This window comes from Tupaia chinensis, unplaced genomic scaffold (assembly GCF_000334495.1).
Source record: "Tupaia chinensis unplaced genomic scaffold, TupChi_1.0 Scaffold000075_1, whole genome shotgun sequence".
Taxonomy (NCBI): Eukaryota; Metazoa; Chordata; class Mammalia; order Scandentia; family Tupaiidae; genus Tupaia; species Tupaia belangeri.
This window is the reverse complement of record NW_006159535.1, coordinates 3,213,664-3,285,752: the sequence shown is the minus strand read 5'-3', so window position 1 is coordinate 3,285,752 and position 72,089 is coordinate 3,213,664. Positions and strand designations below refer to the sequence as shown.

General features: G+C 42.5%; 1 long non-coding RNA gene across 1 annotated transcript; it reads left to right on the top strand.

Annotated features, from left to right (window-relative positions):
• The first annotated feature begins 40,655 nt into the window (after positions 1–40,655).
• On the top strand, positions 40,656–51,003 carry LOC102484818 (uncharacterized). Its single transcript, XR_333655.1, has 3 exons — positions 40,656–40,724; positions 41,895–42,006; positions 50,934–51,003. It is a non-coding gene; the product is annotated as an uncharacterized LOC102484818 (long non-coding RNA).
• Positions 51,004–72,089: the final 21,086 nt, after the last annotated feature.

The following is a 72,089-nucleotide window of genomic DNA, read 5'->3' as shown; positions in this document are numbered from 1 at the left end:
CCAGCAGATGGCATAATGGCTACATCACTGGACTCCTACATACTTGATCACAGTTCAAGTCTTGGACCCAGCAGCTTAAAACTCATGCTGGGCGTATGTGCATATGTGCCCAAGACCTCGAGAGGAGAATGAAGGAGAAGGGATTATGGTGTGGCCACCCCCTTGAGGGTGATTTCTCGCTTTCTGTCTCTCTTTCTCCAGCAAGCACACGTGCCCTATAGCAAAAATCTCTCTCTCTCTCTCTAAAAAAAAAGGGGGGGGACATTAATGGAATATAGTATCTAATTTTAACTGAACTGTCAAAAAACGGACCCATGACTTCAAAAGTTTCCTGCAAAGAAATAGTGGTTGGAAGATTTGTAGAGACAGACAATCTGGAAATAACTGACTGAACTGACTCTGATCCCACTGCTATTTAAAATGCATATTTATGTCCACGATCACTAACTATCTATCATTAATTAAGGACACACTGTTTCTTAAGTAATAGCTAACAGGAGTGTGAAGGCATCATGACTAGTAGGACGTAGAAACTGCAAACATTCAGAACACAGACACAAACTTCTACAACGGCCTCAGCAATAGTCTAGGTCATGTGATGCCCAATCCAGTATTTCTTTAAAGCCACTAAACAATTTTAAAAATCTTTAAAAATTTCTTACTTAAAAGAAAGAAAAGGTAACACATCTTCCATCTATGTTCTTCCTTCTGGGCTAAAAATGGCTGAAATCAGATGTGGAAAAGAGTATGCCAGCTAAATGCGTTACTTTGTCATCAAATGATATTAAAAGATGCACAAAAGAGGCCAGCAGGTGGCGCAGAGGTTGAGGTGGCTGGATCCCACATGGCCAACTGTGTGATTTGAATCCTGGATCCCACAGCTTGAAAAACACACCAGGCATGTTTGAATGTGTGCCCAAAAAATCCAAGGAAAGAATTGAACAGAAGGGCTTATGATATGGACGTCCACTCTGGGGAGGCAGGGGTGATTTCTCATTTTCCCTATCTTTCCTTCTCTGTGTCTCTCTGGCAAGCACATGCTCTCCATAGCAAAACTAACACACACACATATATCTATCTATATATATATACACACACATATATATATATATATATATATATATATGTGTGTGTGTGTATATATGTGTATATATATACATATGCACATACACATATATAGTTTTTAAAAAGATGCAGAGAAAATATTAAGGTTAGAAGAAATTCAAAATAAGTGACAAAAAGTGAGATTTATTTGACTTTGGGGAAAAAGGTACAGTTATCCAAGTTAATGGTATTACTAGGTTCCGTTTCAATGATGAATTCAATAAAGTACTTATTTTGTGAATCACTAATCACAAAAAGAAAAAAATAAGAAAGAAAGAGGCATTAAAGAAGATATATGCTCCACAGAAAATAACTTCTTCAAAACAGTGGAGCAGGAAGTTTGATTGGATCCCACATGGCTGACTTTGTGATCCGAGTCCCAGAACTGGTGGTTTGGAAAAACACACTAAGTGCATGTGTGAGTGTGCCCAAAATCCCAAGAGGAGGATTGAGAAGAAGGGATTGCAGCATGGCCTTCCCCCTTGAGAAATGAGTTCTCACTTTTCCTCTCTCTCTCTCTTTCTCCAGCAAGCACACACACCCTGTAGCAAATGACTAAAAAGGAAGAAAATTTTAAAAAAGGTTTTTAAGGTCAGGCTGTAGAATTGCCCCGTTTGTGAAATTATTTTACTTCATTTTTTCCTTAGCAAGCTATTGCAACAAAGACTTGGAAACCAGAGCTTCACAGGGCAATACTCTCAAACCTGAATGTGTGCATGCGTCATCTGGGGGATCTGTTAAAATGCAGATTCTGATTCAGTAGGTCTAGCCTGTCTTGTGCATCTACAGTTGCAACATTACCTGGGACACTGCTGGTCAACAACCCTCTCAAGTAGTGAGAGCATAAAGAAATAGAGAGTGTATTTCTTTTTAAATCTTTTTAAAACTCTGCTTATAATTTCTTAGGGCAGATCAGGCCACAAAACCTGCTTATGCCCTGGCAAGTTTGTCTAGAGAGGACCAGAGGCAAGCTTATCTGTGAAATGCAAGGAACAGTTCCCATGGGGCCTGTGTGGAATGCCCCGGAGGGAGAAGCAACCCTCAAGGCCTGGATGTGGCTTTATGAATGTGATCTAGGAGATTGCAAGATGCAGGCCCAGTCTATGTGTCCCATAGGGTCTGTTGGGCCTGCCTGTCCTTTCTAGGTACACGTCTCTCCCCAAGACCAAGGTATGGCCCTGTTAAGGGTGGTCCTGAAGGGGCCAGTAGGCATGCCTTTCTGATCAGAGCTTATGTACCCACCTGAAATTTCTGGAATTGAGTCAGTCATTCAGGCGAAACGTGGACCTGGCAAGGCAACCCTGTAGGGGCCAGAGCCAGTTGTGCCTTTCAGATCAAGTAGGGCTTGTGTACCTGCCTGAATCTCCTAGGATGAGGCAGCTTGCTGAACCTGAGTGAGGCCCTGGCAAGTTTGTCTGGAGGGGGCCAGAGTCAAGCCTACCTGTGAGAACCAAGGTGAAGCAGAGTGCAGGCATGTCTCACCCACCAGTCAGGGAAGTGTCCAATCTCCTGGGTCTCCCTTGAGGAGGGGTGCTCTTTTACTCTGCACTCTAGTGGGAGAAGTAGGATGCACAGATATTGTTGTGTGTGTGGGGGGGGTAGTCTTCAGCTGTTCCAGGTGTTCGCCCCAATTTTCCCCAATCACAGGGGCTTTGTCTCCTCTGTGATGTGTTCTCTGCCTCTTCCACTTTGCAGAGATATCAGATTCCCTGGTCCAGATCGCAATTCAAGCTCCACTCACTGATGAGCTCCCAAGATGGCACCAAACTCTCTGGCCTGAGAGTGGGGTTGAAATGGACATTCTGAAGTTTTCTCTGGGATTTGGAATATTGGCTTACTTCCCTATGATAATGTCAGCCCATACCCATTTCTTGTTCTGAGGTGTAGTTTCATAGTTCAAGGTTGGAGTATGAAATTTGGCATTCCGGAGGAAAGGTCCTCTTGCCTCTCCCCACTCCATGGCACGAGTGGGCTCTGAGCATAGCTTCTCTGCTTACTTTTCCAATGAGAGGTTCTGTGCTCGAAGCTCCTGCAGTCTTTTTCTTGTGCATCATCAGTTTCACCTCACTTCTCACTGGAAGTAAAGGCATTTATTGAACTTGTTAAGCCATTCTTCATAGAAAGAAGCCACAGTGGGTGTTTCTAATCAGCCATCTTGCCTCCTCTTCCCTCCTTTTTTTTTTCCTTTTAAGATTCCACCCCAACACATGATAAAAGGTGTCTGTATGCACAAAAGAGAGAGAGAATAAGACGAAGGCAAAGAGGAGCACCATCCACAGGGTCTGGTCATATTGCAGTCCTGCTTTCTTCAGTACTCCAGGTCACTGGATCTTGGGCACTTTTGCACATGTGAAGGTGTTTTCAGGCTGAGCTATGTGAGACCCAACTTCTCTTGAGCGAGAATTTACTACTGTGGCACAGAGTTGGCTCCATTTACCTTTTTTTTTTTTTTTTTAGTTTTTTTGCCTTAGGGCACAGGCGCTCACTGGAGGAGAGGAACAATGACAGGGAAAGTGAGAAATTACCCCCACTGAGGACGATGGCCACACTACAATCCCTTCTTCTCCATTCTCTTGGGATTTTGAACATGCACACATATGCACCTGGCATGATTTCTAAACCACCAGATCCAGGACTCAAACCATAGTAAGCCACGTGGGAGTCTAGCACCTTTACCACTATGCCACTTGGTGGTCCTTCTGCTTACATTTGTTTGTTCATTATAGGGTATGCACACTCTCTAGAGAGGGACAGAGAGAGAGAGAGAGAGAGAGTGAGAAATCACCCCCAGGGGTGTGGCCATCCCTTTTCCTTTTTTGGGATTTGGTGCATGCATTAATATATGCTTGATGTGATTTTCAAGCTGGTAGGTCCAGGATTCAAACTATGCAGTGGGTCATGTGGGATCCAGTGCCTTAATCTCTATGCCTCCTGTTGGTCCCTGTTTACCTTTTAAAATTAATGATTTGTTCAATTTAAAAAAAAAAAAAAAACAGGAGAAAGCAATGTAAATTAACACATTTATAGTCTATAAACTCGGAATGTTCATTTTCTTTCATTCATTTATTCATTTAATGACCATTATACATAAATATTGACTTAATAACTAATAATTGCTTCCATATTCTAAAAGATATTTCAACTAAGGGGATTCGATTTTTATGCACAATATCTGAATGGGCCATCCCCATAGAAAAGGGGAAAAGTTACTAAGTCAGATCAAGCACTATGCTGAGAAATACTCTGGGTCCGGCTCATCCCTATACAGTACTCAGTAAGCATTTATTGCAGCCCTCGATGTCTGATGAAGGGATGTGAACCAAGGAGAAGAGATCCTTATATCTTAGGGACTCACAGCTGGATCCCTGCTGCTGACTCATGAGGTCCACCCTTTGGAACCGGCATTCTTCACAGGAGCGGTGCAGAAAAGCTTAAATGCCCAATCAGATGCTTTGTATACATGTTGCTTCAATTTTCTGTTTAAGAGTTCTCTTTCTTTCTTTGGAAAAAGAATTTCTGAGGAACTCTTATCATAAAAGCAGTTTTGTATAAACTGCCTGTTGTCGAACCATTGCTGTGGCTTTGCTAAGATAAGTCCTATTGTACATAATCAGTAGTTTAAAGAACGGCCAATGAGAAAACTGAATGAAGGGAGATTCTTGACTCTCATTTAAGGAGAAGTAGAAATCACTTTCTTTGTATTAGCAAGAATTTGGGACAGAATCATGCTTGAAGGATAAAAGAATAGGTGTATTTTTCTCTCTTTTCCTAATTCTGATACAGGAAAGAGAAGGAAAAAGTAGAGACATGAGAAACTAAGTATCAGTGGACTCTAAATGCGGATGGGGTTAAGAGCTGAGAGAAGCCACAAAGTTTTACAGAACAAATCTAGCCTGAAGGTCCAGATCCACACAGCAGCCTCAAGGCATAATGGCTCTCAAGGGTAATTCATATCAAATCAGAGAGAACATTTTAATCAGAATATGGCTGTAGGAGATTTTGATTTCACAATGTGTAATAACAAAAATACATAAAGAGAACAAGGGATTTTTTTCTCTAAGAAAATTGCTTATTCCCCATAAATAAACCACTTTATTATTATTTCAAATAAGCAGTTGAAAAGGTATAGTGGATAATTAATAATTAATTATAAATTTGTTAGCATAGAATTGGGGAAACAACATTATTTGAATCTCAGGAAAAACACTTGCCTAATAGATTGCATAAAATGATTAAGGCACTTACTACCACTTGGTGGTAATGTATGCTAATTGCCGGGGGGAAAAAGCCTCCAGATTTATTTATTTACTTGTAATCCTTTTTTGGAAGGAGATTCATTTTTCCACTACTTTTTTTCCTGTCTTCTAAGACAATATTGATTTAATAATCAGTAAAGATGAAGACTAAGGTCAACCGAGTCAATCAGTCTGATTTGATTGTCAGGCACTGTTCTTGGCACTGGGAATGCAGAAATGAACTATAAAATCAGTGACTGCGATCCCTAGGTGTTAAAATTCTAATGAGAAGACAGATAATGAGTGAATAAATAATATAATTTCTGGTATTGCTAAGTGCCTTATATAAAAATAAAATGGGGTAGGGACCAGCAGTTAGTGTAATGGCTATGTCGCTGGACTCCCATTTAGTCGACTGCAGTTCGAGTCCCAGACCGGTGGCTTAAACTCACGCCGGGTGCGTGTGCGTGCGTGCCCAAGATCCTGAGAGGAGAATGGAGGAGAAGGGATTGCGGCGTGGGCGTGGCCCTTCCCCCTGGGGGGTGATTTCTTGCTTTCTGTCTCTCTGTCTCTCCATCTTTCTGGCGAGCGCAAACGCCCTATAGGGAAAAAAAAAAAAAAAAAAACACCTCTCCAGAAAAAGAAAAAATAATAATAATAAATAAAAAATAAAATGGAGTAAATTAATAATGAGGGTCTGGAGAAGTGGTCAGAGAAGGTCTTTCTGAAGAGCTAAATTAAAAGATGAATTAGAATTAAACCTTACAGAGATCTGAAAGAAGAGTATTGCAGGTAGAGGAAACAGCAAATATGAAAGCCCTAAAGTGAGAGCAACTGTTTGTTTTCAGTGACCCAGTTTAATTCAGAGAGAGGAGCAGTGCTAAATTATGCAGTACCATTTTGAACTTTATTTTTAACTTTTGGACGTATGAATTTTGAACTTAATAAGTCAAACGTTATTCTAAGTGCAATAGGAAGCCATGAGATTGAACAGAGAAGAGCACAATTTTTCACAGCTCCTCCCTTCGAGAACTGGAGTTTCCTTTCCTCCCTCTGCAATGTGAACTGGCCTCGTGACTCGCTTTAGCCTCGGAAGTGATGTATTATTCCAACATCAGAGTTCCTGTAGCTTTAGCTTTTACCTAATTGGAATACTTCTGCCACCATGTAAGAAATCCCTCGGTTGGTTGGTTGATTTGTTTTTTCTACAAGGCATGTGCACTTGACGGGGGTGATGGGGAGAGAGAGAGAGAAAGTATCCACTGGGGAGAAGGCCATACCACAAGTCCTTCTCCATTCACTTCTCAGAATTTTGGGCATGCATGCACAGGCACCTGGTATACTTTTCAAGCTACTGGGTCCAGGCCTCAAACTGCATGGACAGCTATATTGGATTCAGCCACTTTAACCATCACAACACTGGCTGTTCTGGTTTCTAAGGGTTTTATGCTATATTTAGGGCTTGAGATTCAGAGTTGCTAGCCCTTCGGCAGCCTAACCTACCCTAATATAAAGAGCTTGCTCTATTTGTTTACTAAGGCCTAGGTTCTATGCTAAGCAGCTCACTCAATCTTTATAACAACCTCCCTTCTCAGAGATGAAGATACTGAGGTTTAGTGAGGTGAATTAACTTCCTAATGTCTCCCGACTAGAACATGACTGATGATTATCTGAACCCCTTCTGCTTGCCCCACAACCCATGTCCCCTGGGGGGGGACTGGCCCCAAGAGACAGAAAAAGCCACAACATAGCAGTAGGGGAAGAGAAAACCAGCAAAGAAGCAGGTGTCAGGAAAGCAAAACCCCACTGGGAAGAGAGAAAAGGCTGCAGGAGCCGACACAGAAAGCTGACAATGGAGACACTGTGAGGAGCACCACAACCGCTGGCAGTGGTTGGTTCCGTGAGGTGCTGCAATAGCAAGATCAGAGAGAGGATTTTTCCGGCAGTTGCTGGAGAATGAAAAGCAGGAAGTGGGGTGGAAGAGAGGCTTAGAATTATTCAAAGGGGAAAATTACCTGCAGAAAATCCTTTTATGCTCTGGAGAAAAGTCTGTAAGGAAGCTTACGGCAGCCGTGGAAATAGGGCAGGGTTATACCACTGAACAGAGCTATGTCCCGGTAAGAACAATTTCCTACAAGAGAACTAGGCTTGAGGAAAGCCCTCAAATACCTCAGGGTCTCCTTTGTTTGAGCCTGAAGACACAGTTGACGGCTTCCCTAGGGCATTGAATTGGGCTGAAACCTGACTGTACCTTGGAGACTTCTGAGAAGCTATTGAAAGGATGTTGAATTGGGGTTCTAAGTTTCGGAACAGCCTGAATTTTTGCATGTATTACATAGGTTACACTCTGGAAAACCTCATTCAGAACTGAGTGAGGTGATTCTAGACTTCCTGCATAAACTTTGGAGTGTGTGTGTGTGTGGGGTGGGGAGGGTGCAATGTCACTGCCTCTCGGTAATTTGAAGTACCTTATCTCTTGAGTTACCTTGTCTCTTTTTTTTTAAATTATTTATTTTATTTATTCATTCATTTTATTTTAATTTGACCAGAGAGAGACACAGAAAGAAAGAAAGTGAGAAAGCGAGCCACCAGGTCCCGGACGTGAACCACGGTCGGCCATGTGGGAGTGTCCAGCACCTTAACCACCATGCCACCTGCTGGTCCTGCAAGCTGCAAGCTGTTTTTGATAGAACATTGGGTCTTAATGAACTAGCTCAATAGGGCTGGATACTAGAGAAGAACTCACAAACAAAATGTCCGGTAAAGCCCAGACTCTTCCATACTCACATGAAGATAGCCATGAGGTGCCAAGTCCTCATCAGGAGGCATCCCTGGCAAACATAAATAAGAACAGAATGAGGGTCCCAGTGGCAGCTGACTCATCTCTTCTGATAAGATCCGCCCTTCCCTGTCTCACAACATGTGAAATATATCCGGGGGCAGCTAAGTTGCTTGTGAACTGTGAATGCCTTGTTTACAGAATGTCATTTCTGGAACTTGGTAGGAAACCCATATTCTAGGTCCCATATGGCAGCTACCTTTCCCTTCATAAATCCCTTCCAAGATCTCACAAGATTATGAGAGTTGGGTCTCATTTTCAGTTGTCTACTCAGCAACTCAAAGAACTGCTGAAAAGCAGGATCCTGGCATTGTTAAGTTACAGACAGCTCCCCAGGCATTTGATCTAGCCCAGCCTGGAAGTATCCCCTCCTGTCCCTTGGACAACATCACCATCTGCACTTGCACATATCTGGCATTTGTTCACTGTGTGTGCCCTCTGCCCTTCCTCCAAACATCCCCCCTACCCGTCTCTCTCAGTAATACTGCAATGGCCTTTTCTCCACCTATGTAGACAATCTGAAGAATAACCTGTGTGCCTAGGCCTGGTCTTGGGGCCTCTAGGTTTGACACAATTTCTCTTTCCCCCTTTCTATAGGCTTGTCTATTGTCTTCAAAGCTGATTCTACCTGAGTGGATTCCAGCCTCCTCCTCAGCAGCAAGGTTTATATTTAGGTCTGCTGCAAATGAACAGACTGTTCATGCAGAATCTCCTCCCCCTTGGGGGTGGGCTTCATTTTGTCTTCCTGACATTCCTCTAGGAAGGAGGCAGGTAGTGAGCTCTCCCAGAGGAGAGTGTTGTCTTAAAGACTAGGAAGCAAGATAATCATGGTGAGAGGTGAGGGAAGTGATAGTAGCTAAAGAAAAGGGTGGAGATATTAGGTAAAGGGAAAATAAGAAGAGAAGCCATCAGGAGTGCCTAAGTACAAATTGCCCATCTCCAAAAATAAATAAATAAATAAAAAAGAAAAAAAAATTCTTTGTGTCTTAGAACCTGGGTTGTGATATAGATCAAATCAATCATTCAAACTTAATTGAATACCTGTTACATATCTAGCATAGCCCCTACCCTTAAGACCTTATGTCTATAGAGGAAGCATATTTAAGTAAAAATTAAGATGCAAGAAAAGTAAAAGAGGTTCGTGTGAACTGCTGGTAGTCCAGAACTCATCTGAACAGGTAAAATGGGACATGCTCCAGGAGCTGACATTAGAACTGGGTGTGCAAGGGTTTTACCAAGTTGAGAAGTATTGCGAAGCTCTCTTGGCAAAAGAGCGGGCCTGAGCAAAATATGGCAGCTACAAGCAGCAAAAGCAGGTAGTCTGTTGAGGCTGAAGCACATCAGAGTAAGAGAAGAGTGAGAGAGTGATCAGGCACAAGCAGAAAGCCAGTGTATGAAAAGCAGCATGGACCCCATTAAGGAGTTTAGACTTCATCTTGTAGGAAATGGGATAGAGTTAGAGTCTGTAAGCAAAGGAGAAGCAATGAATAGAGGTGTTTTACAAAGACAAACCTGGGACGGTATGGCTTGGCGGACAAGAGACATTTAGGCAGGGAAATATTTAAGATATACTAGTATTTGACAGGAAATTCCCTATTCTAAAGTGAGACAGAGACATGGAGTTTGGAATGAAGGGAATTGATTCTTGAGACTCTGTTCAGGAGCTAGAACCAACAGGGTTTGTTTTCCATTTATTGGGTTGTCAAAAAAGTCATGACACATTTTTGCATAGGAAAAATACATCATGACTTTGACAATTCAATAGATGTGAGTTTTGGGGGAGCGAATAAGAAGGATGATTTCAAGGTTCTAGCTTTTAGCATTTGAGTGGACTTCTGTACCATGAATTAAAATCTGAAATTCAGGAATGGGTATTATGAATTGCCCATGAGAAAATGGTCCAGGAATTCCAGAGTTAAAAGGATTCCATTTTTGATGGACAAACACGCCATACCCTGCCCCCATTTTTGTCCCATTTTTCTATCAGCCCCCATCCAAGAGCAAGCTGGAGAACTGGCAAATGCGAATATTCTTTTTAGCTGCATAATTCACTTGCCTGACAGCTTAGAAGACATATGTACTCGAAGTCCCACAAGCTTATCATTACACCCTTTGCTACATAACACGATCCTTTCTTTTTTTCCTTTTCTTTACTATGCCACCTCCCACCCCACCACCACCTCCAAAGTGAGAAGGGATTCCAAGAGTAAAGGGAAGGGAAAATGAACTGCTAAGACCTCAAGTGAGATCAGTCAGGAAATGCAGCTACAAATAGGGAGCAGGGTCCTTGTGAGTCTTTCTCTTGGAGCAGTCAGCAAGGATAGATTCTCTAAATTCAAGAAAGGCTTCTCAGGAAGGAGACCTATTTCCTTTCCAGGGCTTTAGGGATTATGCTGCAAAAGGAGAATCTCCCCTCCTGTTCCCTGATGTTGGGGGGAATCACTTTCCCTCTTGGAGTCATCACGTTATCACCCCTCAATCCCATGTAGTCTTTGATCTGAGAAGCCTCCTTTAGGGCCTAGACCAAGGCTCAGAAAATGAGTATCCAGATGACAAATTATACTTTGCTAGTCTTCTTTTTTTTTTTTTTTTTTAAGAACAAGCCCTCAGTTCAGTTCATGCCATATTAATGAGCAGTCAGCAAGGATAGATTCTCTAAATTCAAGAAAGGCTTCTCAGGAAGGAGACCTATTTCCTTTCCAGGGCTTTAGGGATTATGCTGCAAAAGGAGAATCTCCCCTCCTGTTCCCTGATGTTGGGGGGAATCACTTTCCCTCTTGGAGTCATCACGTTATCACCCCTCAATCCCATGTAGTCTTTGATCTGAGAAGCCTCCTTTAGGGCCTAGACCAAGGCTCAGAAAATGAGTATCCAGATGACAAATTATACTTTGCTAGTCTTCTTTTTTTTTTTTTTTTAAGAACAAGGCCTCAGTTCAGTTCATGCCATATCAATGCATAATGGGAGGATAGCCTCACTCAGTAAATTTATCTCCTTAACCAGACTAATACTAAGCAAGTGACATATAATAGTCCTTGGGATCAAGGGAAGAGCACATTTTTTTTTCGACTTTGTAAATATAATACCTTTGAAATATCAATGGATAATTTTTTCTCCATCTCCTATTACTCAATGAACTCTATACCACCCTACAACTCAGGCAGCCAGTCCACTCAACATTCATTTTCTGGGAAAGAAATAATAGCAGGATGGGGCGGGGGGAGTAAGGACTCTTTTAGACGTTAGGGTTTTAAAAGCCTAGACCTCAGTAAATAAGCTAGGATTTATGTCATAGATGAAAAACATATATTAATAAGTTGAAATATTCTCTGGGCTTGGGGAAGCACAGGAAAAGATAATGAGTAAATTATGAATACATCATTATTGGTGAATTCATAAGAGAAAGAGAAAGGTGGGGGGGGAACCCCTGTTTATTTTTTATTTTATTTTATTTAGAGAGGTTTTCGCTATAGGGTGCATGTGCTCGCCAGACAGACAGAGAGAGACAGAGAGACAGAAAGCGAGAAATCACCCCCCAGGAGGGATGGTCACACCGTAATCCCTTCTCCTCCATTCTCCTCTCGGGATCTTGGGCACGCACGCACACATGCCTGGCATGAGTTCTAAGCCACCGGGTCCGGGACACAAACCGCGGTAGACTACGTGGGAGTCCAGCAACATAGCCATTACGCTAACTGCTGGTTCCCAGTTTATTTTTAATTTTTTTTAGAATTATTTTTATTTAATTTGTATTTATTTCTTCAATTTATTTTTTAATTTGACCAGAGAGAGAGAGAGAGAGAAAGCAAGCCGCCAGATCTGGGACTCTAACTGTGGTCAGCCATGTGGGAGTGTCCAGCGCCTTAACCTCCACACCATCTGCTGGTCCCCAAAGGGATCCCCAGTGTAAATGATCGTTTAAAGAGGGCTTAGCCCAGGACACTGAAAATTAAAGGAAACAAAAGTATAAGGTAGTGATGTTTAAAGATTATATCTGCTTTAAGTCCCGCACCTCCTCAACAAATGTGACCCCTCCTTCTTAACCTCTCCAGACTGCAATCAGTTTATTTCTGCCTGACTTAACCCTTGCCATGCCCACCGACCAGACAGAAGAGATGGTTAAAATGGGAGGGCCAATGTAAGGAGGAGGCAGAACTCACTATGCCTCAGACCCATGTCCTTTCCCTTCCATTCTTTCCGCATCACCAGCCTCTTCCGTTGACTAGAGCGTATGTCCAGTGCTGCTTTCTCTTGACACTATTTATGACTGGTATTGTCACAGGTGCCCTAGCCAGAAGTGGCCCTGAAAGCTTCCTCTAGGTAGCCCAGACAATGAGCTAGCTATGCTGGGATGAGTGCTGACCCTAAGCCCAGCTGTGCAGGGACTAAGAGCATCCTTGCCCCAGAGGGTACTCTATAATATGCCAAGAGTCCCCAGATGTTTAGGTGTTGGGCAATTAGATTTCTACACAACTCTTGTAAACAGCTGCATCACAAACTGAGCCTGTCTGTTTGTTCCACAATTAACAAGGTCACTTCTTACCCCTGATGTATGCAAAGGCAGAAATAGCAGAAGAGCAGGATGCCCTGGCACCAAAACATCTCTCAAGGATTGACAGTTGATAGATGGGAGCTTGTCCTTTCTTTGCTTTTGTTTACCTGAAGCACTTCCATCTCCTGCAAAATGCTCTTCTTTAACCTATGTCAAGTGATGCTGAGCACTTCATCTCAAACCTGGTCCAAAACAAGTAATGACCCAGATAGGACTTGGCTGGTAGGATAGTGCACTTAAGAAATTAGTAAGCCATAAAATAGAGATGAAATATGGCTTTGGACCTGTATTCTTTTTAAAGCTCTCTTCTTTACTAGCTGTCTAATATTGGGTACATTTACTTAACTGCCCCTATTCTCATATCCATAAAATGAGCAAAATTAATATCAAGTTCAATAGGATTGAATTGAGGACCACATGAGCTAATGATCCCCATGTGCTTGGTACTATAACTAATGTCCTCATAATTGTTAAAATGCTGATGCTGAGAAAGCATGCTTCCATCTATACACAATCCCCTCCTCTCCTAGGGAATCATTTGGTTTCTCTGTGCTGATCAATTTCTACCAGCCACAGAACCATGAAACTATCCTCAGGGTTATTCCGTTTTTCTCTCTGTGAAGATTTATAGACTTTGAGAACTGTTCAGAATAATGTACAGTCGCTTGTAGTTCAATCCCTTACCTGGCAATCTTGTCCAACCAGAACTAATCTAGGCTCTGGAAGAAGGTGCAAGGGCCTATGAGCAGCCACAGGAGGTGCTAAAAGGTCCAATCATCAGAGCTCACATAGGTTGGAAACAAAAGTTCTCTAGTTTGGAAAAAAAAAAAAATAGTCCATGACTTGAAACTAGAGATGAACTCAAATCTTAGTTCCTCAAATCTTACTTCATATACTTAGAAGCTAGATGATCTTGGAAAAGTTGCTCACTTTCTTTGAGGCTCAGCATCTTAAATTTAAATAAGGGTAACAGGTGTGGTAAGGATTAGAGAGAATATTCTTGGCCAATAGAAGCTCCTTAGTAACTGGGGCTATTATTATTTCTGTTAGGCCAGTCATCTGCCTTTGTTGGGAGCCTGTTTGATGCTAACGGTCAATAACACAGTTGTACAATTGTGAATAAGCTTGCAATTCTAATCACTGAACCAGTAAATTCAAGCAACCAGGAGAAAGTCACCAGACAGCAGTGATTCTCAACCCTGGTTGCACATTAGAACCACCTGGGGAGCTCTTAAACCTCCAATGCTCTCACCACATCCCAGACCAATTACATCAAAGCTCTTGGGGGTGGGAGAGGTTGGGTCCAGGCACCAGTATGTGTAATACTCCCCAGGTGATATCAATGTGCCGTCAAGGCTGAGAACCACTGGACTGCTTCTCCAGAATTAATGTGCATATTTAACACCTGGGAAACTTATTAAAATGCAGAACCTGATTAAAAAGGCCTGGGATGGGGCCTGGATTCTGAATTTCTAATAAGCTCCCAGATTATGTGTATGCTACTGAGTAATGAGGGCTAAAGGGAGACTTGCTCTCATTATCAAGCTGTAACAGCTGAGAGCCTGGTGTTGGAGATGAGGCAGAAATACTAAAATACAGTCGTATGCTCCAAAAGTAGAGTGGCAGGGGGATTGTTCAAAAAAGAAGCAGGTAGTCCTCCACTTATAAGTAGTCTCTAGGATTATCACTATGTTACCACAAAGACCAAGCTGATGGTCATAATTATGGGCCCAAGTCTTTGAAAAAAAGTTACACTATGGGATCAGCAGGTGGCATGGTGGTTAAGGCACTGGACTTTCATATGGTCGACTGTGGTTTCAGTCCCAGACCTAGTAGTTTGAAACTCACACCAAGTGCATGTGCATGCATGCCCAAAATCTGAGAGGAGAATAGAAGAGATTGTGGCATGGCTATCTATTCTGGGGGTTGATTTCTTGTTTTCTGTCTCTCTATCTCTCCAGTGAGCTCATGTACCCTATAGCAAAAATCTCTCTTTAAAAAACAAACAAATAAACAAAAACAAAGAAGTTATACTATGTATAGTAGCATTTGTTTAAGGAGATGAGGAAATGTATTTCTCTTAGTCAATTTGAGTTGCCATAGCCAAAGTACCACGGACTGAGTGGCTTATAAACACCAGAAAGGTATTTCTCGTAGTTCTGGACTCTGGAAGTCCAACATCGAGATGCCAGTATAATTGGTTTCTGAGGAGGCCACTTTTCAGGTTGCAGACTGGTAACTTCTCATTATATCCTCACATGGCAGAAAGAGGATGAGAGAGTTCTCTGGGTTTGCTTTTACAGAGGAACTAGTTTCATTCATTAGGGTTCCACTCTCATGACCCACCAAAGACCCTACCTTCTAAAACCATCACCTTGGAGGTTAGGATTCCAATATATGAATTTGGGGGAGGGGGAACATTCAATCTATTACATTATTATTAGTATTACATATTCTTAGAAGGAAACAATTGTAAGAAGTAAGCTATAGATAAATCTTTCTATAATAAATAATCAGTGTCTTGTTGATGCCAATTACAAGGCTTTCCAGTCAGTTTTCACACAAAGATACTTGACTCTTCAAACCTAGTCATGAACTGAGGTAGATAGTATCATTGTTCCTAATTATTCATTTTTCTTCTCCCTCTTAAAAAATTATAGTATCCACGCCCATTGATCCTAGGATTGGCCTTGTGACTTTTTCGGCCAATGGCATATGCACAGATGCAACATGCTGTGTGCCACTCCCAAACAGAAGTTTCAGAAACCATCAGATGGTTACTTTATTGCTCTTTGCCCTCCACCACAAAATTCAAATAGGGGATTCTCTTTGGGACCAGCAGTTAACCTAATGGCTATGTCGTTGAACTCCCATATAGTTGACTGAGGTTCGAGTCCCAGACCCGGTGACTTAAACCCACACTGGGCACGTGTGCGTCCAAGATCCTGAGAGGAGAATGGAGGTGAAGGGATTGCAATGTGGCCATCCCCCCTGGGGGGTGATTTCTCACATTCTGTCTCTCTGTCTCTCTGTCTTTCTGGCAAGCGCATGTGCCCTATAGCAAAAACCTCTAAAAAAAAAAAAAAAAGGGGATTCTCCTTCATCCTGGCTTCCAGAAAGAAGACTGTAGCAGGACTTAGAACTGACGTGTACAGGAGTGAAAAATAAGCATTGGTTGTTATAAACTATTGAGATGTGGAAGATATTTGTCACCATGCCATAGCCTAGTGAAAACTGAGTCTTATGTAAGCAGTGTGGAGAGGGTCGCAAAGCACATAGAAGGTGGTGCCACCTCTTGCCACATGGGGGATTATTCATGAAATAGACATGAATGTTACCAGCCCTAGCTCAACATAAATAGATCCTAAAGGACTCACCATGTAAATGTGAGGGACAAATAGAGAAGAGACACCTGATAGATTTGGAGAGGTTTCTCATAGAAAACACTCCCTTTGTAATGAAGGGAAAACATAGAAAAACAATAAAAGGAAATATAGGGGTGTGTCTGGAAGCAATTAACATAGTGAGTTATCCTAAGAGGCATGAGGGTTTAGACAATATTTGATTTGAAGTCTAACTTTAGAATTAATTGAGGTAGGGTTTAAAGTGATATAAGAAGTGGCTAAGGGCTTTGACAAAGAGTGACAAATCTGTTTCCTTTTGGAACACCAAATCTTCAAGGTCTCCATAGAGAAGGCATCTGAAGCTTCTTTCAATCCCCCCTCTTTAGTTCTAGGGGGTAGTACACAGGCTGACTGGCCAGATTCAGGGCACTGATAATGACTTTTTCTTATTCTTTTTCTGTTTCTGTTTGTTCTGGGGATGATAGGTATGATTTGGGAAATAACAGTTACTTAATTCTCTATTCTCAGGAAAACAAGGTACTCCAGAACCTAATCCAGCTCACTCATGTTCTGCCCCACATCCTAAGAAAAAGTTCTTTTCAAGAAGTAGCTCTGCCGGTCAGCCATTGTCTTATGTCTTAGAGATATTGTTTTATAAAAGAAGTAATTAACATGGACAGGCTTCAAATATTCCTGGGCCCTCTGGCCAAATCTCCACCTATAATAACAAATCTCTCTATTATTTATGACTTCCCCTATCTTACTCATGCCTGCTGTCCATTTAACAATTAACTAATATTCAGTCATATATAGCCAGAGTCAAGTCTTAAATAATTATGCGACTGTATGTATCTTTTAAGGGCACTGTGACATGCTCTAATTATGACAATAGAGAGATTATTCCCTAAACCTTCCTCACCAGTTTATCAGAACTCATATGGAAACATTAAGATATGAAAACAGGTGAATACAGCTTAACTACTCTGGACATAAGAATAGTAAAACTAAAGTGGACCTGAAGGAAAAAATAAATTTCACAGAAGTATAAAGGTGACACAAAAAGGTCAAATATGAAGAAAAGAGAAAGTCTTTGAAAATGAGAAAATAAGCTAGGGACCTAATGACTTAGGTCTCCCTGGTTTCTTCAACCTCATCACTTCCTCATTGGACTAAGCAGCCAGTTTTAGCTTGGTAAGATGCTTGAGTGGAGGAGAATGTTCCTTTGTGTCCTAAGCTAACAGAAAAGAGTCTTACAAAATCATTTTCTTTCCTTTCTCTGCATGTAAAATCCATTATAAAGCTTCAGGCCATCTCGCTACTCTAGAGAAAAGGAAAGTATTTATAAAGAAGGCAGAAGCAGGTCTTCACACATATATACAATAGAGAAGGACAATTAAAGCCCTCAATAGGGGAGAGTTTTGTGAGTTTCTGTCAGGAACAGAAAAGCCTGGCTATCGACCAACTTCCTTAATACAAGGAACTAAGTTGGAGTCCTTGGGATGAGAGAGCTGAAGGGCTAGTTGTAATCTCACTTCCACTGATTTGTCCTCTGCCATCTTCCTCCAGGCCTCAGTCCTGAGAGTGCCAGATAGAAAGCCCGAGGGAATAAGACTTCTGGTATTAACAGACTTTTGGTATTGACTCAGAGCACTTATAAAGAGAGGAAACAGTCTAATTCTGCCTGCAGCCACTTAGTTCCCCCTCTACATTCCTCCTTCTTTTTCTACTTTCCTATTTTCCTCTCTCAATGCTGTTGTTTTAATTCTCAGATACAATCCTTTTGTTTCCTCCTAATCACTACCACTTTAAGATTATCAAGAGAAGGCTCTACTCCCATTTAACTACTCTTTCTAAAGTGAGGTCAGCACATCCACTACCCGCTACCCCGTCGGTGATCCTCTGGGAATGAAGGCAAGGCAAGATCCAGTGGTGCTTCAGGCTGACAGACAGGGGGATGAGATTGGAGTTGAACTTGGAGAGAGGCCATAAGGAGTAAGACTTTCTGGGTAACAGTAGGGTACTGGGGTGAGACACAATGAGACATATGAGTCACACTTTAAAAGGTAGGAAGCTGAGCTACCATCTCATACCAATGGAGAGGTCACTGTTAAGCAAAAGAATGTATAATAAGGAGTCTGATCTTGTTTTTTATATTTGACTGCTGGCAGTCTCTAAACTACCTCGCTTACCCCCCACATGCCTCCATCTAGACAAGCTGATAAGAAAGCCTGGGCACTCCCTCCCTTTAGTAAGGGTAAGAGATTCTAATAAGCAATCCCAGTGACTGAATGGAAACTCTCACACCAGCCCCACACCCAATCTCACTAAAAACCCAGAGCCAGTTTTCCTTCTCACTCTCTCTAGCCATTTCAGACCTGAGAGGCTTGTCCTGCTGTCCGAAGAGATCTCAATTATGTAATCTAAACCTTTTCATACCCTCTAGGTGGGTGTGATGCTATCAGTCTGGTGATCTGAAACAAATTATGAGTGTGTGTCCACCTACTTCTGCAGGTAACCATAATGAAGAGATTTAGGAAATACAACACACTCTTATCACCCACAGTGATATATAGTAATGATGTATTCAGGAACATTAAAAATTCAGAAAAACTGGTCCAAAGTTGACAAGGAGAAAGGCTAAATGTTGAGGTAACTGATGGGGAATAGAGATAGAGTGAGTTAGAGTATTTTTTTTATCTCAGTTTATTGGCAAGGGTCTATTGCTCAGGTTATTTTTATGAATTTGAGTTTTCTATAAAATCACACACTTTAACTGTTAGGCCAGAGACCTGGGCAGCTTGGATGTGGGGGTTGGACGCCACACCTTAGTCGGCTGATACAACCTGGAACTAGCCTGTCATCAGACCTGCACTGCACTGCACTGAGATCTAACCCAGATGTAGTATGTGCACTCTACTCTGCACATGTGCTCTACTCTGTACATGTCACCAGACATTATGTGGCACACTAATCTGCTCTGCCCCTAGACCTTTACCATACATGGGCTGTTTCTACCTCTAAGACACTCCCCCTCCTTATACCCTTATAAAAATCATTAACCCCTGCCCTAGCACTGTTGTGGTCTACTTAGCGAGAAATAAGAGGACATCTGGACATAACCAAATTTATTGGAGTTTATTGATTAAGCCAGCGGAATGGGGGTGGGGGGTGGGGGGACTCATGTCTCTCAAAACCCCGCAGCCCCATCCATCCCCAAGTGAAAGGAGCAAGGAGCTTATATGGGCCAAAAATGTACAATCATTTCCGGGATGACTTGATGATTTACAAGGACAAAGAGCACTGGGCTTGAAAGTGTATGGGGGTAGGGTTTTTACAGAAGCAAGGAAAAGCAGGTAAGCAGGTTAATCATCCTTAAAGTGATTAGGAGAAGTGGGGTTTTAAGGACAATAGGAATGTTAATCACTCTATTTACTCTTAAACAAAAGGGGAGAGAGGAGGTTTCCAGTTACAGGAATTTAACAGTTCATAATGGAGGTACTTCTCCAAGATGGCATCATGCCTGCTTCATTACAAGACTTCTCTGGCCCATCTCCCTCCCTCTCTCTTCCCTTCTGTCAGACCAGCGAACCTTGCCCAGGAGCATCCCCAATAAAGCCTCTACATTTCTATTTTTCTCACGTGGTTGGCCCATTCCTTGCACAAACATATAAAACATGATCTAGAAACATGGTTTGAGGACAAATCCTAGACAACAACCATGGCTTCTCTCACCTTTCATAGCTCACTCTAAGTTTTTAGTCTCCATTTGGTTCTCTGTCTGCCTCTAATTTTTATTATATATGCTCATGTGAAGCAGGTGCGACTCCATCTTGTAAGAGCATCCCCATTATAAACTGTTAAATTCCTATGACTAGAAACTTGCCTTCTTCTCTTTTGCATTATTTTGTATTAACATTCCTATTGTCTTTAAACCCAGCTCTTCCTACCTACCTTCATATTACAATCTCCAGTCACCAAACCTTGCCTGGAGCCATGAAGACCATTGAGATGTCATTGTGTTTAGACAGGGACAGAACATACCCTTAGGAATGATTGACCTGCTTGTTCTGCTTCAGTAATGAGCTTTTGCTTTTACATTATAAAGCCCTAACTACCCCCTACCCTTTCAAGCCCATCTCTCTTTGTTCTTGTGATTGCCTGTCAACTGAAAAAGAGTGTGATTTTTGCCTTTATAAGCACCCCTCACCTTTCACTTGGGGCTGTTGAGTGTCAGGGAGCCCTGAGCCCCCCCAGTCCCTGTGCACCCCCCCCCCAATACCGCTGACTTAATCAATAAACTTCAACAAATTTGGCTATATCTAGATGTCCTCTTATTTCTCACTGAGTAGAATATAACACATGATTGATGACTTGCTTTTGATAAGGTAGTCTGACTTGAGCTGGTAATCCCTCACAGACTTCAGAAAGAATTTGATCTTTGCTACTAGCAATCAGGAATCTAGGTAAGCAATATCTCTACACACACACACACACACACACACACACACACACACACACATCAGGGGTTGATGATGTGTGGATTAGAATGACAGAGGTCTAGCAATCTATATTCAGAATCCACATTTTCTAGATATCTTAACAAACCCCACTCCAGATTTCACATTAGGCTATACATTTTAAGGAAATTACTTGTATATAGAACCTAGCAGTACCACCTCTTTGTTTTTTTCTGAAACTAGGGTAGAGCAGCTAAGATATAGAGAAAAGACTAACTGTGTCAAAAAGCAAGAGGAGAGTACTTGGCCCAATAGTATCCATTTGTCAGTTTATTAAGAATTTGTGTTTAACTGAGAAATAAAGTAGAAATATTAGATATGAGTTATAATAGAGTAACCCAATATTCTGTGATAGTGAAGAGAGTTAAATTGGAAATCCCAGTTTACATTTTGTTACTTTCTATCACTGTGTTTTTCTGGGCCTTAGTTTCCTTACCTATAAACTGATGAATTTAAACCAATCTCTAAGGTTCTTCAAGCTCTACTTTTAGTGGATTGTTAGTCAGGATAGTCTAAGCTGTGTTGCAGTAACAAAGAAACTTAGAATTTCAGTGGCTTAACACTTTGAGTTTCTTATGTAAAATCCACTATTGCTCTTAGGATGGCCCAAAGAACAAGATCCAAGCTGACAGAAGTTCCATGGCTTTGTAGCTGAATCATCTAGAAGACAAGGCAGCAAGTATAAGATAAAACTGAGATAAAACACTAGCTTTTAAATGTTCTTGTCACAGTATGACATGTATTACTTCCACTCACAGCCTAGTGAAGATTGGCTATGTCCAACTACAAAAGGAGGGAATAACAAGGAAGAGCATGTGGATATTCAATTTCTACTGTGATACATCAGAACCCCAGGCCAAGGTCATGGCCTCCCATTATGCATAGCTCAGTTAGCATGACACAGAGATATTCCAGTGACCACAGACAATACTGCTAAGAATGAGATGCTATCTTTCAAAAATGTCTTGAGGCTCACAATTAAATTAGCATGTGAATGGCTCATTACCAACAGAGTAAAACCCATTCAAACACAAGGTCTTCTGATAGTGCAAGAGAAAAAAAAAATTATTTGCTTGAGACCTATTAGGCAATGGGAAGAGGAGTTCTTTGATGCAGCAAAACAGATTCTAGATGCAAACTAATAAGGCTGGAGTCAGAGAATGTGTTTGCACCCAACAAACATGGGGTTACTGGCTGGCTACCTGGCTGGTACACTCAAACCCAGCAAGAAAGATAAATTTCCTCCATACTCACAGTTGAGCTGAAGACTCTTGGTTGTCTTCCACAGATCTCGTGCAGCCTTGGTGAATACTTTTGGTGGGGAACCCTCTGCAGAATGAGTCTAGTTGCAGAGGAAATAAAAGAGTTAGAATAGATCCACCTGGAACCTAGGGCTGCCATAGCTGCATCACAGATCATATAGAAGTCCTCCTTCCAAGCATTGGAATAACTCTCACTGATTTCTACCTTCATAATCTCAACAGATTTAGTTTCACAAGTCATTAAAGGATCCAGGAGATACAGAGAGGAAAGGAAGAGAAATGAAGTGGCCTTCTAGGTAGCAATTCAGTTTTTCTGTAGGCTGAGGGTTCAATCATCTCTTCATCTTCCAAAAGATCCACTAGGGAATGTTTTCAAATGGTATCCTCCCCTTTGTTTTACTGAATGCCTATCTAGAAAAATAGCTGTCCCACTAGGTGACACCCAATTCATCTAGATGAGTCTATGTGTAGTTTATCTCAGAGAAGTCACTTTCGCAAAGCAGGGGGATAATTCTGAGATGCCAGGCCATTGAGAAGCATTTGCTGAGGCTCTCTTTTCCCTACCCACCCACACCTCCAGCAGATTCCTACCCTCACTCTTTGAAAGATCCCTCATCTACTAGATACATGTTGGGGTAGGATAGTCCAGCCTGTTCCAAAGCCTGAGGTTAAGGCAAGTCCAACTAACTTATGTGGTGGACTTATCAGAAATCTATTAAGAAGTGCACTGGGGCCCAGGTGTAGTAACACACATCGGTAGATGCTACTAGTTGTCAGGGTGAAGCCACATGGGAGCCCCAGTTTGATTCCTGCCCATCCTAAAAGACAGGCATGGTAGTATATGTTGCACATATCTATAATGCCAACTACTTGAGAGGCAAAGTCAGGAAAATCTTGACATAGCAAGACCCTGTCTAATACACACACACACACACACACACACACACACGATTTTTTTTTAAGTAGCGCACTAGGTGACCATTCATTCTATAGAATAGAAGAGCTAAGAACAACTAGCTTAATTGCATAAGAAAATTTAAGTGGCCAGAGAAAGTTCTTAGACCTTTTTAGAGCTGACTGCTTGATTTTTGTTTCCCAGCCAGCCCTCTTAAACTAATGAGTCTGATAATATAAAAGCCATTTGCTAAGTAAGTTATGTGCCAGTCACTATAACAAGTGATTTAAATACTTTATCTGACTTAATCTTCTTTTTCTTTTTCTTTTTCTTTTTTCTTAGTCTTCTTAATAAGTCAATATAAGAGGTAGATCTTTCTTCCAGATAAAGCAGCTATTGCTAGTGACAGTGTTTGGAGATGTAGTGACTGAACTGGGTTATGCAGTTACAATTACAGAGGAACTCTTCTTAGTAAGAGGAAGGCTGGAATGTGAATCCACTTCTGCTTGGTTCCCAAACCATACTCTTTCTACTGTATTATATGCCAAAAATATTAAGACAGAGTGTAACACAAGAGGGAAGTGAGGTCTTCTTAACTTCCCAACAGAGCATCAGACAATCTGATTCTCAAGTGCTCCAGTTGAGACAGAAGAGGAAAAGCCTCTAAAGCAGGTTGTTGCCCAGAAAATACATGGCCTGAGAAGATGAAGCTACAGTAATGCTTTGCAGGAGTTAGAAAAAATAAATTTCTATTACTTTAAGCCTTCCAATTTGTGGGGTTTTTTTTGTTAATGCCAGACCTAGAAAACTAAGGCAGTTCATCTTGCATTTTCACCATTCTCTTTTTACCACTCTTTTGTCAAAACTATCCATTGTCTTGACCTCCTAAACCCAACATTACCCTACTTCTTTATTGCTCTGCTCTTTTCTCCTCTCTGGCTCATGTCCTAGATATATCACCCCTTAAAGGCTGAGGTATGCTCCCTTTAGTTCTGCCTTCAAACTTTGCTCTTTTAATGCTAAACATCTCCTTAGTTTTAGCTATCATACTCATGGAGATGACTCTCCAATTAAGATCATTTTTTTAAGAGCACCTACTAAGAGCTAAGCATAGAATTAGATGCTGTAGATAAAGGAGAAAAAACACAGCTATTGGACCAGTGGAATATTTAGTCTCAGTTTCCTTGTCCCCCAGCCCTGTATTGCCTACAGCTCTAACTGACACCTCTATCCCAATTTGCCAGTCTCCCCAAACTAATCCTCCAATTGTTTTGCTATTTTTGTTCATTGTTCCATCAGTCTTCTATTCTCTCAGGCTATTGACCTTGGATTCATCATTGATTGTTCCTTTTCCAGGAACAATCAATCAATTATCATGTCCTCTAGATTCTGCCATTACCTTGTCTCTTTCTAACTACCCTTGTTTAAACTCACATCAATCCTTATCTGAAATATTCTGGCAACTTCCCCTTAATTCTCCCTTCTTCCCATCTCTCTTCCTTCTGAGTCATCTTATGAGAATAATTACTCTTCCTCAAGCACAACTGTGATTAGACATTCCTTTTCCAAACTTTCAATGGCTCCCCTCTGACTGACAAATTAAATATAAATTGCTCATGGAAACTTCTAAGGTCTTTCATGACAAAGCCCTGTTCTGCCGTATCTCCTAACGTTTCCCTATTGTACATTACACTTCGATCATATTGGATGAGTTCTGACTCTTCCATGGTCACATTTTTGCTCATGTTAGTCTCTTTACCTACAAAGTCAAGAATGCTTTTTCCTAGTCCTCTAGCCCCATCTGACTAAATCTTGTCAGCATCTTCAAGGACTACCTTAATGACTACCTTAAAGACTACTATCTTTACCTGGCCCTCCCAGCAGGTGTGATCCCTATGCTCTCTGACCTCCCATCACCCATTGTTTGTTCTTTCCTTGAGTTTGATTGCATTTATGCCATTTGTTTATTTGTCTTGTCACCATAGCTGGACTGTGTCCTAGCCATGATGACAGATATGTGTAGAACACACCAACATGGGTTCTGTTCCGCCTTTTGAGTTGGCAACATTCTAAAGAGTGACAACACCTGGGATTTAATAGTTTCTAAAAGATCTTTGTTAAAACCCAGAAGGGTCGGATATGAATCTAAGATGCCACTGTCACCTATCCTTTTGCAATTTAATGGGAACTAAAAGGAAAAAAAAATTTAAATAAAAAAAATGCAAGTCATAGGGGACTGACATCTTCACAGCGTAAGATTATGAAAGTACAGCCAATACAGCCAATATATATCACTTATTACGATGGGAACTGAAAGGAAAAAAAAATTTAAATTAAAAAAAAAATGCAAGTCATAGGGGACTGACATCTTCACAGCGTAAGATTATGAAAGTACAGCCAATACAGCCAATATATATCACTTATTACGTTCTAGGCATTTTTCTAAATGTTCCACTATGTTCATTCATTTAATCCTCACAAAACCTCTTTGCTGATGAGGAAATAGCACAACAGGATAAACATCTTGCACAAGATCATAGCTAATTAGTGAATAAGCCAAACCAAAGTAGACTGACTTTGAGTCCATGCTCCCAACTGCTAGACTTCCTAGCATGTTGCTATGCTATAAGGACAAGAAAAGAGCTCCTTCCACCGGAGCTGCCCTGAGTCCCCAGGATGCATCCCACCCTTCCATGTGCATGGTTCTGTGTAAGAAGCCACCCTCATGTAAAATAGTATTCCTGGGGAGTCTTGTGGGAGTCATGTTTCATACACAGAAGGTTTCACAAGTCTTGGAGGGTTACTGTCATGTAGCTACTATGCGGGGTTCTCTAAATATGGTGCGACAGTCCCTGACCAGAGGACAGTCAAAGCAGAAATGGCCACTCGGGATGTGTGTAAAGGGTCTTAGATGCGCTGAAGAAATATGTCTCATTATGTCTTGAGGTTGAATGTCTTAGCTTATTCTTTCAGATACCACCTGGCACTCCCTTCTCACCCCTGCTCAGAGACATGACAAGTATTAGATGTGACATTGTCCTGAAGCCATACACCTGGTTTTCTGGCTCCATCCCACAATGGTTTCCACACTCATGGCCTCCTCTACTTAAAAAGTGATGTGTTCAGATATGAATGGCAGCAGGGGCAGAGTTACTGGTGCCATGGACAGGGTGGCAGGCTGGCAGTAGGAATTATCCCTGCTCTGCTTTTCTATTGTGTTTTTCTGTTGGGTCCAGGACTCAACCACTGTGGTTGGCCATGTGGGATCCAGCACCTTTAGCCACTTGGCCATGGATCAATATATTTTTTATTTTCACAACATACCATCCCCTTGCTGTATTGTCTGTTCGAGTGAAACTTTCAATGACTTACTTACAATGACGACCACACTTGCAATTGTGAAGTTACGCACTCAGCAATAATTGCTAAAACGGTATTGTATTTCTTTGCCTCTGTTTTTAAACCTAATTCTATCACTGTGTGACTTCCACAGAGTTGATTAGGGAGGTCTCTCCAATGTCCTGGGTTCAAAATAAAGTAACTGGGAATGTGTCCTACAAAGCGAACCATTTTGTAAGGATTTCACTAAAAGGCAATTCAAAGAGAGGAAACCTCACATTTTACTCAAGCACAGAGTTCTAAATGAGCACCAAATGATGAGTAGGCACTGTTGATTCAGTTTCTACACCTAAAGGCTCAACCAACATTGCAACTTTTGCCATCTCTTCCTGTTTCTTTCCCTTTGTTTTCTCCAGACTCAGAAGTAACAGAGGCAAGCAGAGATTTCTTCCTTTCACACTCTAGCCCGCCCTCTCCCACCAGGTATCTGTACCTTTGCCAGCTCCAGGTCTCAGGGGGGCTGTGATGCAGCTGAGCAGCTTCAGGAAGGCTCCTGTGTTTAAACAAGGATGAGACAAACCTCCTTAAGCTGCTTATTCTAAGTTGGAGATTGTTCCTCCTAGTCAATTGATACTGGAAATAATTACTTCTTAGAATCTTTGAAAACCAAATGTGTAAAGAGAAATTAAAATCTAATTAAATGGATGTAGGCAGTTCTGTCTGAGCTGACAACCCTTAAGCCACTGCAGTTTGTCAAAGGTTACATTGTCTCTCGTCCCTGGGCCCTTCTAGCTCTAGCTGGCTCTGAGCCCAGAGCTCACTCTCAGCTCCCTTTTGTCTGCCCTGCCCTGAGCCCAGGATCCTCATTGTTCTTGGGCAGAAACACTGGCTCAACAGGCTATCTATCCATGGGTTGCTGAAGGGCCATCTATGCTTAGATAAGGTTCTCCCTGATCTCAAAGCTTCAAACCAGCATTTCTCAAAAGGGGTGCCTCTGAAATTACGGCAGAATTCCTCTTTGTGTTTCTCCTGCCTGGGCAAAGGATGATACCACCTGAATTGAGAGCCACCACTTTGAGCCAACTCTATTCAGGCACTAGAATGCATCTGACAGTGAGTAATGAGGAACGTTAGACCCCTCAGCTCCAGTATGACAATCTCCTGGACCCGTGTCCCCTCAGTGTAGTCTAGGGACTGTCCAGTCTGTGGGTATATTACCAACCTACAATGAGATTCATGAGGCAGTGGCTAGAAGATTTTATAGAACTTTGGCATTGCCACCACACTTGGATTGCATTTACAGATTCGAAAATCACTTTGTAACAGACTAGAAAGAAAAGTGGGCCAACCTAACAGATTGTTTTAGAAATTCTCCTAGGTCCTCCTCATCTATTCTGGACTGTTCTTCTCAACTGTAGATTCTCCATACTCCTGACCAGGGGCTTTATTGTGATGTGTGAACATGTTTTTTCTAACTTTCTTGACACCTGGTTCTTTCCACTGGGCATTTTTGATTGCAAGAAACAGAGACTTATTCATATCACCTGAAGAAAAGCCTGGGTAGGGATGGTCATTGCAAAAGCTCATGTGGAGGGAAGTAGGATGTGTATCTGTGAGAATTGACAGAACCCACCCAAGGGAGGTGAGATCAGGGAGCAATTGTGGTCACTATCTCCCCAAGGCCCCCTGTCTCCTCTGTTCTTCTCTCTCTCTCTCTCTCTCTCTCTCTCCCTCTCTCTCTCCTTGCCTCCTCTATGTCTTCATGGTTTATGACCCTCTTCTACTCTGCCCTGCATTGGCCCATCATGGCCTTTTCCAATCCAGTGACCTCCGCTCCACATGCCAACAGCTCAGGCTCTGACATTAACTAGTTTAAGGTTACAGGAGAGGGAATTTTATGGGCTCTGGTCATCTTTTCCTGTTGGAGCTCAGCTGAGCAAACTCATGGATTGGCTGTGCTAGGGCCTAGTACCTTCTTTCTTTCAATTTCCTCCTGTGAGAACAGAGCCACTTGGTAGAATGCAGACTCCTAAGCATCAAGGGCAGTTTCCCTTGAAGACATCCTGGGCTTGGTCTATGCAAAACACATGTGCTATTACCTGAACTGGGTGATATCAAACAATCTGGTCAGTCCTTGAGAGTAGGGGTCCTGGTGGGTGCAGGGCTACCACGGGGCAGCACTTATCAGATTCTTGGGCCCATGAAATGCACATTTGTGAGCATTTCTCCCCTTGGAACTATCCCAGCTCTAGCTTAGCTGGTGAGGAGAGTGAAGGAGATTGCTGGAGGCATTTCCCACTACTCTGCCACAATGTGGTAGATGGCTCTGCAGGGGTTAATTGGTTTTTGGCTGATGAAATCACAGCGGTTATCCATTGTTGAAGCTCTTCAACAGCATAACAGTTATTACTCCCTGGGCACTTCCCCGTTCCCTTCTGAGCCATTTCATTTTCTCAGTCTTGTCGAAAATGAGCATTTGCATCAACATGTCAGTGCCCCCCTTGTAATAATGCAATAATATTATTGTTTTCACACCACTGTTAAAAGTGGGTGCCTCAGAGGCTGTCACGCACAAACACCAGTTCACTGGCTAAGCCTTGAAACAGGGCCCTGGACATCACTTAGCGGTGCGCCTGGATGGAGAGGCCATTCTGCCACCATAGGCCCTCTCCAGTGGCTGACAGAGGACAGAGGACCTCCCAACCAGTGTCCATGTTCCTGTTCCTATGACCAAGCACTAGGAGTTTAGAACTAATCCTTTGCCCTGCGTCATGGACAATGCTCAGGAGGGGAGGAGGGGAGTAGAAGGTTGGTTACAGGTAACTCCTCTACACTGTTAAGCTTCATTTTAGCCCCTAGGGGGAGCTCAAAGGCTCCTCACTCCATTTCCAGAGAAGGATAATAGGGCTGCCCTTAGGCATAAGACTTGGAGGACCAAGATTGGACTTTGAGCCTAAGTACAAAAGTAAAAAAGGAACCTGAAACTAGGTTTGGCCTGGGCCACAGGGACCTATGAATAGCCCAGGCTGCCACCAAGTGTTCTCAAATGTGCTCTTCTCCCTGATCCTATCTTCTGTGTGTAGACAGGGACCTTGGAAGGATGCCTAGTCCCTCAGGAGCTGGATTGCTACAGAAAAAGAAGTTCAGGATTTCTGGATTCCTTTCCTCTCAGTCTTCTCTTTCTCTCTTTATCTGTATCTTTACACCTTAGAGATAGCTAATAAACCACTTCCTGCCCTGTCTCCCTTCCTGGCTTGAACCAAGTAAAAAACTAGGTTACTTTTGCCATTTCTTAACCCAGAAACTGCCCTTCTAGTTCCTGTCCCCTGTAAGGAATTTAGTTAGTCTTGGGACTATCTGTTGGAGACGCCTGACTCCCCAGTAACCACTTAAGCCTGACCTTCAGTTATAACCTACAGTTTCCCTGACTTTCTATGGCAGTGAAATGGGTACTAAAAGATGGCTGGTAAGAATGTTTTTGCTATGATGTCAACCTATAATATGGCCATCTAGATAGCTTCTCTAAAATGTGAAGCTGAAAGGAGTGAGCAAGGCCTCGAGCCAGATGGCACCATGACGAGACGTTTAGTCTTAGTGTCAAGCAGTTGCTGTCTGCCTTGGCACATGGAAGGCACATCAGAGGCCTCACACAACCCTGCTGAGTTTTTAATAAAGCAGCTAGCATCAAGAGCTAGTAACTAAAAGTATACTGGGGCTGTGTAGCACTATTTCCTATCCCAGACGTCTGCAACCTAGCATCAAGCTAATAGAGTCGGGAAGGGCACAGAGCTCTGCGGGGGAGTCATCTCCAAGGACACAAGCTAGTTAAGGACACTAGGGCCAGGAAATCAGTTACCTATGGACAGCACACAACAGTGACTAATCACCTCTAGGGTTATGGATGCATTAATAAATCTGATATTAACACCCAATACATTATTTATGATCCCAAATATGAATAATTCAGTGTGTTCACATTTAGCAGGTTTCTGCTTAAAAACTAGCTTTGCACAAGGTCTTGGCTCTTGACAGTAATCCATGAAGGCCTGGGAGAGCAGCAGCCCAGGGGAAGCTGGGGCTGCTGGCCATGGGAGTGTTTTATCTTGGTCCCTGCCCTGACATAAGGCATTTAGTTAGCACCCCCACCCACCTCCGTTTCATTTATCCATCTATGTAATGAAGATAGTTGGGCTAGATGATCTCTAAGGTTCATTCCAGTCTTGATATTCTAAGGAGAAGAATGAAACTAATTTAGCAGGAACAGATGTAATATCCATGGTCCAAAAATGTTTGTACGTGACTGTCCCAGTGTTGCCAGATTGTTCCAGGGACAAACTGGGAATGTCTGATGTCCAAGGTCTCAAGTATCTATGTGCTTGCATCTTGCAGCAATGTGTCCTTCCTGCTTGCGAGGCACTTGAGGTAGGAGCTCATTTATCTTTGGGTTTATTGCACACTGGGTACAGTGCCCAGCACTTAATGGATCCTCCTACACGGATGTTAGACGACAGGATGGATGAGCCAGGCAGCACCAATCAGGTGGATGTGACTCCTGTTCTATTGCCAGTTTAGGCCATCTCCATAATGGGGAAGGAATAATTTGCCAGGTGCAGCTTCCCTAGACATTCAGAACTCTCTCTTTTACTCCAATAGGGTGAGTCCATCCCTTTTACTTTTAAAAACATCTGACTTATGGAAAAAATAGTAACCCTGCAGGTCTGTACAACTCTCATTTTCGCCTGTGGTTGGAGCTGAGCTGACCTCGACTGTTCCTGAGAGTTGACCTTCCACTCCTTGGCTACTGATGGAGCAGCCTTGGTAGCAGCAGGAACCTGACAGTGCTGGCCTTGGGCAGGTCAGCTTCCTGACCCCAGTTTGTTCATCAGCACAATGAAAGGATTATGCTCAAAAATGCATTTTAGATCAGAAAGTCTGTATGAAAACTGGGCAAAGAGATAGGCAATGGGACCTGCCTTGAGTAACCTGGGTTTAGTGACACTCAGAGATGAAAATGACTCAGATGATAAAAGAACAGTGATGTGAGCCCCGAACTCTGAGAGCCAATTGCTCTGTCTCGTGGCCAGAGCCAGTGGCCAGCAGCTTCAGATTTGGGCTGATGATCTGTGAACCCAGCAAGTGGCTGTTAAATCACACCTGCTCCTATAAAAATAACTCCTGTCAGGGAAGGGGAGGTTGGCTGAAAATGCCATTTTGGGTGGTACACAAGTTCTAGGCAAGAGACAGCATTCAGGAGTGATGGGAGTGAAAACTGGAATCTCCTGGTTCAGCCACATATCCCTGAGTGCACCTATTCTTAGGTCATCTGTGAGAAACAAGGAATTTTTCTCTCTTCAAAGATAGGAGGCAATGAAGGCTCAGTGGCCTCTTTTGAGTACCTCTTTGTCTTGTGACCATGGGCACAGTTTTTTTTCTAATTGAACTCTCTCTCTATTTCTCCTTCTTTAATCTGAGCTGCTGAAGAGGCACTGACTATAGTTAGAAACTGAGTTCAGATTCATTCCCCACTTCAGTTTGCTACTTTTGTTTATCACCCTTCCTGATGGGATCTCCTCTTTTTCCAGGAGAAAATACCCTGGTAACCTCAAATTTAGAAGCTATTTCTCCATTTTCCTTGTCTCTTCTCAGGATCATTTTCAATTACTGTATCTTTTTTTCCCCCTTAAACAGTGACCCAAGATTAAATGTAGTTGCTGTCTCCAACATATAGGGTTGTTTTTGATTACCTGCCCCCAAATTTCACATTGCTTTTGAATAACACTTCTAGCTTAGTGCAGCTGCTGTTTCACAGATCATTTTCTCCCCAGAAATGCCTGTGCTCGTTGTATGATGCTCAGCCCATTTACATGCATAGAATGGCACTGAGAAATAGCAGACAATGATGACTATGATGATCACCATGAAAAAGAAATGGTGATGACACAGTGTGGGTGAGAGTGAACAGTGTTTTTGGAATGCACTGATGTCTACAAAGATGTCTCACTGGAGTGGTCCAGTCATAGGAAGCTATATGAGGGGACTTCATGGAAAAATGGAAGTACTCTGCACATTTATGTTGGTATAAAATAATTTTGAAATCCATGCCTAGTTGTTTCATAATATTCATTTTCTATGAAGTTTTTGAATATCCCAGTCAGATGGTCATAAGCAACTGCCAGCACTTAGCATTGTTCTGTGACAACGTGTCTGATCATAATCATCTCTGGTCTCCTGAGGTGTTAATGTTTATTGTTAACTTGGATCCTCAGGACTTACAAACAAATCCTGAACTTCTTCAAACACTTAGTACTCTCTTGTTGGTCTCAAACACACAAAGAGAAAAGCCAGAGAGGACAACAGTGAGTAGAAACCTTGTAGAGGGCTCTGTCATCTGATTATGGCAAACCTCTACAGCAGGGAGGACACCTCTGCACGGACTTCCAGGCCTGCTTTAATGTGGGGTCAGCGGTGATATTAGAAGCCGGTGTTCAACACTCTCAGCCAGTTTAACCCCTCTCAGGCCTCAGTCTCCCCACATATAAAAAGGAGATCACACCTGCCTAGAGTTACTCATCTGTGAATGGTTGGGGGTGTGGACTTTGTTTAAAAAAATAGCTTTGATGCATTGTGGAGTCTCCTTCTATTTAATTAGGCAAATGTTTACTGAACATGAGGCACTTTGCTTGGCACCAGGGAGGGACACAGGACAGAGTTGTTGCCCCAAGACAGGACCAACTTGGGGGAAATGGAAATGGAGAATAAGAGGGCAAAGAATCACAAATAACAAGGATTCATGCTGTGATTCCAGAACAAAGAAAGAGCGGTGAGTTAACTGAGAAGAAAAAGATTAACTTTGATTTGTGAGAGAAGGCATTTGAATTGCACCTCAAAGGAGAGCTTTTTTTTCTTCTTTTTTATTATGGGCACTTTCAACTGCATACAAAAGAAGAGAAAAAAAGCATAAGGGACTCCCAGGTGCACATCATCCAGTCTCAAACCCCAATAGGAGCTCACTCTGGTTTCATGTAAAACCCCACCCTCTTCCCACTACAACCCTCTCTAGATCATTTTCATTCAAATCCCAAAAAGCTTAACATTTCATAGGGATGTACTTCTTCAATATGTATCTTTAAAAGATAAAGATTCTGTGTTAATGTAAGCACAATGCAATTATTACATTTAGAACAATTTCCTTAGTATCATCAAATATTTAATCACTACCAAATTGTCTAATAAATAATTTTTATAGTTGGTTTGTTCAAACCAATATACAAACTAGGTTGAATGGTCTCTTAGGTCTCTTAGTTTTTTTTTCCTTGTGGTTTGTTGTTGAAGAAACTAGAGTATTTCATCTGTCTGATAAGAGTATCCCCATGTCTGGATTTTGCTGATTGTATCTCTAGAACATTCAGTGTGTCCCTCTGCTCCCTGCGTTTTGTATGACTTAGCAGTTCAAGCGAGTCTTATTAGATTTGAGTGCAATGGTTTTGTCAGACTGATTTGTAGGTGGGGTTGGGCATTTCCACTGGGAACTTCAAAATGCCTGATGGTCTCTTTCTGTGAGGTCAGCAGATGCTAATAATCATCACATAGACCTAATGCTCTATGGCTTGACCTGAACAACAGCAAAGCAGACGGTTGCTATGGAATTATTTTATAATCTGAACAGACGTGGCTCATGAAATTTCCAGTGTGTGTTATGTCACACGTAACGTTTTCTAAAAAGGAAGTAGATGGATATTTTAATAGGTAGTAGGGAGCTCTTGAGGGCTTTGTGCAGGGCAGTCAAATCTGAAAAATAAAGCAATGTGTCTAGCAGATTAAAGCTAGGCTCTTATAGCTAAAATTCTAGCTTCTGAAAGCCTCAGGCCAATTAAGTCAGTGGTTCTATTGAGCCACATACCAATGGGCCTACCCTTTGGGGTGCTTATTTCCACAGAGTGCTTTATGCTTCTGATTCTCACCAGGATCATTTAAAAAATGCCAAGCAGCCCTAGTAAAGAGATCTAGGGAAGAGCCCTCATCTGCCTATGCTTATACTAAACAGGAAGGTATTTCCTATTGTGGGGTCTCCAACAATTAATTAGATATGAGTAAGCCTCAGTCAAGGAAGTTTCCACATTTTGGCCAGTTAATATGAGGCCCTAGGGAGTCTTCCAGATATGAGAGAGAGAGAGACAGGTCTTGTGGTTCAACTACCTAAATTTAAATACAAGAGTCTCTTCTTACAAGCTTGAACATTGTAGGCAAATTATTTAACTTTTCAAGCCTTACTTTCCTCACCTGTAAAATGGAAGTAATAATAGTAGAGTTGAGCACCACTAATCCCTAAATCTGAAATGTTCCAAAATCTGAAATTTTTGAGAGCCACCATGAGGGCACACATGAAAAAATTCCACACTTGACCTTATGTGACAGGTTGTACTCAAAATACTACATACAAACATATTGTATAAAATTACCTTTAAACCCATGCTTAAGGAATATATGAAATATAAATGGATTTCACATTTAGATTTGTCTCTCATTGCTAAGATACCTCACTATGTGTGAGGCATGCAAATATTTCATAATTCAAAATAACTCAAAATCTGAAATTCTTCTGGTCCCAAGCATTTCAGATTAGGGATACTCAACCTGTACCTGTCTCCTAGTGTTATTTTGTTTTGTTTTGTTTTGTTTTGTTTGGAGAGGTTTTTCGCTATAGGGCGCGTGCGCTCTCCAGACAGACAGAGAGAGACATAGAGACAGAAAGCAAGAAATCACCCCCCAGGGGGGATGGTCACGCCACAATCCCTTCTCCTCCATTCTCCTCCATTCTCCTCTCGGGATCTTGGGCACGCATGCACACGCGCCCAGTGTGAGTTTTAAGCCACTGGGTCCGGGACGCAAACCGCAGTCAACTACGTGGGAGTCCAGTGACATAGTCATTATGCTAACTGCTGGTTCCCTCTCCTAGTGTTATTTTGATTATTAAAATATTTGATGTTAGAGCCAGAAGGTGGCATGGAGGTTAAGGTGGCTGGACCCCACATGAGTGACTGCGCGGTTCAAGTCCTGGACCTGGCAACTTGAAAACTATGTATGTTCATGTGTTCCCAAAATCCTGAGAGAAGAATAGATTACGTACAGTGTGATCATCCACCCTACGAGGTGATTTTTTTCATTCTCTCTCTCTCTCTCTGGCAAGTGCACACACCCTATAGCAAACTAAAAATAAATAAATAAAATGAATCAAGGCTTGCAAATCAGCAGGTACATAGAAAATAACCAATGAATGTTGGCCATTGTTGTTATACAGTATTTATCACCCCTGATGTTTCACTTCACAGTCACAGAAAAGCCAGTCTTTAAGTGGGACCTTAAGATATATTAATTGATAAAGTTAGTATTGAGAAATAGCTACTTTTGTCATCTTTTTGTCATGAAGGGACTTGGTTATGACACCAATGTGGGTCAAATGGTGTCTTTTTTCTAGAAAAGAGATTTTGTATATTTGGGAAACTGGAGAACTTTCCAAGAGTCTGAGCAAGATATAAATTCTGATGATCACATTGATTGCCAGCCTACCCTTTGACCCTTCACCAGAACCCAGCCAATGCCTGCATGGGAATTGTGAAGTCATTAGAAACAAAGATATAATTACCATCTAAAACAAGCATGAGGACAAGTTGTCAAACTTTGTGATCTACAAATGACCAAGAAGTTAAAAGCACTGAAGAGAATATTAAAAAGTGAAAGCCAAACTTGTCTGGCTTGTCCTTTACTTCAGTTTAATGAAGGCCTGGCTTGAAGCTCAGTGATGAAGAGGGAAGTGACATGCTGGGCTTGAGAGCATGTCTAAAATTGGGTCCCTCTTTCAGTGTAGACATGATTTCCATATGAAACATTTTCCAGAACTTTCATAATGTTGCAATGTAATCAGTGCTCCTTCCAAAAACATGTATTGAGCACCTATGGTGTCAGACATAGTACAAAGCTCAGGAGAGACAATAACAAGAAAATAGATCAATTCTAGGCCTTGGGGGATTTAACTTTTAATGGTAGGGACAACTAAATGAGCAATTATAATATAATGAGAGGTAAAATGACTTAACAAGAATCCAGTCTAATTAATAATATCTAGAAACCAGCCTGACTATGGACCACTGGTCAAGGATTTAGTAAGAACCAAGAATGAATACCATTTCTACTCCTGTTTTCCTCATCTAGTTTCTCACTACTTTGTAGCTAAACTCTTAAAACATATACCAAACAGCAGGTGCTTCTTCCCAGACCATTTTTATCATAACAGATTCCTGCTCAAAAAACCTTTTGGAGGGAACCAGCAGTTAGCGTAATGGCTATGTCACTGAACTCCCACGTAGTTGACCGCGGTTCGCGTCCTGGACCCGGTGGCTTAAACTCACGCCGGGCACGTGTGCGTGCATGCCCAAGATCCCGAGAAGAGAATGGAGGAGAAGGGATTGTGGCGTGACCATCCCCCCTGGGGGGTGATTTCTCGCTTTCTGTCTCTATGTCTCTCTCTGTCTGTCTGGCGAGTGCACGCGCCCTATAGTGAAAAATCTCTCAAAAAAAAAAAAACCTTTTGGAGAGCTGGGAAGGCTATATATAGGAAATACCATTGACAAGCTATCTTGAAGGGGAATAAGGTTAAAGCATGGCTGGAGGTGGGGGAATTTTGCCTCCCAGGAACATTTTACAATGTCTGGAAACATCAACAGGCACAATGTTTGTGGGAAGGACACTGCCTTCTGGTGAGCTCTTGGCATTTTCTGAATTCCTGCACTTGCCCCTGAAAGTATGGCAAGACTTGGATTATACTAGATGTGCTAGTCAAACAGAACCTGTGCATTTATTTAGTATTTACTATAGGAATTATCTCACATGATCAAAAAGGTAGAGACATTCCACAATAAGATGTGAGCAATTTGCAGAAACAACTAAAGGACTCGAAAGGAGGGAAATTGGTACATTCTAGTTTGGGACCTAAAAGGGACCTTCAGGAGCCACAAGCCTAAGCACCCTCAGGAAACTGCTGGTATGAGTCCAGAATTCAGAAGTTAAAGAACTTGGAGTCCGTCTGGCTGGAGAGGTACAGGAGCCTGGAGCCACCAGAAACAAACACAGCCAAGAACCCAGTAGAGGAGCAGAGATGGAGCAGGGAGTTGTGTAGCAGCAGAACACACAACCTGCTTTGGAAGGAAAGAAGTAGCGAGAGAGAAAGAGAGAAGAGAGAGAGACAGAGAGAGGAAACAGAACCCCACTTCCTCTGCTTGTTCCTCCCAGCTGATTGGATGAAACCTGCCCACAATGGAGGCAGTTCTTCCTCACTCCAACCACTGACTCACATGCCAGTCTTATCTGGCACATTCTCACAGACACACTGAGAAACAACATTTCTCCACTTGTTCAGGCATCCTTCCCAGTCACATTTGCACCCAAAATTGACCATCACACTATATACCCCAGAACCAAGGTTTCTTGTCCCTCCATGATGTCTACACTCACAGATCAAATGAATATCTAAACTACAGAGATCTTGCATTTCAGTTACAAGACATAATAGTATCCCCAGTTAACTGATAATATCCAAGGATTGAATTATGACGTTAAGAAACCAAAGGACACAATTTTTTAAAGAGATTTTTGTCTTAGGGCACATATGCTCACTGGAGAGAGAAAGAGACAATGAGTGGGGAAGTGAGAAATCATCCCCCTGGAGAGATGGCCATGTTGCAATCCTTTCTCCTCCATTCTCCTCCCAGGATCTTGGACACGCACACACATGTGCTTGGCATGAGTTTCAACCCACCAGGTTTGGGACTCGAACCACAGTCAGCTATGTAGGAGTCCAGTAATATAACCACTATGTCATCTGTTGGCCCCAAGGACACAAATTTTAAACAGATGAATTTGTCCTAAGTAGGAAGTCAATAACCACAATTTCAACAACTTTTCTATGCTTAATGTCAATTTTCCAACCTTAAATATAAACTGTTCATTCATTTGCTAATTACATCTCCTTACTATCTCATTCTATGCTTAATGTCAATTTCCAATCTTAAATATAAACTGTTCGTTCATTTGCTAATTACATCTCCTTACTATCTCTCTGGTCTACCAGTCTGTGACATCCTCAAGAACCATCTTTTGTTGATCTTTTAAACAAAGCACCTGGTATAAAGTCTGGTAAACAATAGGTACTCAATAAAATGGTAAGTGAATTCTAGCTCATTGTCTTACGAAGCCATTTCTGAGAATCGGAGGCCATGGCAATTTGTCTTTTCTTTGAAGTGTCAGGTCACTAATCTATTGTATTCATGTATTTCATAAATTGTCTTACAACTTCTAAATGCATTCTAAAAGCTCATCTGAATATCCTCTGTTCACAGAAAAGTTATAAATGCCGTTATTGCCTCATCTAGTCTACAAATTACTTTTTTAAACTATCATATTCAACCCAGTAAACATTTATTGAATACTTACTCTGCTGAGTTTTGGAATAGGCATTGATAATAAAACAGTGACTAGGTTCTGTCTTCAAGGAGTTCATGATCCGAGAGAGTAAATAATGCATATGTGTTAGGGGGAGTTTTCTTCTGAGGGTGGTATAAAGACTTCATAGGAAAAGTGACATCCGAGGTGAATTAGAGTTTACCCAGGCAGTAAGATTAGAAGGGAAGGAATTAGTGAACATGAGAGAGACAGAGAGTGATCTGAAGTGCTGTAGTGTCTGGGTGACAGGAAGGGTATGTGCCCGGAGGAGAGGACAGGACAGTTGAAGTAAGCTGCTAGTGTGTGAGGGGATAAATCACACTAGGACTTGTGCTTTATTCTGTAGGTAATGAGGGGTTTCAGAGAAATGTGAAGATAAATGCAGTCCAGTTGCAGACTGGAGAGCATGGTTTTGGGTGTGGGAGCCAGAAGCAGAGGCCAGGAGGAAGTTGCTACAGAGCCTAGATGAGACATAGTGAAGACTGAAACTAAGGTTCTCCAAGAGTCCCTATCCTTTTCTGTTTGCTTCAGTTGCCTTTTTCTCCACTTCTGCACTTCCATATTCTCCAAAACTGGCAGGGGGTCATGGGCTCCAACAGTGTAGGAGGTAACTGTGGATGTGTAGACATCAACATTTGTAAACCTGATATTTACTAGTGGAGATTCTTAGGTGTGCCTTGTCCCCCACTCAAGGCTAAATATAATATCATCTATGTCCTTCTACCACCCTCCTGATTCAGCCTCCAGCACAGTGGTCTGCATCATGTCTGAATCAGTGAAGATTTGTGAATTCAGACATATTGATTAATCCATACATTTTTGCCTAAAATATATACAACTGTGGTGGGCTCAGTATCATACGAACATTTTGTTCACTGTCGACGTGCTTTTATACACACAAACACTAAACTGAAACCACATATCATCAACAATTCTACTCTAACATATGACATATCATGAATCATAGCAGGCTCTAATGGGTCTTAATCTTTACCTTGGTCCTGATTCAACTCTATTGTCCAGCAGTGAGTTTTTAGTTTATTTGTTCAAGATTCAGAAGATGCTCTGGCTCCCCTTTACCTATACAAGTGCTCCTGTGATCCCTTAGGATATGAAATAGGTAACAGGTGAGTTGCTTATCAAACATGGCTGACAACCACAGGATGTTTTCTTCCTTTCTTAAATTCAGTGAGAAGAGAATTCCCTGTATACTAACGGGACTGGTAATCAGGAATTTCAAAGATGACAATCAAATTGAAAATAATTGACTCTCTTTGAGAATTTAGGAAGCACATTGAGGCCCTCCAGAGCCCTCATTAAAAGCCCATTTTTTATTGTTCTGCAGGAGGGTGTGGCTCACCTGGCGCCACCTCAACCCTGCAACTGAAAGCTCTGTGAACAGGAACATTTTTTTGGCACTGGACAAAATGGGCGAAGAGCGTACATCTTGTATTTATTCCTTTAACCCACATTTATTGAGTGACACTGTGACTTAAGCACCAAAATGCAAGCTAAAGGAATAATGTAGAGAACTCTGGAATCCCCTCTGCAACCAGAATTATGTTGCTTAACCTTTTTGAACTTCAGTTACATTTCTGTAAAGTGGGGCAATAAAACCCCTCTCTGAGTCTTGATTAGGATCAATGAAGCATGTTGCTGAGCACAGCACCAACCTCACAGACGTTCACGTAAAGTGAGATCTCCTCTCCTTCCTTGCAGGAATTCTAAGAGTCATGAGTAAATAGGAACATCAGATAGAGAATCATCTGAAAGTAGAGTATAATGTTGCATTAATTTACAGCAAACTGCTCAGCAACAAACAAGAGAGCCTGCAGCTGTCTAGAGAGGAATTGCTCAAATACACAAGGTAATTTTTCAAAAATCCATTCTGAACAAGTAGTGACATAAACTCATCTTTAGCTGAGCGTTAGCTTTGTGGCACTTTAAAAAACCTGTAATATTAAAAGTAAATTAAATAGTGCATATGACTAGGCATTTAAGGTATTTAGGGAGCAATTTCACAGTTGGCGACTCGAGCCTTCCTGTCTGATGAAAATTCACATTTCCCCAGGGGTGAAGAAGCCAAGTCTCAGGAACTGGGGAGGAGATGAAGACACAGGCAGTGTGACCTAATTTGGAAAGGTGAGAACATGGGCTGGGGGCTCGGACATGCACCTTCCTTTGGAGACCACTACATGAAGACGGATGTTATTTTCCGAGCCTTTATTCAACCTAGCAAATACTTTCGGTTATAGAATCTGGGTCAGAAATGTGGGTTAGCCTCTCTGGCCCTCTGAATTCTGTAGGGTAACTCAGATCTGAAGGTGCAGGGGGTCACATGGCTCCCAAAAGGCAAGGAGCCTCCCGCTTATCTCCCCACCCCTTCTGTGTTACAATTCCTGTCCCCACCATTACTACCTCTGCCCATCCCCTCCCCCTGCTGTCATTTGTGGTCATTAATGTACATGTGGTATTCTTTGTAATGGGTGTCAGAAGATGGAGACTCTCATTCCCCATGGCAGGAGGGAAGCAGGGAGCTACCTCTCTAGCAGCAGGGAAGTATTCAGGCTCAGCCATCTACACGCTACTGTCTGTCAATTCATAGTATGGGACTTGGCAGAAACAGCCCAGGGCCCTTCTGCGTTATCAGTGGGAGACTGGGCATTGAACTTGGTTCTCATCCAAGTAACAGAGTCAAGCTGGGTTATTGGTCAGCCATTCTGAGGACAAAGCCAGAGACCCAAAGTCTGGGCAGAGTAGATCAGAATGGGACTGGCCTAGAGCCAGGGAGGATAGAACCAAACCAGGCAGCAAAGCCAAGTTAGCCATGAGAAGGGAGCCAAGTCATACAAGAGATACCAGCTCAGAGCAGCTTTGCCAAACCTCGCGGAATTGCCATTGACCCAGCTGCAAGGGCTTCCACTCTAGTGGTATCTTAAAGGCACCAACCAGTTTTGGGCATGTCCGCTGAAGGCTAGACAGGCAATGTGTGCCTGTGGTTCAGAGCAATCCCATCTGACCCTTAGGAACAAGCTTAACAGGCTTACAGTGCTTAGGGCTTCTGCATTCCCAATGCATTTGGCATTCGCTGTAATATTTGAGGCCTTATTAAAACCCACTGTTACTCTCTATTTTACAGCTGTAAGATAATGAAGATGAAAGACTTGCCTAGGGTCACTCTGGTTTTACATTGACTTACTCCTTTCCCCATCCTCAATCTATAATTTATATTGAATTTGTAACCTTGGTTGTATCTATACTTTATTCTAACTCCATGGAAAACTAAAATGATTCATTACCCCTGGTTCACAGAGGGAAGAACAGTCTTTCTGGGTAGTGATCTAATGATTCGCCATAGCCCTGTTCTGATCTCACCTGTCCCACTCAGACCAGACTAGGGAGCCCACCGTGTCTTTGCAGTTAGGTAAGTAGCCTGTTTCGGTCACTTACCATCTGTTGGAACTATGACTTAGCTGCAGGTGGTGACCCTCACCTTTCCTGTCCATAGATCCAAATCTCATGTTTTTTATTCCATATGACCATGCTTTAGCATAGCTGTTCATTCCCTGCTTAATATACCTGGCTCTTAGAGCCAGGATGGCATGAGTTTCAATAGCTCTGCCATTACTGGATAATCACCTGTATGAAATCTCAACAAATACAGATAGCAATCAATCTGCAGTTAATTAATATAAAGCAACCAATCCCATTAAATCCAAATGTTGCAATGGTCATGGTTGGTTGGTTAAATATCAGTGCCATTTATAAGTACATCTTTCTTGGGATTGTCCTGAATTAGAAAATATTCTTTCATTAACCAGCTGGTATTTAACAGAAATTAATTGTTTGCTATGCATCATCAATTCAGTCCCTTGGACGTAAGACCTAGAGCTGCCTTGGAAGAGCTGTGTGCATGGAGGAGCTTTCTGGGAAGTTCTTTGAGACACTCTACATTCTCTCACCTTATTCTCTGATTCTCACCTCACTACCATATGCCCCTACCTAGCATTTTAATGAGGCTTTGTCTAATTGTGCTGTAAATTTGCAAGCTGTTAATTTCTGTCTTGGACTTGGCCCATATCCCCAAATAGTTTATTATTTGCTAAAGCTGCACTGGGTTGGAGTAATAGCATAGTGAGAGAATCAGAAGAGAGAGAGAAGGAAGGAACTGAAGGAACTGGTTCCTTTCGTGCTTCTGAATGAGGTCATTCATCTTGTAGGGTTAGGATCTTCATTTATAGGAGGATAATAAAAACATTTTTCACCAGTGTGCCCTACCTGTGTTAGGATTCTTTTACATGACAGAAATGATAGAAACCCACTCAAAAACGAATTGACACAAATGGGGCCGGGGATGGTGCAGCAGTGATGCAGTTGGATCCACATGGGTTCATGTCCTGCGACCTCTCCACATGCCACGTATACGTACACATGCTCGTGATTGGGTCAGCTGACACTGGACATATCCGGCCGTCTGAAAAGTCATGACGTGTTTTTCTATGCAAAAATGCATCGTGACTTTTCCCATGGCCCTGTAGATTGCAGGATGAGGACCCTGTTGATCGTGACTGTCTCTCTTTTTCCCAGTCTCTCTCTCTCATGGAAGATATAAATAAACTTTTAAAAATGTAAGTAAATAAATACATTTATTGGCTCATATCAACGAGTCAAGGAAATTAAAGCATGGCTGGATCCAAGGAGCTAAGCAATATGATCAGGACTCCTCTTTCATCTCTGTATTTGCTTCCTAGGGCTGCGGCAACAAAACACCACAAGCGTGGCACTGTAGAGCAGCAGAATGGCGCCTTAGAACAATAGGGTGTTTTGCACAACGATGGGATGTACTTAATACCACTGAAATATAAATTAGAAATTTAGGGGAAAAGACACTTAGATGTCACCACAGGTGACCTGGGGTAATCAGGTATGTATAGATCTATGAGGTATTCTGAGGATGAGTTAAATGTTAAAGAAAGACCTAAAGCAGATTTCAAAGTTCCACCTCCACTCCACCCTGGCTGAGTTCCATTTTGTAGCCCTTCCATTCCCATTAAGGTGTCAGAGCAGATTCATCGATGGAAATACCACCTTCAAATCCAGACTTGACAGGACGAACTTGAGATCACACAGATTACTGAGTCTGTCCAGCAGTTTCTCCTCTCTCTCTTATTTCTGACATGTAAGTAAGGGGAAAACTATTATTCCCTTTTACTCAAAGGACAAGGTCTAAGGCTTTGTACTAAAGAAATTCTGCCCTCTGGGGTAGGAAAATTAAAGTAGATTTCATCCTCTCCAGGGTATGATCTTTGAGGCAAAGGCTAGCAATGTTCTCTGGCACCTTGCACCTCGAAAGGCTTTCCTAAATGCTTGCTTATCTCAGAAGATTTATCTAGACAGACATGCTTGCTGTCAATCCATTCATTTGATTAGTACATAGTACCTCTGGCCTCTCGGTTCCACTGGGCAGAATTTGAGAATCCTCTGAGGGGTCCCCAAGTGCCTGGCCCTGTTTATGCATCACTTAACAACCTGTTTTTCCAGAATCTTGACAGTGTGAATGATGGTCTAGACTTAGGCACCACACAAACACTTAGGGACACTGTTCCCAGCAGGAACCAAACACCCAGCAGGTGCATTTCATTCACCAGTTCCCAAGCCAGATGGTGTCAAACTGTGGTGCCCAAGACACCTGGAGAGACTGAGGCGCAGTCTCATGAATCAGAGATGAAGGCCTAAAAGCAAGAGAAGGAAAAGAGGATGAGGGATCAGAGAAGAAATAATCCATAATAAAGATAATTAATAAAGTCAAGGGAGTGTAGGAAGGGGAAACAGCCAGTGGTGATGTAGGGAATGGAGTGACCAGCTAGTCCTGGTTTTCTCAGGACTTTCCCAGATTTGAAACTGAAAGTCCCATGTCCTGAAACCCCCTTAGTCCTGGGAATCCTGGAATGGTTGGTCACCCTAAGTAGACACAAGGTGGCCTTTTACGATGCAGGGCAGGTGGCGATGAGCCTGAAAGGCACTCTGACATCACTTTGGAACTAAGCTCAGTTAAAATTTGAAAACTACCACTTTGACTCTGATCCTGGTCCCAGGAAGCAGATCCCATCGTGCCGCAGACGTGACCCAGACTGCTCCACTGTCAAAGGGTACCACTTGTGATATCACTCTGCGGATTTCTCTGAGGTCCCTTTAAAAGGCTACCTACATCTGTTCTCAACACATCAAGTCCCCAGCGCACTCAGAGGGGTGACGAACATATTTTGCTGACCAGCTGCACTAGTCTTTTTTTACAGCTTGTCTATCTAGCTTTTTCACCTGTCAACTGTATAAAAATCTTCTTGACAAAAGGATGCTTCTAAGTGAGTGAGGCCACGAGGATAAGCTAGAAGCAAGTCACAAAATAACAGTAGGAGTCAGATTTGGAATCTCTCCCTGGAGTCAGCACAAGCACACCTGCAAGGGAGAGCTTGGCCTTCAGATTTTCTCAGGCTCAACCACAACCCCGGGACGTTTTCCACTCTGCCCACAGCATGGATATAGCTTTGTACCTTCTTGTTTATTGTTCCCTTCTGTTTTGAGCCTCAGATTCACAGAACCGGGCATCTCATGTTACTACTGTGCTTTCCAACCTCTCTGCTGCCACAGGAGGAGGCTCCAGGACCTTTCCCACTCCTCTCTTCCCACTGGTCCTTGGCCTTGGCTTTCTGGCCCCAGCCCCAGCAGGACTCAGCTCAGATTACACAAAGGGTGTCTATTTTGCCAACAAAGAGACTCTCCTGTGGTTTCCCGTGCTGTTTGCTCTTGATCATCTTGCAAAAGTGGAATGGACCATAGGATCAAGATGTTCTCTTATGAGCAAAGGCAACACATAGATACTAGTTTTTAGGTAATGTCCATTTCTCAATCCCAGATACATTCACACATTAACTTATTTTTAAATATTTACTGAGAAATTAATATATGCCAGGCACTAATGCATACACTTGGGATACTACAGAAAGCAAGATAGCCAAGGCCTTTGCTCACTGTTTGTCCTGGAGAGGAAGAGAAAGATAATAAATAATGATGTAAACAAATGCACATCACATTTCAGAAAGCAATAATCACAGTGGAAACAATTTTAAATGGGTGTGGACTTCCTGAGGAGAAGATCTGGTGAACTTTACCTTCATGGACCTTCCCACTGAAAGAGTTGAAGTCCAAGGTCTCCCCGAAGAGCCCTGCACTGCCTCCTCCTGGTCAAAGTCAGCAGAATAGCTGTGTTCTGGGGTTGCTTCAGTTTCTCCACTAGTCACTGTTTCCATTCTGCCTCTGTCCTTCTTCCCTTTGCCATCTGTGTAACATCCAGTCTCAAACTCTTCTGTGGGGTGGGGAATTAGGAACTGAGCTTCTCTTGGTGAAGTCCCTTTTTGAGGTGCTTTCTCTCAAAACAGTAGACCTTCTCTGGTAGTTAAGAGTGTAGGCTTTGTTGTCAGCCAGCCTGAGTTCCCTCCCATGTCTCTTGATAATCATCCTTCAAAACACAGCTCAAGCACCTCCTTCTTGGAAAGCCTTTCCTGGTCCCCTGCAAAATGTGTCTTCAGCAGTATAAACCTCTAAATGCCATGTGAGTATGGTCAAGTCTTATTAATTTAATACTGAGCACAGCAGATGAGGCACAGATGGGATTCAATCAACATTCATTGAATGCATGCATGAATAAATGAATGAGTCTGGAGCTGCAGGCCAGCCTGGATCTGATAAATTCAGTCCCCCAGCTCATTGCATACCCAGAAGTCTACTGTGAAAAGCAAAGTAAACTTGTTTTCCTATAAATTGTACATTGCACAATCAAAAAGTTGGAAAGGCATCTCTTGGGTGGTGCAGATTGGCACTCCCAGCGGCAAGAGGCACAACTGCTTTCATCAAAGCCACATAAACACCCCTCAGTGGACTTCTTTGAAGCATCTATTGATCTTTAAGAAAAGCATAATTTAACAGAAGTGCTGCTTCCAGCTTCTTGTCTCTTTCTCTGAATTCCCTCCATGTATTTCTAGCTGTTATGTGAAACTTAACTATGTATCATCCCCTATAATGGTGAACTCCCCAGTTCACCCGCTGGTTTGTTGGGGAAAGCTGTTTTCACAGCTACCTCTGTACGAGATATTAATCTCTGGAAGATTGAAATGAAAAGTCCTAGAAGCCACTCAAAACCACCAGCTGTGTTGGAGTAGAGGCACAATGAAGGTTAATCCCACCAGAGTCCCTACTCAAGGCCAAGGTCTTTACCATCTGCCTGCAGAACAGAGAAGGGGGTTTGAAAGGTGTTTGAGAAATAACAGAAAAGTCAGAGTCAACTTTGTGGCTAAATTTTTTCTGCTGTGGATATTGAAAAATCATCTCAGTCTCTGAGATCAAAGATTGATCACAGTAGCCTTTCAGAAACCTCCCCTCCTCTATCGTGGCCTGTGAACTCTAAGAGAAGGGTATCATCAAGCCTCCAGGATGCTGAAATGTAACTCCCGTGCTCTTCATGGCAAGGGGAATTGATTTTTGACTTTACTCCCATTCTGGTTAATAGCAAGATGGCTCTAATATGACAGTAAGGGTACTTGAATTGCTGACGGGCTGGCTAAGTTAATGACCATAAGAGTTTACATTTTCAGTGGAGTCCGTACTGTGGTTATGAGGTTCAGGTAGGAAATTATGTGTGGACATTTTGTGAGTTGTAACGTAGTGTATAAATCAGAGAATTTATTACTACGGGCCACTCAGAAATCACTAATATTTTAAAAAACTATGCAGAATAACATTCAATATCCCTTTAATGTCTCATAAAGTGTCTTAGAGATTCCCAGTGCTCTAGCAGTATTGCTTTGAATTTTGCTTCTTACAGTCACAGTCAGAGTTCTTCAACTCCTAAATCTGGGGGACTAAAGCATTTGGGGGAATTTAACAGCTTAGAAATGGTAATAGTAGATCTCACCACAAGATGGCACTATTGGTGATATTTCTTTGCCTTGATTAAAACAGACCTGACATTTGAGGGGTCCGGGTCAAGAGTACACAAGGAGGCCTGCATACCACATGTTTAATTATTTAAAAGTTGAATCAATCTCATACACAAAGTAAATAAAATATGTTTTCTGTCTTGGAAAACAGTTTTTCTAAAGCACTGGAAGGTCAGGTGCAAATTTAGAATTCTGAGACTCCTCACAGTTGCAGGCAAGGCAGGGTGGCTCAGGGAGGAACAGCCTACAGCCTCCCACCATCAGCCAGAGCTGCACCTTGAGAGCTTCCAAACCCCATCCACATCCCTGCACTCTTCAGCTTGGCCTTGAAGTCCAAGGTCTCCCCGAAGAGCCCTGCACTGCCTCCTCCTGGTCAAAGTCAGCAGAATAGCTGTGTTCTGGGGTTGCTTCAGTTTCTCCACTAGTCACTGTTTCCATTCTGCCTCTGTCCTTCCTCCCTTTGCCATCCGTGTAACCCCCAGTCTCAAACTCTTCTGTGGGGTGGGGAATTAGGAACTGAGCTTCTCTTGGTGAAGTCCCTTTTTGAGGTGCTTTCTCTCAAAACAGTAGACCTTCTCTGGTAGTTAAGAGTGTAGGCTTTGTTGTCAGCCAGCCTGAGTTCCCTCCCATGTCTCTTGATAATCATTCTTCAAAACACAGCTCAAGCACCTCCTTCTTGGAAAGCCTTTCCTGGTCCCCTGCAAAATGTGTCTTCAGCAGTATAAACCTCTAAATGCCATGTGAGTATGGTCAAGTCTTATTAATTTAATACTGAGCACAGCAGATGAGGCACAGATGGGATTCAATCAACATTCATTGAATGCATGCATGAATAAATGAATGAGTCTGGAGCTGCAGGCCAGCCTGGATCTGATAAATTCAGTCCCCCAGCTCATTGCATACCCAGAAGTCTACTGTGAAAAGCAAAGTAAACTTGTTTTCCTATAAATTGTACATTGCACAATCAAAAAGTTGGAAAGGCATCTCTTGGGTGGTGCAGATTGGCACTCCCAGCGGCAAGAGGCACAACTGCTTTCATCAAAGCCACATAAACACCCCTCAGTGGACTTCTTTGAAGCATCTATTGATCTTTAAGAAAAGCATAATTTAACAGAAGTGCTGCTTCCAGCTTCTTGTCTCTTTCTCTGAATTCCCTCCATGTATTTCTAGCTGTTATGTGAAACTTAACTATGTATCATCCCCTATAATGGTGAACTCCCCAGTTCACCCGCTGGTTTGTTGGGGAAAGCTGTTTTCACAGCTACCTCTGTACGAGATATTAATCTCTGGAAGATTGAAATGAAAAGTCCTAGAAGCCACTCAAAACCACCAGCTGTGTTGGAGTAGAGGCACAATGAAGGTTAATCCCACCAGAGTCCCTACTCAAGGCCAAGGTCTTTACCATCTGCCTGCAGAACAGAGAAGGGGGTTTGAAAGGTGTTTGAGAAATAACAGAAAAGTCAGAGTCAACTTTGTGGCTAAATGCTTTCTGCTGTGGATATTGAAAAATCATCTCAGTCTCTGAGATCAAAGGATTGATCACAGTAGCCTTTCAGAAACCTCCCCTCCTCTATCGTGGCCTGTGAACTCTAAGAGAAGGGTATCATCAAGCCTCCAGGATGCTGAAATGTAACTCCCGTGCTCTTCATGGCAAGGGGAATTGATTTTTGACTTTACTCCCATTCTGGTTAATAGCAAGATGGCTCTAATATGACAGTAAGGGTACTTGAATTGCTGACGGGCTGGCTAAGTTAATGACCATAAGAGTTTACATTTTCAGTGGAGTCCGTACTGTGGTTATGAGGTTCAGGTAGGAAATTATGTGTGGACATTTTGTGAGTTGTAACGTAGTGTATAAATCAGAGAATTTATTACTACGGGCCACTCAGAAATCACTAATATTTTAAAAAACTATGCAGAATAACATTCAATATCCCTTTAATGTCTCATAAAGTGTCTTAGAGATTCCCAGTGCTCTAGCAGTATTGCTTTGAATTTTGCTTCTTACAGTCACAGTCAGAGTTCTTCAACTCCTAAATCTGGGGGACTAAAGCATTTGGGGGAATTTAACAGCTTAGAAATGGTAATAGTAGATCTCACCACAAGATGGCACTATTGGTGATATTTCTTTGCCTTGATTAAAACAGACCTGACATTTGAGGGGTCCGGGTCAAGAGTACACAAGGAGGCCTGCATACCACATGTTTAATTATTTAAAAGTTGAATCAATCTCATACACAAAGTAAATAAAATATGTTTTCTGTCTTGGAAAACAGTTCTTCTAAAGCACTGGAAGGTCAGGTGCAAATTTAGAATTCTGAGACTCCTCACAGTTGCAGGCAAGGCAGGGTGGCTCAGGGAGGAACAGCCTACAGCCTCCCACCATCAGCCAGAGCTGCACCTTGAGAGCTTCCAAACCCCATCCACATCCCTGCACTCTTCAGCTTGGCCACCCTCAGGAGCCACATCAGAGGACACTTGTTCTGAGGGAGGTGGCTCAAGATTGCTTCATGGACTTACGACCCACAGCATGGCATAGAAAAGGAACCAATCGTGGCCAGCAGGTGGTGTGGTGGCCCATATGGCTGACTGTGGTTTGAGTCTCTCTCTCTGACTCTGTTCCTCTCTGGTCAAATTAAAATAAATAAATGAATAAATAAAGTTAAATAAAAGAATTTTTAAAAGAAAAGAAACCAGTCAACTGTTTTGTAAAGGATAGGGTAGCTGTGACTTCAGGCTTTGTGGGCAATAGGGTCTCTGTCACAACTGTCCAACTGGGCCAGCAGATCATGGAATCAGCCATAGACAATACGCTGTTAATACTCAATGTATGAAAGCTGGCTGCAAGTCAGATCTGGTCCGAAGGCCATAGTTTGCAGATATTTGGCCTAGAAGCTGGGGCAAGAGTTGCCAAATAAAATGCAAGACACCAAGTAAAACTTGAAGCCCAATAAACTAAATAATTTTTTAGCACATGTTCCAAATGTTACATGGGCATAGTTACAACAAAAATTGAGCAATCATTTATCTGCAATTCAAATTTAACTATGCCTCATGTATGCTTATTTGCTAAATCTGTCTCTCACAGCTGGGGCAGGAACTCTGGCTAGGAGTGTCCCAGTGGCTCCGTGGACAACTTACCACATGGGGAGGCAAAAGTGGAGTTTCAAAAGCAAAGGCCCCCCAGTCAGGACTTCACTTTCTCAGGCCTCAGGGAGTTCTGGTTTTTAAATGACTGCTTTTATGCTCTCAATGAATAAATAGAGTGTGTATGTTTTGCAATTTAAATAGCTAATTGTGTATAGTTTGGGTGTTTATTTATTCAACAAATATTTATCAAGTTCCTGCCATGTGCTAGATTCCAAGGGATACAGAATGATACTGAAGAAAGAAAGAAGGCATGATCTCTCTCTTCATGAGGCTTACATAGCACACCAATTCAGAGTCGCATGTAAGTAATACTGACAAACAGGAAGGGTCATGAGGATAAGAACAATAACAGGAGAGACATACACTGGGAAGCTAGGGAAGGCATGCCTAGGGATTGACATTGTGGCCAAAATACAAAGGAGAGCTAGGAGTTGACCTGAGGGAGAGGATTCCAGGTAGAAGGACGTTCCTGAGTGAAGACCCTGAGCCAGGGCCATAGGGAAGGAGACAAAGGGGCCAGAAGGCAGGGGGGCAGGTGTGGCCAGTCTTGTGAGTATCTTGCCATTCATTTGAAGTGCAGCACAAAGCCCCTGTGGGCTTTTAAACCGAGAGGAAGTCTGATTCAGTTTTCATTTTTTGAAAAGTTCATACTCGCTGATTCTTCTTGCAGAGTGGATGGAGTGAAAGGAAACAGAAGGGGGGGGGGGCCCCTCCTCTATCGTGGCCTGTGAACTCTAAGAGAAGGGTATCATCAAGCCTCCAGGATGCTGAAATGTAACTCCCGTGCTCTTCATGGCAAGGGGAATTGATTTTTGACTTTACTCCCATTCTGGTTAATAGCAAGATGGCTCTAATATGACAGTAAGGGTACTTGAATTGCTGACGGGCTGGCTAAGTTAATGACCATAAGAGTTTACATTTTCAGTGGAGTCCGTACTGTGGTTATGAGGTTCAGGTAGGAAATTATGTGTGGACATTTTGTGAGTTGTAACGTAGTGTATAAATCAGAGAATTTATTACTACGGGCCACTCAGAAATCACTAATATTTTAAAAAACTATGCAGAATAACATTCAATATCCCTTTAATGTCTCATAAAGTGTCTTAGAGATTCCTAGTGCTCTAGCAGTATTGCTTTGAATTTTGCTTCTTACAGTCACAGTCAGAGTTCTTCAACTCCTAAATCTGGGGGACTAAAGCATTTGGGGGAATTTAACAGCTTAGAAATGGTAATAGTAGATCTCACCACAAGATGGCACTATTGGTGATATTTCTTTGCCTTGATTAAAACAGACCTGACATTTGAGGGGTCCGGGTCAAGAGTACACAAGGAGGCCTGCATACCACATGTTTAATTATTTAAAAGTTGAATCAATCTCATACACAAAGTAAATAAAATATGTTTTCTGTCTTGGAAAACAGTTCTTCTAAAGCACTGGAAGGTCAGGTGCAAATTTAGAATTCTGAGACTCCTCACAGTTGCAGGCAAGGCAGGGTGGCTCAGGGAGGAACAGCCTACAGCCTCCCACCATCAGCCAGAGCTGCACCTTGAGAGCTTCCAAACCCCATCCACATCCCTGCACTCTTCAGCTTGGCCACCCTCAGGAGCCACATCAGAGGACACTTGTTCTGAGGGAGGTGGCTCAAGATTGCTTCAGGCACTGGTGACTCACAGCATGGCATAGAAAAGGAACCAATCGTGGCCAGCAGGTGGTGTGGTGGCCCATATGGCTGACTGTGGTTTGAGTCTCTCTCTCTGACCCTGTTATGTGAAACTTAACTATGTATCATCCCCTATAATGGTGAACTCCCCAGTTCACCCGCTGGTTTGTTGGGGAAAGCTGTTTTCACAGCTACCTCTGTACGAGATATTAATCTCTGGAAGATTGAAATGAAAAGTCCTAGAAGCCACTCAAAACCACCAGCTGTGTTGGAGTAGAGGCACAATGAAGGTTAATCCCACCAGAGTCCCTACTCAAGGCCAAGGTCTTTACCATCTGCCTGCAGAACAGAGAAGGGGGTTTGAAAGGTGTTTGAGAAATAACAGAAAAGTCAGAGTCAACTTTGTGGCTAAATGCTTTCTGCTGTGGATATTGAAAAATCATCTCAGTCTCTGAGATCAAAGGATTGATCACAGTAGCCTTTCAGAAACCTCCCCTCCTCTATCGTGGCCTGTGAACTCTAAGAGAAGGGTATCATCAAGCCTCCAGGATGCTGAAATGTAACTCCCGTGCTCTTCATGGCAAGGGGAATTGATTTTTGACTTTACTCCCATTCTGGTTAATAGCAAGATGGCTCTAATATGACAGTAAGGGTACTTGAATTGCTGACGGGCTGGCTAAGTTAATGACCATAAGAGTTTACATTTTCAGTGGAGTCCGTACTGTGGTTATGAGGTTCAGGTAGGAAATTATGTGTGGACATTTTGTGAGTTGTAACGTAGTGTATAAATCAGAGAATTTATTACTACGGGCCACTCAGAAATCACTAATATTTTAAAAAACTATGCAGAATAACATTCAATATCCCTTTAATGTCTCATAAAGTGTCTTAGAGATTCCTAGTGCTCTAGCAGTATTGCTTTGAATTTTGCTTCTTACAGTCACAGTCAGAGTTCTTCAACTCCTAAATCTGGGGGACTAAAGCATTTGGGGGAATTTAACAGCTTAGAAATGGTAATAGTAGATCTCACCACAAGATGGCACTATTGGTGATATTTCTTTGCCTTGATTAAAACAGACCTGACATTTGAGGGGTCCGGGTCAAGAGTACACAAGGAGGCCTGCATACCACATGTTTAATTATTTAAAAGTTGAATCAATCTCATACACAAAGTAAATAAAATATGTTTTCTGTCTTGGAAAACAGTTTTTCTAAAGCACTGGAAGGTCAGGTGCAAATTTAGAATTCTGAGACTCCTCACAGTTGCAGGCAAGGCAGGGTGGCTCAGGGAGGAACAGCCTACAGCCTCCCACCATCAGCCAGAGCTGCACCTTGAGAGCTTCCAAACCCCATCCACATCCCTGCACTCTTCAGCTTGGCCACCCTCAGGAGCCACATCAGAGGACACTTGTTCTGAGGGAGGTGGCTCAAGATTGCTTCATGGACTTACGACCCACAGCATGGCATAGAAAAGGAACCAATCGTGGCCAGCAGGTGGTGTGGTGGCCCATATGGCTGACTGTGGTTTGAGTCTCTCTCTCTGACTCTGTTCCTCTCTGGTCAAATTAAAATAAATAAATGAATAAATAAAGTTAAATAAAAGAATTTTTAAAAGAAAAGAAACCAGTCAACTGTTTTGTAAAGGATAGGGTAGCTGTGACTTCAGGCTTTGTGGGCAATATGGTCTCTGTCACAACTGTCCAACTGGGCCAGCAGATCATGGAATCAGCCATAGACAATACGCTGTTAATACTCAATGTATGAAAGCTGGCTGCAAGTCAGATCTGGTCCGAAGGCCATAGTTTGCAGATATTTGGCCTAGAAGCTGGGGCAAGAGTTGCCAAATAAAATGCAAGACACCAAGTAAAACTTGAAGCCCAATAAACTAAATAATTTTTTAGCACATGTTCCAAATGTTACATGGGCATAGTTACAACAAAAATTGAGCAATCATTTATCTGCAATTCAAATTTAACTATGCCTCATGTATGCTTATTTGCTAAATCTGTCTCTCACAGCTGGGGCAGGAACTCTGGCTAGGAGTGTCCCAGTGGCTCCGTGGACAACTTACCACATGGGGAGGCAAAAGTGGAGTTTCAAAAGCAAAGGCCCCCCAGTCAGGACTTCACTTTCTCAGGCCTCAGGGAGTTCTGGTTTTTAAATGACTGCTTTTATGCTCTCAATGAATAAATAGAGTGTGTATGTTTTGCAATTTAAATAGCTAATTGTGTATAGTTTGGGTGTTTATTTATTCAACAAATATTTATCAAGTTCCTGCCATGTGCTAGATTCCAAGGGATACAGAATGATACTGAAGAAAGAAAGAAGGCATGATCTCTCTCTTCATGAGGCTTACATAGCACACCAATTCAGAGTCGCATGTAAGTAATACTGACAAACAGGAAGGGTCATGAGGATAAGAACAATAACAGGAGAGACATACACTGGGAAGCTAGGGAAGGCATGCCTAGGGATTGACATTGTGGCCAAAATACAAAGGAGAGCTAGGAGTTGACCTGAGGGAGAGGATTCCAGGTAGAAGGACGTTCCTGAGTGAAGACCCTGAGCCAGGGCCATAGGGAAGGAGACAAAGGGGCCAGAAGGCAGGGGGGCAGGTGTGGCCAGTCTTGTGAGTATCTTGCCATTCATTTGAAGTGCAGCACAAAGCCCCTGTGGGCTTTTAAACCGAGAGGAAGTCTGATTCAGTTTTCATTTTTTGAAAAGTTCTTACTCGCTGATTCTTCTTGCAGAGTGGATGGAGTGAAAGGAAACAGAAGGGGGGGGGCTTGGTGAGGAGGTCACGCAGTCATCCAGGCAAGAGTGGGTGGTAAGCACACAGTGCTGAGAAGTCTGCACTGGTGCTGGATGGCTGGGGGTTAGAGAGAGGATGTCAACACCGACTCCTGGGTTTCTGGCTTTGCTGAGATGAGGGGAGAGGCAGGCGTGTGGAGAAGGCGATAGCTCCATTGTTCACATGTAAAGTTGGAGATATTTTCGAGATGGCCACATGCGAGCCAGTAGATATCCTTACCTGCAACTCAGAAAACAGGCCGGGGCTAGGGACCAGCAGTTAGTGAAATAGCTATGTCACTGAACTCCCTTGTAGTTGACCGTGGTTCCGTCCTGGATCCAGTGGCTTAAACTCACGCTGGGCACGTGTGCATGCGTGCCTAGGATCCCAAAAGGAGAATGGAGGAGAAGGGATTGCGGTGTGGCCATGCCCCCGGGGGGGAATTTCTCGCTTCCTGTTTCTCTGTCTCTCTCTGTCTTTCTGGCACGCGCACACGCCCTATAGCAAAAAAAAAAAAAAAAAAAGGCCAGGTCTAGAAGTGGAAGATTGAGGATGGTCAATGGCCCATGGAAGGCCTTTCTAGTCAGAGAGAAACTGGGTTCTTCTTGGTGAAAAGAGAAGAGAGTCTGGGATAAAACCTAAAGGCACCTCAATGTTTACAGAAGTCAGCAAAGGAGGAAAACAAGAAAGGGCTGTGCCATAGCAGCCAAGAGAAGGGAATGTGGGGAAAAAGTTCTGTTTCCATTGAGTCCTGAGTACATTGTTTTTCCCTCGAGAACTTGTGAGCCTCCTCCTCTTTGTAGCCTCCCTTACTTCCATATCTTTACTACATTTATGACAGTAGAAAAATGAAACAAATAAAAGAAAGATAAAATATATCAGCAAAGTACATCTGCCGCTATATACAATCACTCCCACTAGTATTTGCATAGGCAATGATGAGGGAATAAGTAAATGAGTAAAGGGATTTTTGGATGAGTGAACAAAGACTTTCATTATCCTCTCTTCCTGGTTAGGAAATGGATTTTTGAATCTTTCAGCATTTTCTTTAACAAAATGACAGCCAGTAAAGGAAGAGGCTCCTCCAACAAATCCAATGTGCATTGGCACTTCCCAGGCTGGGATGGCTGCTCTCCTGCAGGACCTCCATCAAGCACACTGGGGTCGGGGGGGACCTGAGGGAGTCAGGGCCTTCCTGAGCTCACCAGAAGGCTGGGTACTAGGTGTTATTCAGGCTATCTGGAGAGAATCATGGTGCTCCCGTGATTCATATTAGTGACATTTCTTAGTTCCTAGTAAATAACCTTGTGTTTTGACCTGTAACAATATGAAATGCTAACAAAGCTGTGAGGAAATGAAAATCCCTTGATGTAAGTTGGAGGCTGCCTAAGTGGATCCTGTCTAGGTGATTAAAGGTCTGCTAGACCCTGGGAAGAAACAAAGGAAACAAAAGGTTACCGAGGAAATAGTGGCATGGTGAAATGTCAAAGTACAAGAGTTTATCTAGACCAAAGAGATACCTTATACATAAAAGAACTCCCAGCCAAGGGTCACTAACAGGTCTGAACACCAACTAATACAGGTATGATAGATGATTAAAAGAAGACTCAGGGCTCTGATTGCTTTATTAGAACAAAATCTGACATGCAGTCATACTTTACCTTTGTGTATATATAGCATTTCAGATTTTTCCAAAATGCTCTTTCATATACACACACATGCACACACACACACACATATATATTATATCACTTTATTTCATTTTTTCAGAAGCTTGGTAAGGTAGTTAGGACAGGGAGTAGGACTCCATTTGACAAGTGAGTAGAGGGAGAAAGTTTCCGAGAAATTAAGCAATTTTCCCAAGGTCACACAGCAACCTGGATGGTGGTAGTCAGAACCCAGATTGTTGATCAATCAGTTCATTTATCATTCTAGCACAGTATCTTTCAGGACAATATCAGATTACAAAATAAGAGCAATACAAGACTTCAGTAATTCCATGAAGAATTTTCTGCCCAACTGTAGATAGACTGCTAAGGCCCATGCATGTCCATGTCCATATCCAGCTATACCAGGAGTCTGTATAAACGGAAGCCATCAGTTAAGACACAGCAACGGAATTCCAAAATAAGTGTCATATAGAAAGCTCATATTTTCCAAACCAAAGAAAATGCTGACTATTACCTCCAGGCATGAAGTAAGGCAGCATTGATATCAATTTGTTGCTCTTTGTTGTAGCTGCTCATTCCTAGGAAAAGAGAATGCAGCCAGACTGCTCTGCATACTGCTCCCTAGCAGGATCTATGGAGTTGGAGAGAATCAATGATACTCATCTGCACCAAATCATCTGAGTTGGGAGAGAGCTCCCAATTCCTTTTATGGAAACCCACAGCAGGGTTGACCACTGAACTTCCAAAAGAGTAATCTAACTCCTGCCCCAACCAAGCCAAACCTTGATGTGGATAGGATGGAAATGAGAAGAAGCCAAAGTCCCTGTCAAGAATTCCTTTCAGCACAGAGGCCTAAGAGGAGATCTAAAATTCTCAAGGGCAAGGATCAAGCTTGAGGGCAGAGTGAGCTTTGGGCTTCACTCCTCTTTGTTCCAATGCACCAGTCATAAAGACATCACTCAGTTAAGGCTTGCTAAGTTGAATTGCCCTAAATGCATATAACATGGACAAAATGCAGACAATGATTACTTAGAAAAGCACAGCTTCTTCTACAAGTTGATTAGAAAAAAGACGTAGAACCCATAGAAAAAAATGGGCAAAAGACTTGTAAAGGCACTTCACAAACCAGAATATCCAAATAGTTAATAAGCATATGAATAGGTGCTCCGCATCCATAGTATCAGGGAAATGCTAATTAAAACCAATTCTAAACCACTCCACACCTGCCAGAATGGCTAAAATAAGAGACCAATCATACCAGAGGATGTGGAGCCACAGAGGTCTTATATTCAATAAACTGGTACAACTCATACACATTGGAATACCATTTAATAGCACCTACAAAGGGGGCTGGGGGCCTTCAAGAAGTTCACAGAAAGTGTGTTTTATGAAAAAAGAAGGCATGGGTTCTAATTGTTTTGTGTGTGTCAAAATAAGCTCTCATTTTAATTCCATCTTCCATGGACTTTTTGAAGTAAAGTACCCTCATACTACAGCTGAACATATACATATCCCATGACTCAACAATGCTGCTTCCAAGTTTATACCCACTATAAGTGCGTGCATAGGTCTACTCAGCAACATGGAACAGAATGCTGATAACAGCATTATTTGTAATAGTCCCAAGCCAGAAATTGCTTAGGCCAGATAAATAATGGCATAGTCACAAAACTGAGTATTATACGTCAATGAAAATTAACAAACCACAACTTGATATTAAAATGTTGAAGAAGCAAGACCCAAAAGAGTACTTACTATAATATTACATTATGAAGTTCAAAAATGGTCAACACCTCTATAGAGTAGTAGAAATCAGTATGGTCCCCCTCACAAAGAAAATAACCATGAAGGAGACTCCTGGGAGTCTTACTGTTTCTTGACCTAGGTGCTGATTACATGAATGTGCCTAGTTTATGAACATGCTTTGAGCGCTTCTGAATGCAATTTATACTTCCATAAAAATCTTTTATTGGGAAGAAAAGCACAATTGCTGGCATTCCTAACTCTGCCATGCTGCTGCTGCCGTCATACAACAAGGTGCAGCCTGGGAAGTGGAGAAGACAAGCATTTCTCCTTACCTCTCTGCTATTTCACATCCTCTTTTCCTTTCTCCTTTATTTACTCTTTGACTTAGATCTGCACTATTTGGAAGCCTGAGCAGGAGGAATCTTTGAGAATAGCATAGTGCTGGAAACCTGGATGCGTATAGAAAGCCTAGGTTGCACTATACTAATTGGTGGTGAATGGGATCAAGAGAGGCAGAGTTGGTTAAATCGTGGAAGGTCATGCAGGGGACAACAGTGCAAGTTACTGTTGCCAGAATCCAGCAGGGTAAAATTTGCATTTTAGACAGATATCAGGAGCAACAGCTGTGTAGAGAATGAAGTTAAGGACAAAATTAGAGCTGAAGGGTTGGTTAGTAGCCAACCCTTTTAATGGTTTAAGTAAGAAATCATATACGTTTGGAAAATGAACTTCATTGTTTGCTTCTGTTCTCTCTGCCCTGTCCATATGTAAGTGATAATGTAGTGGCAGATGCAAATGTCGGGAAACCATAAAGGTGAAGAAGCAGACGAATAGCTGGGAAGAAGATGTCGCCAAGGGGAAGAGAGGACACCAGCATCAGTAATTAATCATGGCCAAATAAACCTTGTATTTAGCATAGCAAGGATACTATCAAGTCCCTATTAAAAGCTTTAGGGAGTTTAGAACTTTCTGTGATTACTAAAGCCAGCTTTGATAATTTAGAAATCACTTTTCCTTTCTCTAGAGAAGTTTGGTCATTATTCCTGAGGCAAACATTGATTTATTTTCTCCATCCTAAGTGAAGATTCCTTTAGTTTAACTGCTCTGGCTAAAACAAGTCCTTTGGTGCTCCAAAGTCTTAGTAGGCAGCTTGTATGAAAAGAATATTTAAGTCTTTTATACCTGTAAAGTTAGGAAAATAGAAGGTAAAGAGAAGGCTTCTCCCCACCCCCCACATTTGTCGCCATTAGAAACCGAAACTCAAGGGCTGGTTGGTGGTGTAGTGGTTAAGGGCGTTGGACTCCCACATGGCCAACAGCAATTCGAGTCCCGGACCTGGCAGCTTGCTTTCTTACTTTCTCTCCTCTCTTTCTCTCATCAAATTAAAATAAATAAATAAAGCTAAATAAAACAATTTTTTTAAAAAAAGAAAAGGAAACCAAAACTCAGACTTCATTGATAGAGGCAGGACGGCACACTCAACAAGAATCACCTTTGGAAATTCGTGTTTGGATAACCTGAGTCAATAAATCCTGTCAACGTCAAAACCCAGACTTTGAAGGTATGGCAGAATTAAATAGCTTGTATTTGCAATTGTTGATGGGAATGTGTTCCTGTTCCCTGTTAATTGTTCCTTGAGATTGGGAGACCAGGAGTCTGAGGTCTTGAGATCCCAGTTCTGAAAAACTCCTGAGAGAACAGGGAAGAAGCCAGCATTAGGTGGGGAGCTGGGGAGGAGTGGGTGGCAGAAGTGGTCTCCTAAGTCTGGAGAGTTACAGCCAATATCTCTGCTTCCTCCTAGCAGGGCTCCTGGATCCCTTCAGGGGGTGCCTGTGGCTAGCTTGGAAACCCTCCATATGAGTGATCTGGAGACTGAGTAGATTCGAGTCCCGGACCTGGCAGCTTGCTTTCTTACTTTCTCTCCTCTCTTTCTCTCATCAAATTAAAATAAATAAATAAAGCTAAATAAAACAATTTTTTTAAAAAAAGAAAAGGAAACCAAAACTCAGACTTCACTGATAGAGGCAGGAGTAGGGACGGCACACTCAACAAGAATCACCTTTGGAAATTCGTGTTTGGATAACCTGAGTCAATAAATCCTGTCAACGTCAAAACCCAGACTTTGAAGGTATGGCAGAATTAAATAGCTTGTATTTGCAATTGTTGATGGGAATGTGTTCCTGTTCCCTGTTAATTGTTCCTTGAGATTGGGAGACCAGGAGTCTGAGGTCTTGAGATCCCAGTTCTGAAAAACTCCTGAGAGAACAGGGAAGAAGCCAGCATTAGGTGGGGAGCTGGGGAGGAGTGGGTGGCAGAAGTGGTCTCCTAAGTCTGGAGAGTTACAGCCAATATCTCTGCTTCCACAGAAGTGGTCTCCTAAGTTGATTCTGGAGAGTTACAGCCAATATCTCTGCTTCCTCCTAGCAGGGCTCCTGGATCCCTTCAGGGGGTGCCTGTGGCTAGCTTGGAAACCCTCCATATGAGTGATCTGGAGACTGAGTAGTCCTCCACCCTCATGGAGGATGGTGAAATTACAGAGAGGCCAGTTCCCCCTGGAATGGGGACAGTATCTCAGTCATATGTCGTTCTTTATGTATTTCAAAGAGACGCCCTTCCTCCTGGCTTCTGGCCTTTGGTATATAGTTGGCAGCAAAGACATATTTAATTAGGATTAGAAAAAACAGTCCTTGTGAACATGTACTCAGCCTGAAGTGAGTCAGGGCCTTTGAGAGTAGGAGACCTTACTCAAGCTGTTCTGCTGTAGGGAGTGGTGGTAATTAAGGGAATCTCATCAATGTCAGAGCTTATCTGCATGTACCATTTAAAACTCTCCCTGTCAAATTAAGCTTCTACTTGTGCCAGACACACTAAGACGGAATTACGGGGGAAGACAGACACCTCAAAACTAAGCTCTAGCACAATAGGATGAAAACTGTGATGCAGAAATAATGAAGACTACAGAAATATAAATGAAGGTGGAGTTTGTTCTACTGAGAGGAATGGAGCTGGGCAGGCTAGTGGGATGAGCCTCTTTATTTATCAAATCAATAAATTGATCAGGGCTGGCCCCGTAGCCTAGTGGCTATGGGAGCAGGAACCCACAAGGCTGACCAGTTTGGGTCCCGGCCTTGTAGTTTTGAAAAACATGCTGAGTTTGTGCTCCTAATTTCCAAAGGATAGAAAATTGAGGAGAAAAGATTGCAGTGTGATCATGCCCCACTAGGGTACTTTCTCCCTCTCTGTGTCTCTCTGGTGAGCCCTCTGGCAATTAAAAAAAAATCATCAATTTTAAATAAAAAGATATAATTTGAGCTGAATCCTGAAGTATCAGAAGGAATGCTGCTCAAGAAGGAAATGGCACCCCAAGCAGAAAGAAAACTTGAGCAAAAAGACAGAGCTAACATTTAAGGCACTACTTCTCAACTTCAATATGCATGAGGGTGTTCAAAAAGTTCATGAAAAATGTATATTACCAAAAAGAATTCATGATTTTTAAAAAATTTGCACCAAAATAAACTCATGCTTTAATTCCATTGTTCCACAAACTTTATGAAGTCCCCTAGCATATACTCAGGAACTCAGTGCTATGGGTCAAGTCACACTCCCTACCACAGAGTAAGCATAGTGATCTTCCAGGGATGTTAATTTGCTTTAAGACTCACATAAGTTAACTACATAAGAAGTACTGAAAGGATTTTTTAAATTAAAATAAGTGTAAATGCTATGCAATAGAAGACAAAATTAGCTTGAACTTTTGGGCTCAAGTATTAATTCTCAAACAAATATTGTGTATGTGGGGTCCTGTGTTCTGCTACAGGCCAGATCCTGGTGTTGCAGTTCCCCTCATCTGCCATTTTGGGCATTCTGAAGGAAAGCAAGAGAAGCCTGGTTTACCTGCAACAAGGGGACCGTGATGTCATGAGGCAGACTGGTGGTAGATGGGGGCTGGCAGTAGAGGCCACATAGTGAAGGACTTTCTAGAACATGCGAGTGAGTCTGAGCTGTACTTTATAAATAGTGAAGGAGGAGTCTGCTTTGTAGGTGGCAGAGATTCCCTGGCAGCCTGGCTAGACAAGGTGACCATGATGCTTAAGCTGCACAGCGACCCTCACTACATAGCCTTGCTCTCTGGACAACATAACTAGGTTACACGGAGACCTAGCCAAACTCCTGCCCTACTCCTAAGCGGCTCCTCATGGCTGCTGAATGAAGTACTCGAATCTGGGCTACACTGTGGAGAATGGATTGCAAGATCATGGCTAGAAGTGAGTAGATAGGTGATGGTCACTTGTCAGAGCTGAGCAAAGGAAGTGCAGTAGGGATGGAGAGAAGCAGATGATGCTTAAGGTCCTCCTTGTTTTCTAACTTGCCATCGCAACTTCCATTTCTCATGCACGTTTTCCTAGGCTTCAGTCAAGCCAAATGACACACCATTCCTCACACTCCTGCAAATGCCTTTTGTGTTTGTTCTTTTCCTTCACCTGGACTGCCTCCCCTGACCCCACCTCTGTGCCTGAGGAGTGCTTGTCCTTCAGGGTTCAATTCAAGTCATGCTGGAAGCCTCGTCCTGAGCATCAGCTTTGTGCCAGGCATTGTGCTATGCACTTGGGACGATCTCCAGTCTCTCTTCCCTGCACAGGGAGCAGTAGCATCTCTAGTGAGCAAAAGAAGGTATTAAGGGCCAGACAGTGGATGGCAGTTAAAGTAGCTGGATTCCACATGGCTGGCTGTGTGGTTCAAGTCCTGGATCCAGTGGCTTGAGAAACACACCCAGTGCATATGGATGTGTGTCCAAAGTCCTGAATGGAGAACAAGTGGAGAAGAGACTGGGCGTGACCACCTCCCATGGGGATGCTTTATCATGTTCCCTCTTTCCTCTCTCTGTCTGTCTCTCTGGTGAACACACATGCTCTTTGGCAAAGTTCTGTTTAAAAGGGGAATTAAGCCTCAGAGCATTTAGGTAACAGACTGAAGACCACTTAGGTTGCAAGTGGCAGAGCCAGATCTGGAGTCCCGATCAGTCTGATGTTAACCCCCTCCCCCCAACATTCTCTACTCCAGTCACACTGAGCCCTGTGTCTCACTAACGTGGCTTCTCTTTCTCACCTCTGGGCCTTGACATACGCCCTTCCCTCTGTACAGCGCGTCTTTTCCCTGTGCATCATCCCTGACATTTGACAGACCCTATTTATCTGCAACCTCAATCTGAAGGTCACATCCTCCAGAGAGTCTTCCTTAACCTTCAAAGGCATTAGGTCCCCTGCTAGGTGCACCTGTGCTTTCTTGACTCTTCTTGAAGGTGGAGACCACGTCTTAATATTGGTATTGTTTCTGTCTCAATATTGGTATTGTTTCTGTCTCTTATGAGCACGGCACCGTATCTGAGGCTACTATACTGCTTGTTGGCTGAGTAGTTGAAGCAGACGGTCCAGTCTATGACATCATGTGTGTTGAGACCTCCCTAGGTAGAAATAAATAGCCTTAGGCAGTCCCTCCTGGGCATCTGAAACTTTGGAAGGGGCTCCAGGGAAAGGGAAGGAGAAGAGAGGCTGAGAAAAACAGGTGTTTGGCTGCCGTCCCGTCTCTCTCTGGATTCTCAAACCTCCCCCAAAATGAGCAAATCCAAATTCGGTGTGAGTCCATGAGCCTGGCTCAAATCAGCACCTGGGTGATGGAATGAAGTTTTCTTTTTTGCAGCCCCCAGGGGCCATCTTCACTATCAGTTTTTTATGAACTTTTCACGAGAATTTGTGTTAATGGCTGGGGAAGTTTTCTTTTTTCAGGAGGGAGTCTCTGTGCCTCTAGATGTGTTCTGAGAGACAGAAGGGAATGAGCGAGTGGGGGTAGCCCAGAGTCATGTCAGGGAAGCCAGTGTCCTTCAGTTTTTTCATCCCGGTAAGCATTTTTCAGGTCTGCTGGGTTTTGGCACCTATCAGCAAGGCTATTTTAAAGCACATAAAATCTGAAAATAAATGGAGTAGGGCTGTGGCAGAGGAAGGCTGGTTTGGCAAGGACCACTTCTGTGAGTTAGTGCTGACTCTGTAGGGCTCTGCGGTTGGGAGGGAGCAGGAGAGACAAAGTTGGAGCGGAAAAGCTTCCTGTAGGGGAAGTGACACCCACATCCTTAAGCCTCCTCCTCATCGTCCTCCTCCTTGTCGCTGGCAGAGAGGCTGCAGCTTGCACACCTGGGACATTTTCCTGCTTTTTTTCTGAAAGCAGGAAGATGGGATTGTAGGGAGAGGAGCAGAGGGAAGCAGCTAATTTCACCCTCCAGAAGAGAGGCTAGCAACTTACCCGCCCAGACTTTCTCCATGCCAGGGCCCTATCACAACTTGCAAGTCACTTGAACCCTTCTCAAGTGGCCTGTCCTAGTAGCAGAAAGATGCTGGCCTTCTGCCTTGTTTTCAGCTATATCCTTCCCCATTCTGCCCTAGCCTCCTTGCACGCCATTGATCTCACCTCTACCTCACCTGGAACCCGGCCTCTGACCTCACGTTCTCTATCTGACTGGACTCTCATCCAGTGTGTCTGACACCTGATGCTGTTCACCTGGACCTGGCCTGTACCCCTCTGTCGAAGAGCACTTCTTTGTGTCCCAGACCTTATTCTTTAGAAATCAGGAATGTTCCTGAGGCACTCTGGAAAGGGTAGGCATCTGGGTCAGTCTCCCTGAGTGAAAGAAGCAGATGATGCTTAAGGTCCTGGTTTGGGGGTTAATTGCTGTGAACTGGATTAAGATGGTGAGTTACTGAATCTCCCTGTGACTTGGCATCTTCATTTGTAAAATGGGGGTCATTATAGCACCAGCCTCATAAAGTAGCTGAGAGAATCCACTGAGCTAATTTACACGGTATATGCTTAGCAAAGTACTTGACCCATAGTAAATACTAAAAAAATGTTAAGTGAAATATGAAATTCAGCCCTAGGACCCTACTGATCTTCAGGAGTGAGAAAGGGATGCTCACCAGCCATATCCCCCAAAATACAAAATAAAAATGGTTAGCATAATGGTGCCTTTCTCTGTCCTAAAAACCTGGGTTCAGAAGAGAGCCAGAGTTCTGGCGGCCCATGGATCTAGTTAATACAGCATGACTGAGCAGTGGGCAGGGGTCCAGGGGGCAAGAGTTTGAAGAGTAAGGGTTCGATGGACAGAAGCTAAGGAATAGGGATCTGTGGGATAGGAGCCTGTAGGGAGACTCCATGGCTGCCCAAGAAAACCCAGAGCAGAAAAGAACACGAGATGAGCCACAATTCATGCCATCCAGTGTATGAGGGCTGCAAAGACTGCATGAGAGCTAGCAGCCAATGGACCACTGTGTACCCATTATGGCCACTGAAAATGTTTAGAGGCTAAGCAAACAGCACTTTTTGTGTGTACTGTGTAGTATGTTCTGGCAAATTCAGGGGAGGTAGAAAGGGCATTTTTGGTGGCATCTTCCAGGGTGAAGTAGGTCTAGAAACTATTCTCTCTCCCTTTCCTGAGGTTCAGACTTGATTACAGAGCTGAAGTGTATAGGTCCTGTTCCTATCTGAGATTCCTGCCTTCCCCTTGACCTCTAAGCTCAGCAATGATGGAAATGCCAGGACCTCCCACAGGTCTCTAGGGAGGGCAGGCCTACTCATCCCAGGGCGGCACTATTGTTAGTGTCATCTCATTAACTGAAAACTGCTGCTGACTCAGGCTGGATCTGTAAAGAAGAGCTGGCTGCTGGCTTCTGTGTGACCTCCCCTGGGGGTTCCGCATGGTACGATGAAAATAGAGAAGGACGGGACAGGAAAGGGCCCTGCAGGATGGTGGCCTGTTTCTGCTGGGCACGGGCTGTGGGCTTTGAGGGTACCAAGATGAGGATGTTACATAGAATAAATGTTCAGCCGTCATGGAGACACCAAGTGCAATGGTTTAAACAAAGTATATTTCTCTTGCATCCCACAGTTTGGGGCCACTGTGGGAGACCACAGTGTTCTCACCCTCATAGTCAAGGAGCTGTGCCCCATTACATCTGCACTAGCCAGGGAGAGGAGGGAATGGAGAGCAAGGGTCCTTCTGTATGTAGCGTCTGTCATTGCTGCTGGATCCCTTTGGCCAGAACTTGGTCTGTGACACTTTAAGACCATCTAAAAAACATCACCTCTACCATGAGCAGCCACCTTCCCTGCTAGAACACAGGTGCTGTGTGAAGGAGGAAACAGTTGTTAGTCTCTGTCACAATGACCAAGATAGAGCTCTGTCCAGAGGAAACACATAGTTTGCAGACCAATTAACCACAACCATGCATAATCAAAGAACTATCATTCAATCTTTTGCTCGAGAACATTTACTAAGGCCTAGAGGAATTAAGAAAATAGATGTAAAAAATACGGTCCTTTCCCTCAGTGAACTCACAGTCATGGAGGGGAAGTCATCTGAATACTAAGTTCCCCTCCAGAACTTGTACTGAAATAAATTGGCAATGTAACGGCATTAAGAAGTTACAAATTTAAAAAGTGATTAGGTCGTGAGGGCTCTGCCCTCATGGATGGAATTAATGCCATTATAAAAGGATAAATTCAGCTACTTTTGCCTCTTTGATTTTTTTCTTCCATCATGGGAAGAAGGAGCATTCCTCCCCTCAGCCTCTGGAGAATTCAAGGTGTAATCTTGGAATCCAAATCATTAAATCTGCTAGTGCCTTAATCTTGGACTTTCAGTTCTCCAGAACTGGGAGCCAATACATTTCTCAGTCTGAAGTTTTCTGTAATAACAGCACAAAATGGATTAAGATAGTGCTATGTGATCCAGCATAGCACAGTGCTGAAAGAAAGCCACATGGCAGACAGTCAGTTTGAACCCCCAGGTCAGCCTGAAAACATGCCTGGTGTGTATGTGGGCACACAAGATCCTGAGGAGCTGGAGGGCTAGTGGGAGGGGATCTCAGTGTGACAAGACCCTGCAGTGGGTTCTCTCTCTTTCTTTTTCTCTCTCTTTCTTTCATGCATGAACACACACTTTCAGAGAGAGAGCTATAAAGAAAATATTTGTTTATTCATTATGCCTCTGCTACATATTGGTCAACGCATTGATTTCAGGGATAACATGATAAAAGACATAGCTCCTCTCTCAAGCTTATAGCTCTTTAGAAAGGGAGTCGATACCTAAACAGGTATCTACAATTGGAAGGGTCTTTAAAAAATTGTGGAGTTTCAGCTAGTGGCATAGTAGTTAAGGCAGTTGGATCCCTCATGGCTAACTCTGCGGGATCAACTCTGACTCTGAGGCTTGAATCCCAGACCTGGTGGCTTGTAAACATGCTAGGCACATGTGCATGTGTACCCCAAATCCAAAAGGGAGTATGGAGGAAAGGGATTGTAGTGTGGCCATCCTTCCTGTGGGGGTGATTTCTCACTTTCTCTTTCTCTTGCCCTCTGTCTCTCTCTCTTTCTCTCTGACAAGTACACACTCCCTATAGCAAATTGAAAAAAGAATTCATGGAAAATGCACATTATTACAAACTATGTATGGATTTCAACTTTTTTTGCACCAAAATAAACTCATACTTTAATTTCAATTTTCCATGAACTATTTGAAGTCTTGTTGTTTGGATAGGTAGTGCCATGACTGTAATAAATCCAGGGACTTTTAAATAGCCTAGCAGTCTCAGCATGAACAAAGACCTTTCCCAATGCTTTGGCGCCAGGTAAGACCCCAGAACTTTGGCACAACTCTGGGAAGCAGCCCCTAAATGACTGAAATTGAGTTTCTCACAAGCCCAGTTGAGAGGATCAGAGTTAGATTTCAATTGATTTTTCAAAGAATGCAGAATTTAAAATTTCTTACATACTGGGTTACAAACTGAGATTTATTCAAGCATACAAATTTTGATCTGAAAAACTGTAGGTTCCTGAGGTACACTTCAGAAGATTCCCAAAGGCAGGAGGTGGGCATAGAGTGTCTGGAGGATCAACAGTGAATCATTCATCACCCTACACAATAACATTGCCACTGGTGAGGATTTTGATGACCATTGTATGATGGTGAGGTCAAGGCTCTGTGCCCTCCAAAGCCACTCACTCCCTTTTGAAGCTCCCTTAAGAACAGAGTCCATCATCACTATATAACTTGTTCTGAGTTTTATCATCTCATGGCCAAAATGGTCTTTGTCTAACCAACATCACTATTACTTGAATTAAAATCTATTTTGGCTTATTTGAGCTTTGAAGGGCTAGGGCAATGGTTTATCACCCTCAACTGTAAGAAAATGCTTTCTAAGCTGTAGAGTCATAAATATGTTCAGCGGTTTTTGTGTTTATCATAGGTAAGATCACATAGAAAATGAGGTGGAAACTAAATTTTATTGAATAACCTAGCCATACCAGGAATTGTACCAACCACAATATATGTATATGGTACTTCCCTATAAACCAACCACAACCCAGTCAGATAGACATTATTCTACTCATTTTCCAGGTGCCAAACTGAAGCATAGAGAGGTCAAGGAACTTGTCCATGGTCACACAGGAAGTTTGCAGCAGAGTCAGGATTAGAACCCAAGTATGTGCGACTCTTTTCATTCTTCCATAATCCTAGAAGATTATAATGAGGACATTTATAGCCTTTCTTCTTTAAGTTACATCACTCCAGTTCTACCTAATTTTTTAGGTCACACAGGGGCAGCAAATGCACTTGAACCAAAGGAGATCTGGGCTCTGTTCAGCTTCCAGATGTTTTCTCTACCTTAAGTCCATAACCTCTCACACGAGTAGGCATGAACCCTCTGGCTTGGGAGAGTTTTGGGTTCTCGAGCAGACTAGGATCTCCCACAGAACCCAAGCCCACCCCAGATCACTCAGTTTAAGCTGCTGAAGACAAATCCATCATCTCTTATTCCCACCTTTCAAATAGCCATTGATTTTACTTGGGAAGATTGAAAAACAATCCCCACCATCTTGTTAAGCTCTCTCCTTAATTAGCAGAGAAATGTCGTTATTGGAAGCGACCGCTCTGCCACACACTTTCCTCTGTTTGGCAAATTAAAAGCATTTGGATGAAACTCTTCCGCATTCCCAATCAATAGCTCAAGCCATAATTATTCAGCGATGCTTGCAGTTTTCTGTGTTGATAGCCGACTGGATGTGCTGATCTGTAATTGTTTCATAGGCTTATGCAGTTTGTCTCTCCCATGATTGGGGTCTGCAGCAGACTGATCAATAGCATCTTTGGGGAAACTGGGGAATGAACTTGCCAGCATCCAAACCCTCTCAGCCCTTCCCAGTTCTCCAGCAGAGATATCAACCACAGTTCCATGGGCTTTTCTACATGTTCCTGCTTTTATCATTTGATGCAGAGTGGAGCAGCACTTTCGGGAGACCAAAAAAATGCTCATTTTATAGGGTAATTGTGTAACACCAGGCTTTAGATCGTATAATTGTTATGTGCCTAGAAGCAGCAAGCAATCAAATCTTATTAGCTTAGATTTCACTAATTTTAGAATCACTGATAATGTGAATTATTGAGTTGTCTCTTTTCTCAAGTGAATCTTTTCCTAAAGGATAGTGCGATTTAATGTTGTAAACAAAACGGCAGGGGTAGATGTTTATGATATTTCAGAGATTAACTTTTTCAACATCCCTTGTCCTTTAGAAGTGTCCAGTGATACACAAACAACCAATATGCTTCTTCTAAATCTTTCTAGAGTCTAATCATCAACATAACCTGTTTGTTTCCCTAGATAGGCTATTTATATTGTTTTCTTAGTCATTTTTTTTTTCTGTAAAATAGAAATATGGCCTGCCTACTTGATAGGAGCACTATAAGAATAAATGAAATAAAAGAGTGACTTTTTTTTTGAGAGATTTTTGCTGTAGGGCACATGTGCTCACCAGAGAGACAGAGAGAGACAGACAGAAAGTAAGAATTCACTTTCCGGGGGGGATGGTCACACCACAATCACTTCTCCTCCATTCTCCTCTTAGGATTTTAGGTACACATGCACACACGCTTGGCGTGAGTTTTAAGTCACAGGATCCAGGCCTCAAAACTTGGTTGGGGACATGGGAGTCCAGCAAAGAAACCATCACACCATCTGCTGGTCCCATAGTAACTTTTAAATGTTAAAAAATACTATGTCACTCCATTGTTTCATACATTTAAACATCTGTGGTTATTTTTTGGCTTTATTTTTTATTCTTTATTTATTTTTTACTTATATAGGCTTAATTTCCTTCTTTTTTAATTGCTATAGGGCACGTGAACTTGCTAGAGAGGGAGACAGAGATAAAGAGAAAGCACCTGCCAATGGGGCTTAGTCATACCACAATCTTTTTTCCTCCATTTCTTCATCCTATTGAGATTTTTTATATGCATGTGCACAGGTCCAGCATATTTTTCAAGCTGCTGGAGCCAAGATTCAACTCATAGTTGGCCATGGGGGATCTGGCTCCCTGTGTACAGGGCTTACCTACCACACTATGAGGCCATCCCTGCCCGTGTTTTTGAAAATAATTATTATAAGACTTTTTAACATAGTTTGGCTATGTTCCCTCCCATGAACACTTAGATCTTAAAAGACTGCCTTTTTCATGAAAGAGAACATAACACCCTCGGTTCAAATGTGAACGTGAGCCCAGGTAACTTGCACCAGTTGCACTGATTATTAAATAGATTAGAAACAACACTAGATCAAGGTATTAAGGCTCGTGAAGGGCAACCCAGGAGTGTCACAGGGATCATCCATCGAGTTCAATGCTGAGAGGTATTTAAATTTTTGAATGCTTTTCTTAAAAGGCTAAAGTTTCTGAAGATCTCGTAACTTTTCTGTAGGAAAAAATGGCCTGATAGACTATTAGGGCACTGAATCTATACAGTCATGGGATCTCTTTTACAATCCTTAGAAAGCGTCTGGGGCTCACACAGTCATCAACAACTTTATTTGGTTTTTCATAAATACTTACATATGGTCCTATACAAAGCAAGCTATACCCAGAAGCCTAAATTAGATACCAGTGAGTGACATCTCTGAGTGCTGATTTGAGCCCTCTACTGTGCCACATGCTGAAAAGACATGTCACTATTCTCTTGGAAGTACTATCTCGCTGCACCTTGACATTATCATTTTGTTTCCTTAAGAATGGAATCACCTTAGATAAGGTTCAAGAAAAACCCACCTTATACTAAACCCCAAGGCAACCTAGCATCTGGACTGAAAGGCCTATTTCAAGTCTGCAGAGATAGTTCATAATCGTTGTCATTCTGCTTTCATTTTCTCACGTTCAACCTCCATCTACCACCACCCATTCATCACATTTTTAAAAATTCAATGTGAACAATATTGTATATCTTTTCTAAACCACTCTCTCCTATGTCACGGAAGAACTTAAAGCAAACCAGTCAAAAATCTCTAGAAACATAGAGTGGGTTGGAAATAACTGTCTCTTTAAATGAAAGAGAACATAAAAACTGATGGTTCTAATCTAAGAGCGAACCATACTTTATCCTAGAAGAATTATTAGAAAGAGAGGGA